Raw genomic sequence first — 67,406 nt, forward strand, 5'->3', positions numbered from 1 at the left:
AGAGGAGAAGAGGGAAATGCAGCATCAGTAGCTTACCTGTTGTCATGCCACCTATCAAGAAACAGCCCACAGGTAGACAGTAATAGCTGGAGTAGGTTGTAACATTGCAGGTGATATCACCTAAAACCCAGCCGTCAGCTAGCAGTGAAACTAGCCCCGGGGTTATGTAGGTCACAGCCAGGATGAGATCACATGAGGCAATGTGCTGCATGAAGACAACTGTTACTTTTTGTAGTTTTATAGCTTTGTATCTGATGGTGGCTAGTAAGATTATGGTGTCTCCCAGAAGAGATGATAAGAGTACTAGTATGGTCCATGTGATCCAGATGTAGCGGACTAACTCGTTCTTTAGACCAAGTGTGGTGTAGTCGGAGTAATTGATAGTTTTGTTCATGTGGCTGACAGTGGGGTAGTTAGAATTTAGAAAAGCAGATGGAAAATGTCTTGTTGGACAATCGATACAAAACGTGTAATCCAGCACTATGTATAGTAATAGCAAATTTATAACCGGAACAATCTGACAATCTAAACCTTTAGTTGCCGGCACGGCACTCATAGAGTTATTAAAGTTGCAATAGAATGGAAATTTAACAGCCTTCATTAGTGGTCCGAGAAGTACATGTGACGAACGAATTTTCACAAAATATAGCTATGCAAGATAATCAACAACCAAGCCAGTAAATCAACGGAATGCCATCCCAGGATATCCTGTATAACAAAGAATAATGTCGATGTCGATTGTACAGACAATACAATTAGTACCAAGGCGTGTATAAAATTGCGGGTAGTTTGAGTGATCCGGCATTCCTTTGTATAAACTTTGAGAAATGTAAAAACAATTTTTTATTAATAAAAAGTCATCAATAATAAATTTACACATAATCAAACTTAAACCCAAATAACACTCTGCTCAAAAGCGGACATATGATCCCGAGGATTGAACTTGTATCCGTACACCTCTCCATCATTTAGGGAATTCATATCATCATCTACAATATCCTGGTACATTCCGTTACACTCGGAGATAGAAAGCCCGAGCTTGTGTACTGTACAAGTTTCCTCGTGGTCCGCTATCAAGGATGAGGAGTGGATAGGAGCTCCCATCTCAGATATCTCCGATAATTGCCGAGCTTGAGGGAAGGGCTGGTTAACAGAGAGTTGGTGAGAGTTAGGGTAGGAAGGAGCTGTGAGTCGTCTTGGTCTGATGTGGGTGTAGGAAGTACGAGGGTAGGCGTCCTGTTCCGAAAATCTCCTGTGTTGGGAGATTCTTCTGTGTCCGCTCTTTCTTACTGGGGTTATTTGGGGTTGGTGAGGACATCTAGTGCTGAAGGAACAGTTGCAGAGGTGAGCCACCATGGCATCCAGGACATCTTTGTGTACCAGGGCGTGTGTGAAACAGCTGGGGTTGTACAGCTGTGGTTGGGTGGGGGTAACATGGTTGTCCCTGGGGTTGTATCGTTCTGTGGGAGTAACATGGTTGTCCCTGGGGTTGTATTGTTCTGTGGGTTCGGTGGGGGTAACATGGTTGTTTCTGTAAAAGGAATGGTGAGGAGAATTAGCTTTTCTAGTATTCTTCTTAAAATACCTTTTCTTGGATAGGTTCTTCTTGGAGGATTGTTTGGAAGAACAGCACTGACCCATTGTTTGTTGGAAGATGTGGTAAAAGTAAAACTGTAGCTGTAAAAGGTAATAAAAGATTGATGATGATATTAATTAGATAATACAGGTATTTATAATGTTCTGTAGCTTTGAGCTTTGTTTGTAACACGTGGAGTTGACACCATGTAACGAGAACTGATATGGACACCGTGTAACGAGAACTGATATGGACACTGTGTAACTGATATGATCCACATTGAACAGGATCGGGGTGCACTCTGTAGCAGTCTGGTTGACACCTCCCAATACCCAACTTGGTGATGTGCTGACACCATTATATTGGGTATGATTTGAGCCATTATTCTCAGCTGAGTACCAGGCATATCCTATTATTCTAGAACTAAAGAAAAACCAAAAGAAAAAAACCAAAGAAAAACCAAAGAAAAACCAAACTCAGACAATATCGCTAATGAGGACTATGCATACTGTAAAAATTAATACAAATATCAATATCTGTATACGAATATGCGAACATATACCCCCGTGTTACGAAGTCCATGACTACAACTACTATATCAGTACTACCTCAAGTCCATGAGATTAGTCTATGATAGAACTACCTTCATCACTATGTTTATATATTGCTTTAACTGATAAACATGGGAAAAGTGTCAATGAATGTTTAACATTCAGAAGTACACACTAAATGACAGAATTAAGCAAACGTTCCCTTAAACACAGCTACTAAATTATTAACTTAAATAAAGGCGTCTTATTAGTTAAAGAGAGAGTCACGAAAGTTTGTATATTATTAATAACTTAGTAGTCAAGGGATCAATAACTTGAATAATTCAGTTCAGATTTACGGTTAAATTCTACCTCTTTGTTTACTCCAATGGGTAGTTGATGAAAATTGTATTATTCAAAAGACATTGCTTTTATCGTTTATTTTCTACCAGTTTTACAGGAAATATTTTAAAACAACGGGTGTCATCATCCTTTATTAACGTCCCTTTTCATTTTCTCTTCTGACACGTTGGAAATTAGCTCCGTAATAAACTCCCTCAAGAATCAGACTTTTTGACTATCTTTTCCGATCTAAACATTACTGAGACCAGTTGGTAAAACAAAACCATCACCTGTTTACTCCATTTTAGGTATCAAAGTAGAAGTCCAATTACGGTCAAACAACGAAACGGAGATCGTAGCGCAGTCAGACAGTGAGCCAGAAAACATGGATCAAGAACAAGCAACTAAGGTGGACAGTAAATCTCCCACTAAAACCAAATCACGGAGTATATCGCCAGTAAAAAAGAGGGATACCAGTGACAAAGTGGAACCAGTTAAAGGTCCCGATACGAGGAGAAAAATCAGTCCTAGAAGGACTAAATCTAGTCCTAGAAGAGGCTTCCGTCAACCAAGAAGAAAATCACAATCTCCTAGGAAACGATCTCGATCACCACGGAAAAAATCACGTTCACCAAGAAAGAGATCGCGATCACCACCGAGAAAACCTCGATCTCCTAGAAGAAGGTCGCGATCACTTACCAAAAAATCTCCCTCTCCACAGAGAAAGTCTCGGTCTCCAAGGCTCAAAAACCCCTCAACAAGATCTCGGTCTCCCAAGAAATCGGTTAACAAAAAAAGTTCTCCAAAAAAGTCTAGATCTGCAAGTCCCAGAGTCCCCCACAAAGGTTCCGAATCTAAGTCCCAAGATCGGGACCATTCTTCTGGTAATCCCGGTGAAAACAGATCCTCTGCAAGTTCCAAGGGTCCCGGCAATCGAGCTATTGCGAAGAAATCCAGGAGTCGATCTCGCAGTGGTAGCAGCTCTTCCAGCTCAGGATCGTCTAGCGATTCTGATTAGCTCGACTTCAGGTAAGTATACACTTTTAATAATCAACCAACCTCAAATTCATGCTGCTAATTATCCATAACCTAAAATTTTATGACAGCCTTTTCAAAAAGGAGGAAAAGTTATTTGACTTCGAACCATAAGACCTGGAGTTTGGAAAGCAGATGATATTTCATTTCACTGCGAATGGTTTGCATCCTTATGACGAAAGTTCACAATTTCATCTGGGTTTGCTATGTATGACAGTATTAGACCTTTCTTCCATATTACGCTTAAGAATCATGAGTTATGAGCAGTATTTATTACTATCGTCAGATTATGCTTTTCGCTATTTTATTCAAATCAAATTTGTTGTGTTGTGAACGTATGAATACTTAACTTTTAGTTTTATTTTCAATAAATTATGTGTTTTATTTTTTTGATGGGCCCTGGTTTTGAATATTGATAACCTCATTAACGAGTGATACTCGTAAAATATTTGCTCTAAATGTCAGACTGTCGACGAGTCCAGAGTCCAACTCGGCGTGATTTCCTAACTGTCACCAAGATGTAATTAGATCGAACGCAGAAATTAGATCGAACCGGTTCGATTTAGGAATTAGATCGAAGGCGCGGCGCGGCTTTCAATGTATTTGTATATTATGTATCTCGCGCCAGCGTTCGATCTAATTTCTGCGTTCGATCTGATTACATCTTGGTGACAGTAACTTTGATTTCCTAAACCTAACCATTATAGGCATAACTTGATACATGTTTCGTATCCCAAATGTCATAGATATTATGCCTTCGGCGGCGCGCGCGAAAAGTGGCAGGCAACGTATGTCCAGCTCATAACCAATAAATGGGACCATTTGGAATTTTAGTGATTCTATGTTCGTCTCTGCATGTATATCAGGAGATCGAAGAACAATAGTGAGCAGCAGCCTTCGTCTTAACGGGTGATACTCTTAAAATATTTGTTCCAAATATTAGGACCGTCGACGAGTCCAACTCGGCGCGCGTCCTGGTAGGTTATTATATAAACCTACAACCTTCGTCGAATTCGTGCGCGGTAGGTCTACTCTATAGACCCATACTATTGTGTCTAATTAGCGGTTAGGTCTCTAAACTCGTAGCAGAATACACGTATTTTTGCCCGTAAGAGCCTCTACTAGTATACTAGTAGAGGCTCTTACGGGCAAAAATACGTGTATTCTGCTACAAGTTTAGAGACCTAACCGCTAATTAGACACAATAGTATGATGTCTAAGGATCGATAATATGCTAAGAAGTATAAATTTGGCTTTATTAGTCACGTGCTATACCAATGCGCGTTTTAAACTTTGACAGTCTATTACTCTAAGGCAAATAGAGGAATCATATTCATATTTTGTCAGCAATGAGATCACATTATTTTCTAGTTGGTGTGAAAATATGAGCTAGAACGGACATAATCTCGCTGAGTTATAGCTGTTTGAAATTTATGATGAACGCGCGGGTGCCAATTGATAACAACTAATTGCTTTTGCGCGTAGTGCGCGTCTAAAATTTGGCAAAAACGCTTGCGGAGTGACAATATTCAAACTTCGATAAAGTATATGAAGTGGGTACTTCTCAGAAAGGAAAATTTAGGCAAACACGATGTGACTATTTTTGGGTTGATTTAATACAACTGCAAAAAATTATTCAAACTTCAAGCAAAAAAGTCAAAATTTTTACCACTTTCTTGGATTTTTACCTGTGCTAAAATAGAGGGATTTGATTTATTTTTATACCATCTTGTGCGGCTGTCTTTTAGCTATCTTTGTGCAAATTTTGCCGACATGCCAACAAAATTAACTTGCTCAAAATATCAAAAAACATGGTTTTTTGGCCTTTTGTTGACCCAAAAATCGGTTTTTTGCGATTTTGACCGCGCTAACTCAGTCCAATCATCTTGAAACTACTTTTAATCGATTCTACAGTCAAAAATACGTCTAGTAAGGTGTATCTGGGGTCCCTAGCGTATCATGCAGACAATGCCCGTAAGAGCCTCTACTATACAACGTGTGTAGGCTATAAACCTATTATATGCTTCTAAAGAAAGCATCACAAATTGTACTATACCGGCTAGGCAGTAGGCTATACTAAAATTAAAATTGCAATGCAACATTAATATCAAATATGAATAATCGAAATTCATATTCATCATGCATACAACCAAATTTTTGTTGAATACTATATAGTTATTTGTCATACGTTGTATGACCCGCCGCGCACGAGTGCGCGGCTCCCCCTGTATCGTAGAAACTCTACAGTGAAACGACGATGGGGGTCACGACGTGGTACAAATAGTTATATATATATATGCCAAAAGCCAGAAAAATTGCAAATTTTGCACAAAAAAAGTGCGCGCGTCGAAACATTTTTAACTGCTGCTTCACTTTTAACTTTAGTACTGTGAACTTGGTGCAATGGTGGATTTGTACATTGTTAATGGACCAAGCCGGCGCGCGCTACTTCGTAGCACTTAATAAGCATCAGGCTAATATTTCGCGCTACTTCAGACTTCGAAAAAATTTCGATCACGAGTATCGTCCGTCAATGGTAAATAACTAAACACTTAAATAAATTTTTACATTTTCAACTTGCTCTAACCAGAGCCCTTTCGCTTGCAGTAGCGCGCGACCGCCGTATATCAGTACAACTACAAGATGAACGATAGGAGTGAAAAATAATTAAAGACGGTTTATATAACAACTTTTTCATATTGCCATATTATTATGACAAAGCAATTCGTGGTGCCTTGGCGACATGGAAAGTTGTTCAGCCTCAAAACATTGTGCCCCAAAGCATTCCCAAACAGGGTTAGGCTTAGGGATGAGATTTGATTATGGGGTAATAAATCCGTGAATTTAGGGATTTCAACTATCGCTTAAGCTCCAGAAATCCCAGAACAGTACGACGTGAACAGCCTTGTATCACTTAACCACCAAGGAAATAAAGGCAACTGTATAATATATTAAGGTCATTATTGTAACGGTATATTACTATTAGAACCAGACAGAAACAAATTGTGAAGGGCCTGAACCCCTCGTTCAGGATATTACAGGCCCAAGTGCGGGTTATACTCCACATTAAAGATTTAAAGGGGTCACCATATCAACAGCTCATACTAAACAACAGCTCATGCTAAACAACAGCTCATACTAAACAAAGGAAATTTCAAGGTTAAAAGTAAGTTGTGGATTTCAGCAAGAGTAACAACTATAACTGTGCACTTCCTGGAACTGGATATAAAACTAAAATCAACATTCCTAACACTGGACAGCTAGGCAGGTTCTAGTTCTACACATATTTTTGCAGCGATCGAATCACCCCTAATTCACCTGCAAAGCTGCAAGTAATCTAATTTCACGGGATCGCCACTCGTTACAGACTCGGAGAGGAACAGTTCCATTATACAAATGACCGTTTAATCTAATATGAATATTCAACCACCCATATCAATAAAATCATGCTCGCGAATATACGTACCAAATACTGCAAATATGATTACAATTCAACAAAATACCAAAAATCCGTTAACCGCGATGTTGGAGGGTATCGTTTACTTTTTACTCAATGATCGGCTAAGTGCGATAATTTCATTTGTCACTGGACTTTATTTTTTATCTGATTTTTAATTGGTTGTTACTGGGCGGCACTCAGCCTGTCATTCCGCCGAATCTTGAATCTTTATGTTTATAATAGCTCCCAGGTTAAACTGGTTGATGACATGATGTCGCAACTCTATTTTACTATCACCCAGTGACTAGACAAGAATAACTCTCAAGATCATAGATTTAATCTAATCTGCTGGGGTAATGAGGTAAAAGGATGGGTAATCGAGTTTCGTATATGTGGTCCGGCCCTAAACCTAGCTAAATGTAGTTCCTGCACTGAATCACTTGCGGAGTCCTTATAACTTACTGAAATTTTAATAAACTCATTTACTTGGTGCAGTGATTAATGTTGACATTGTTATAATTGAACACGAGCTCGAATATATTAGCTGATTACACCGTGTTAGGTTTCTCTTACCCCAGGTTATAATGTTCATAAACATAGATAATCTCTATTCCGCCGAATAGGTTTCTTCACAGTCTAGATAGTCTAGATAGTCTAGATAGTCTAGATAGTCTAGATAGTCAAGATAGTCTAGATATTCTAGATAGTCTAGATAGTCTAGATAGTCTAGATAGTCTAGATAGTCTAGATAGTCTAGATAGTCTAGATAGTCTAGATAGTCTAGATAGTCTAGATAGTCTAGATAGTCTAGATAGTCTAGATAGTCTAGATAGTCTAGATAGTCTAGATAGTCTAGATAGTCTAGATAGTCTAGATAGTCTAGATAGTCTAGATAGTCTAGATAGTCTAGATAGTCTAGATAGTCTAGATAGTCTAGATAGTCTAGATAGTCTAGATAGTCTAGATAGTCTAGATAGTCTAGATAGTCTAGATAGTCTAGATAGTCTAGATAGTCTAGATAGTCTAGATAGTCTAGATAGTCTAGATAGTCTAGGGGAGGGAGGGGAGGGAGGGGAGGGAGGGGAGGGAGGGGAGGGAGGGGAGGGAGGGGAGGGAGGGGAGGGAGGGGAGGGAGGGGAGGGAGGGGAGGGAGGGGAGGGAGGGGAGGGAGGGGAGGGAGGGGAGGGAGGGGAGGGAGGGGAGGGAGGGGAGGGAGGGGAGGGAGGGGAGGGAGGGGAGGGAGGGGAGGGAGGGGAGGGAGGGGAGGGAGGGGAGGGAGGGGAGGGAGGGGAGGGAGGGGAGGGAGGGGAGGGAGGGGAGGGAGGGGAGGGAGGGGAGGGAGGGAGGGGAGGGAGGGGAGGGAGGGGAGGGAGGGGAGGGAGGGGAGGGAGGGGAGGGAGGGGAGGGAGGGGAGGGAGGGGAGGGAGGGGAGGGAGGGGAGGGAGGGGAGGGAGGGGAGGGAGGGGAGGGAGGGAGGGAGGGGAGGGAGGGGAGGGAGGGGAGGGAGGGGAGGGAGGGGAGGGAGGGGAGGGAGGGGAGGGAGGGGAGGGAGGGGAGGGAGGGGAGGGAGGGGAGGGAGGGGAGGGAGGGAGGGGGGACCCATGTGATAATTAAAAATGCTGTATATTTTATAATTTACATAATTTTAATTCATAGTTCGTAAATGATTTCGTTCATAAGCGATAAAATTAAATACATTCTAAAAATACATATTCAGCTACATGATTGTCATATTACGGATTTGTTGAGTTCAACATTCCGTCAATTGTTCGGGATCAACCATATCACCACACGGGACCTCCAATAATGTTGAAGGGGAAATAATAACTGAAGGTCCTGAGAGTGACGTTACAACACGTCTTGTATTGTAAGGTGACAGTGGTACTGTTCGTGAGACGTAACACTCGGCCCTCGATAAGTCATTAGTAGCACCAGTTATCCTGAGATGAGGAGACAATGGAAACCTTGCGGGTCTCAGATCGTACATCAGCTCTGGTCTGATATAAGGGCGCGGGCTTGGGCTGAATCTATTGTTTTCAGCGTTTTCGTGAACTGCTGATAGTTGAGTTAGTCTGTGGACCCACGTTCTGAATCTGTTGATTCGAAAATAATATAAGACTGGGTTCAGAGCTGCATTTAGTCCGGGGAAGATTACTTTGGTGACTGGCCAAATGTACGGTCCAATTATTGCATTTTCGAATACCCCTGAACTGTTCTTTTTGTGTTTCGATTGATAATCGTCATACATCACTATGGACAAAGATAAATTGAAGGGTAGGTTGCAAATTAAAAACAGTGCCGTAGCTAAAGTTACTGTTATCGATGCTCTTAGAATTAATTTATCTGAAGATGTGTCACGTGGGGCATTCTGCATTTTTACAATCGCAACTAAGAAACTGACAAATATTATAATCGAGGGCAAAACAACCTCCATATTATGAGCCCAGTTCTGAAAATCCATAAAGTTGAGCTGATCTTGCGTGAGGGGAAGACTCTTGTTTTGGTTGTACCCCTTAATCGGATACGTATAGTCCTGTCCATAGTAAAATGCCTGTTGGAAGAATATAAGTCCTATAACGATATCGGAAAATAGGATGATGGAGTATGGAATCAATGTAAACAGCACAGCTGCTTCTCGAATAATAGTGAAAGGTAAAACTATAGCTATGGTTCTTGTTACACTGAGCAAAACTATCAGGTATATCGAAACCCGCTGAAGGTACTCAAACAAGACAATCCAAACTCCACAGAAGATCCTTGAGGAGAAAGCAAATGGTTGACGCAGATTCAAGAGAGTTAAAATGACGGGCGTCAGTGCGATACTGGTACATAGATCAACCCCTGAGATCATTTTGTAGAGCTTTTCAGCGAGTGTTTTAGTGTTAGTTTTTGAAAAGTAGGCCAGAGCGAAGGAGTTGAGAATGGTACCACAGAGAAAACAGAGTATCAGGAGGGCTCCACAGAACTTATCCATCAGTAATGGTTTTGAGTAGTCGACTTGTTCGTAGAGTGATTTAAACGCATGGTAAGGCAATTCCGTCTCTGATGAGTTGCTTTCCATGACTGAAAAGGTTAGTTAAATAAGTTGTAATTTTAATCAGTTTGAGTGAAATGCTGCATTTATCACTTATCAGTAATCGGTCCCTATCATTAATTAATTGAATCCACTAATCCATAATTCAGAACTACAAAATGCAACCCGTGAAAGTTTTTAATACTATCAGGAACCCGTATAACCCTCAAAAGTAGTAGACTCAAAAGACTAAAATATTTATTACCTATTTAATTCGCCTTTTTGACACCACTTGGGGGTCCAAATTTTGGGCTCTAAAATTACTATTCCTTGGCCAATTTGTTGTTTTTTCATGCTGATTTGGAGGCCATTAAAGCATTTGACCCAGTCAAAAAAGTTTCAGTTGTATATCGTTTACGGTTTTTGCGGAAAGTCGCTTTAAAGTTGATGCCGTGGTACGGATAAACACATATATATAATATCGTATCGCTTTATAGTATTAGTAAGATTTAACAGAAAATATATTTTATTAAAATTTAAATGCCACGACGAATGTGAAATAAGGATTAAAGAACGATTATATATAAAATATGACTTGTTATACTACAAAATACGCCTCTTAATCTTCATTTAAAAGTTTAAAGCAGAAAATGTACACAAGAATGAGGTTAAAAATAACCAAAGGAAGAAACTAAATATTTAGCTTTAAATCATCTTACTAAAACATAACTATAGCTTATATACATTGAAATAGTCGTGACAAGATGATTTGCAGGGTTTTTTAATATTAAAGCAATAAACTCTAGAGCGTAATGAAACAAAGAAAACACTTGATGATCTACATTATATAATCATATATATATATGAATATAATGTAATACAACGCAAAACTGAAAAGGTTTTGTTTAATTACTCTTAGCTTGAAAAAGACTTATGACGAGTATAGACAAATTAGATACAGATAATAACACCACTAATGTTAGTTCACGCTGCTGTACAATAAAGCACGCAATAAGACTCCGTGCACGAATATTGCAAATAGCACGCTTTATGTTTAAACTATGTCCTCTCAGTCTCAGTATTATCACCATATTACTTTGCAAGCATTATAATGCTATAATGATATTAAAAACGAGATTCGACAAAAACATACGAGCTTATTGTGCAAGTTGTGAACTGTATTAGCTAGTGTGAACTGTGAGTTAAATATAGCTTCTTTTTTTAATCAAGACACTTATTTTACTTCGGTGTATTCCAACAGCCACATTGTTACACAAGTGCAACCAGCCAATTACAGGAATCCGAAGGATTTATTTGGCCAGTGACGGTTAAGGTAGTGTGTACCATACTTTCTTCGCCCGAGACTTCGCTGCAATGTGCAGCTCCTCATTTAACCCTCACACCCGATTTCTCGAGTAATCGGCTGAGTATACCGGGGGGCTGCATAGACCACTCAGGATCCTTAGCTGAACGTCAACGACGCTCACCCCACGACCAGGCAGACAGTGGGATTTAAACCCGCAACCTCACGATTGCACCACCAACTAGTTGACCAGCTACGTACAGTCTCCTGGACAACTGGAACCTTTTGGGCCATGCACAAGCCAATAGCATGTATGGTCCTGCAGTCTCCTTGTCCTTGAATCTGTGTTTTGATCCATCTTTTCTTAAAATTTTCCATTTGTATCACTTAGACTCACCTATTAAATGTTAATCGACACCACTGGTCCTTATAGTTAGATTTAGCCATGGCACGACTACTCAAACGTAACAGTTAAATAGGTGTGACATACTATTATATTCTTATAATTATATCATATGAATTGATTGCACTGCTAATAAATAAAATACTTTGTTTTACTAAAATACTTTGTTTTACTTTTACTGCAAAGCTGGCGTTTTAACCAACTGCGCTACCTGGCCGTAAAATGTTTACTATTTTTCTAAGTTACTGAAAGAAGTTGGGACAAACACTAACGAGGAACTGCGAAGGGATTATATTTATATATGGAGGAATATATTGAGGGGGTTATCTGGCGTGGATCAGACTTAGTTCCGTCTCCGACGTATTACTATTACTATTAGTAGTAGTTAATTTTCTGATCCGCGCCATTATAATTGATGATGGCGTCTGATATCATATTATTTAAATAATCTCCATGTAATATATTCATGCATTTGTAATCCGTGTGTTTATGCAAGCTGACATTGATATATAGGCATAATGCTATCTGAATCTTTGAAGATAAAGTGAATATCCGATACTAAGCTACTAAACTATATTTTAGACTATAATTATATTTTCCATTAAAAATCACTGTTCATACTTCAGTCTTCATAGTGATACAGACAGTAAATAATTAGTAAAAGCGCACAAATCAAAATAACTTTGCAAAGTTAATCAACTAAAAGAGCCACACGAACAATTTTAATACCAATTAAATTCAGACTCACGTTACTGGGCGGGCCGCCGGCCGAGCGACGCTCAGCCTGTCATTCCGCCGAATCTCTATTTTATTATGTTTATAAACATAATAGCCTGGGATCCCCTGTTTATCCTAAATTTGTGTTTTCTAGTTTCGTGGACAGTACAAATTTTTGCACGCATTTAGCGTAAGTTATAAAAAAAGTTAAGTAAAATTTTTTCAAGAGGTCCAGATTGAGATACTGATAAGACTGACGCGTGGCAAGCTTCCAACAAAACAACTTCGGTCGCTATATTCCTTGACTCGTTACTTCTTTAGTCTTTTGTGCCTACGACGACATATGCAGCACAAAAGTCATGGATCGGGGAAATAAAATTAAAATGTAATCCCTGCGATCCTGCTAGCTGTGCGTGCCGGCGTTGTGTGCGTAATTGTAACTGTGGCTTTGAGTAGGTGGTGAGTACTACTAGTTGTCTGTGTGAGACTATAATAACTTAATAAGGAACACACAACAGAGGGATATAATACGGGAACAATGCTGTACACCTGTGTGTGTGCTCTGCTCTACATACACGAGTGGAAAGGATTTCACAATGCCCATGTGCCACTTATCGATAAAGAGAAGGAGCCTAAGTAATGGGCGTATTTCCTGCACTGTTTTTAATACACAGGATGTTCCATGCACTTCCTTCACTGCTACAAGTAAAAACCGTAAACACATGCATCTCCCTAGAGCAATATTTATACTAATTCTAATCTACCAAACGTTAACAACAATAATATGTAATTCGAGCATTTTCCGTCTGCCATTTGATAATTTCTAGCAGAACTACAAAATCAATACACAAATATAGTGTCCGCCCCACAGGGAGACTAAAGTGTAAAGAAATAGACTATAAATTATAATGCTTTTGGACATGTATGGAAACACACAACGTAAACACACAGAGGGCACAGGGAGACTAAAGTGCAAAGAAACTGCTGCTAACTGCTGCTAACTACTGCAAACAGCAGCCAGCAGCAGTTAGCAGCAGTTTCTTTGCACTTCAGTCTCCCTGTGGCCCGTTCGTTATCAAGATTCATGAAGGCTTGGGTTAATTTGTAAATCTGTAAATGATACACTACTGTTCAGGTTGCAAGTATAAAAACACTGATTTGAACTGTAGATCATAAGATCATACACTCTTGTGAAACCAGAGGCAGATATATATAAGTATATACACTCCCAACAAACTGATGACATGAGCCATGAATCCAGAGTTATATCCAGAAATATGGTCTAATGATTCATTAATGATGAAGTGGTTTAGGGTTATATGTTAATATTTGTCGTCAACAGCAGGTTTCACTGTTTGCCGTGAAAGAAACAAAAAGATGCACGTGGATTTATAATTGTTTGAGGAGAAATAAAGCATGAGCCTCCGCTGAACAAATGCGCACATTGCATTTAATTTTATCTTTTAATAATTACGTTATTTACCTGATCTGAGGACCCCAGGCCAGGCTATTAATATTATATAATAATAAGAATTCTGTTGATTTTTGAATACGCTCAAAGGTATTCAAAACCATTAAAAATTCAATAAATTTTCGATTATAAAGATAATTTTTCAATTGAATTTTATTTGTCACACGTTGTAGACCTGCCGCGCACGTGTGCACGGCTGTATCGTGGCTTTCGCCACGATACTATAGTGAAACGACAATGCGGGGGTCACGACGTGATACATTATAAATGTATACAGTAAGCAAAAAAAGTAGTTATTAAATTTAAACAGTCTAAATGTTGATATGATTTAGCCTGTGTATCTGCAACTAAAACGTTTTACTTCTACGTAAATATTTTAAAACACTCAAATCTTCCAAGACACCAATGATGTAAACGAAATATTTGAACATCCGATCGTAAATTTGATCGGAGAACAAAGTAAAGTTCAATTTCGCTGCGTGGCGTAACTGAAACAATGGAAACCACGACTGCGTCAATAATTTGTGTATTAAACAAAGCGACAAAGTATGTTAATATTTCTAAAAATTAATGTGTCCCGCAGTTTATAACTTTGAAACAACAGCAGGCTCATTACATGGAGCAATGTGTGCAATTGCAAACCTTTAGAACCGAAGTTCTTTCGAACGTTATGTTGAAAAATATGAAAGTGTCTAAATTTGGAGTATATAGTTTAAATTACTATGATTGATGATTGTAAATATAAACGTGTCATGGACGGTTAAAATCCACCGTTGAAGAACCCTCTCGCTTGCAGTTGTGCACGTAGACTCATATATCAATATGACTATGTGAACATCCACCTAGGCTGTTGGATTTAACAGCAAGTTTCAATATACAATTTAGGTTGTGTAAAATGAAACACTTTTTCTATAAAACACTTTTCAAACTGGAAAGAATATTCAGTAGAGCTGAACAACAATTACAAGCACCATATCGGACCTTATTGGACCTTATCGGACCTTATTGGACCTTATTGGACCTTATTGGACCTTATCGGACCTTATTGTACCTTATCGGACCTTATTGTACCTTATCGGACCTTATTGGACCTTATCAGACCTTATCGGACCTTATCGGACCGGACATGAAAATGAACGGACACAATTATGAACGGACATTACAACCATCAAAAATTCAAATTTGTTAATCTTTTTTGTGTTACTATGCAGCTGTTCATTGTTGGCGGAACAGATTACGGTAAATTGATTTAACTGGTTAAAATCGATTTCCATACTTTCAATACGTTTTTTGTTTCGATTGTTCTGCTTTGTAGCTTATAAAAAAGCATATAATTATAATGTACCTGGTACAAAATGCATATGGTACATTGTACCATATGCATTTTGTCCAATTTTCAGGATTTCTTGGTCGATACTTCTAGTTATAACGCTAATTGAAATGATATATATATATATTTGTTGTATATCCACTATCCACTATCCATGAATTATTTTACCTGGGACCCCAGGATATTATGTTCATGAACAAAATAGAGATTCGGCGGAATGACAGGCTCAGCGTCGCCCAGTAAGGATTATTACAAATGAGTGTATCTCTTCATTTTACAAAAAGTCTGAAATTGAAAGATTCATAGTCATACACAAAGTCAAAAGATGAAATCAAAACCATAATACTAATAGTAATACGAGCGTGCTAAATCACTCTACAGTCGATCTTCGAGATTGTTCTGAAAGTGCCCCCTACAGTTGAAACCAACTTCAATCGATGCGATGTTTTTTCGGACGCTGATTTCGAATCACCTCCCATGACATAGCCATAGGGTTAAAATGCTCCCCTGACGAGATATTGGCGAAAAACTGTCTCGATCACGTGATATGACCGTATAGGGAAGTTAGTATAATTTCTCGTTAGGGTTAGGGATTCAGCATATGCTTTTGTTACGGATTGGGTGAGGGTTCCGGTTAGGATCAGATTGGTCCATTGGAGGGTTAGGGTTTCGAATAGTCGTTCAGGACCAGCTAGAGAACGAGTTGAAAAAGTCACGTGACAGTCGAGTTTAGAGTGATTAATCATCATCCATACTAATAGGAAGCATGTTTCCTCCGTCCATTTTCCTCCATCCATTTTCCTCCAATATACAATGATATGTATCAAAATTACATAGCCTAAGGCTAAAGGAAATTAAACAGCGCAATGCCGAAGCTTGTCATTTTATTTATATAAATAATATTTGTTTATTTTTTTAATCTATAATATAAATAATATTTTATTTATATAATCCCTTACAGTTATAAGTTATAAGAATTGAAATTAAAAAATACAACGTGACCATGACAAAGATCAACTTTAGAGTCGGATATTGTTTAAAATTCTATGATATCACTGGAGAACAAAAGTTTATCTATGTTGTCGAAGGATGTTATACTATATGTTATAGCTTTGGATCTGATCTAATTGTATTCAGCTTACGGTTGCCATTAGCTACTTGGGGCAATCTTTTGGGTCGAAAATCCGGTTGACGATTAATTAAAGTTTAAAGGTGCTGAAATTCGTCTTATGAAGGCCGGGGGCTGAAATTCGTCTCATGAAATTCGGCTTTTTAAGTTTTTGTCTCCTATAACCCACGACCTCCTGGTCATTCGGAAAATTACCTTCCTCAGAAGCAGCCCCCGTATTGGGTTTAGTTTTGCAGTCTGCTGCTCTCTTTCCGTTCTGTAGTGCAATGACAGCCGTCAATTTAGATCCTCTGACCATCCTATGCATTTTTAGCATTAACGGACTACCCTCCTTCTCCGTTCTGTTTTCTGTAAGTGTTTCTTCAAAGTTTATAACTTTCTGGCAAAGAGCCAATGATGTTAACCACCGTCGTAACCTACTAATGCGGCAGAAGTACAGGACTGGATTGACTGAAGCGTTCAGGGAGACCAACACAACTTTAGAGATAGGCCACATGTGAGCTGCTACAACGGGGAACTTTACTAAAATCTGGTCCCCAGCTTTGGTGTCATCATAGATCAGTATAGAAAGAATTATGAAGAAAGGTAGGTTGAGTGTCAAAAATATTGCCGTTGCTATGGTCATAGTCACGGAAGCCTTGTGTATCTTTATATCGGACGATGTTGCTTTTGGTAAAGTTTGAAGCCGTCCCAATGCAATCAAAAAGCTTATGAAAATGATCAAAGAGGGCACAATCACTTCCAAGTTGTGTTTCCAATTTTGAATTTTCATATATGAATACTGAACGGGTGTCAAATCGTCACCTTTCATGGTATATCCCTTTATTGGGTACCCATAATCAAACACGTAAAAGAACGCCTGATCGAACCGCTTAACTGACATACCAATGATGAGATCAGATAGTAGAAGTAAAGAATAGGGTACCAATGTCATCAAAACAGCTCGTTCGTGGATCACAATAAAAGGTCGCACTATGGCCAGAGTCCTTGTCACACTCAACAGAACAATCAAATAAATCGACATACGCTGCAGGTACTCGAACACGGCGATCCATACTCCGCACAAGATCCTAGAGTTGAAGAGCAATGGTTCTCGCTGTGCCCACAAACTGAGCATTACGGGGCTCTGTGCAATTGTTGTGCAGAGATCTAGTGAGGAGATTATTGTGTAGAACTTCTCACAGAGAGTCTTCTTTTTTATTTTAGAGAAGTAGATGAGGGCGAAGATATTGGCAAGGCTTCCGAAAATTAAACAGAAGCTTAGGATGGATCCACAGATTTTGTCGACTAAGTCCGTATCATCTGGTCCGACGTTATAGTAAAAGTAAACGTGGCTAGGATATTTTGCATCTGTAGAGTTATTCCCCATATCTAAATTATGTGTGTGTTAGAGTATTTTGTAAACACAGCAATAATGATATAATATAAACAATGTTCGGCAATAAATGTACGCAAATGAATTAACATATCATTATGATTATATTATGTTATTATTATATTGTGTAATTATATATATACATATTTATTCATACATCCGTACCATTTTACTGACACTACGGCATCAGTTTTAAGTTTAACACGACTTTCCGCAAAAACCGTAAAAGATATACAACTTAACCTTTTTCGACTGGTTCAAATGCTTTAAAGCTTTAATGCCTAATGGCCTTCAAATCAGCATGAAAAAATAAAAATTGGCCAAGGAATAAAAATTTTAGTGCCCAAAATTTGGACCCCCAAGTGGTGTCAAAAACACGAATTAAATAGGTAACAATCATTGTAGTCTCTTGTGTCTTAACACCACTTTAGGGTTAGACGGGTTCCTGCTAGTCTATGACAAAGGCGTTTTGCCGAAACGTCGCCAACTAATTTGTTTTGAAACACTGAGTGGAGACTCTCACTTGATCGTCACCAACTATCATTAAAATATATGATCGACCCACTCATAAGAGCAAAGAAAGATTACCAACGATAAATGACCAGAAAATACTAAAATACAACTACAGCTGGGTACAGACTTGTGAAACTTCTCGAACTTATTCGGTACAAATACAATATCACTACAGGAATAATGTACTTTAAAGTGTAGACACACCACTTCCCAAACTCACTAATGACTAATCACGCTGCAAATATCAGGTAATGACTAATAATTGTCCTACCTACAAATATTATATAGTTCAACATTAATTCGGTTAGCCTCAGTGCAGTGTCCCAGCTTTAGCTTATTAAATGCACAATTATAGGAGAGAATTATGGCGAGGGATGTAATATACGGAGCTTTATTTGTAATTACTTTGAAGTAACTAGGATACTTTCGGGCTAGCTTGTAATTCATTGTAAATTACATTAATTACTTATTTTTAACGCATTATTCATTGTAAATTACATAAATTACTTATTTTAACCCATTAGGGACGATAGGGTCGTTTACGACCCACCTTTTCTAGAGGCTATAGAGGACAAACCATAATACTAAACGCAACGAATCTTTCGCACATATGCTCAAAATTTATTGGGCTACATTATTGACTTTCCAGTCGAGACCCAATTAATTACTAACAACTAAATAATTAGGCTAATTAGTCGTCATAATTGGAAAATATTTCACTTTACTTCTTGCCTTGATTGGGACATTAAAACTTTATGTAGGCTTATTTTGTTGAGGACAAAATAGTTGCGGGCAACGATTTCCTTGAGACATATGAAAAGCCCGTGATAATCATGTTCACAAACAGAGCTAGACGCTGTTTACTAACTGCGGTCGCATACGACCCACTCGTCCGGGTCGCAAACGACCCATCACGGTTTTTCGGCTTTAACTTCTGAAACAAAGACGTTAGGATAAAATAAAAACTGTAGCATAAGTTAAAAACATATGGTCAATACTGTGTAACTCTAACCTTTTAAAAATAAAGAATTTGGGTCATTAACGACCCACTCGGCTCACTTGCTTATTACTACATATGTCCATGTAACTTCTTGAATTCAGCCTAAAGTATGACATCATAAGTTCAAAATCGCCTCTCAGCAAGTGATAATCATCATAAACTGCGAAAAATCGGTTAAATGGGTCATTAGCGACCCACTAGGACCACAAAATTGATTAATTAAATATAATGTTGTCAAACTTTTACAAATATTAGTATAAAAACATGTTATATCTTGGTCATTACTCCTGTACTTTGATTTAACTTTTAAAATCGATCAACTGGGTCAATAACGACCCACTCGGAAGTTGAACCACCTCATCAATTATTATCAGTATCATGCTGTTCCACCATCAAGAAAGACACTCGTAGGTCTTAATTCCACGCAAACCACGGGTGGCTGACTACTAGCCCTTCTGAGATCCAGCGCCAACTGAAGGGCCGTCATCACTCATCAAAGAGCTGCGAGAATAACACTACTGCATATGCCTGGAGTTGCGTCCTGACTATAATACTATGGTGCGTGGAAATCTGTACCGAAAGGACCGTGGCCGTGCCGCAAAAGAAAAGGAATCGGCCCTCGTTCCTAACTTGCTAGGTAATAGCCATGCTGTTGTTGTTGCTTATTAGATTCTGTTACCTTTTTCGTCAATTTCGAATCTTGGTAAACGACCTGCTACAACCCACCGCTTGAGACCCAGGGTCCCACGGTGATCAGATCATGTCACTCAAGAAAAATCCCCTGAACGAAGTATACGAGATATCATGTAACCTTGGGTAATACTGAAAGACGAGTGGTCAAATTGCATATTCTAATCCAACATGCCAATATGTTTTTTTCATTCCTAGAAAGTACGAGAATAACTAAACAACTGCTGCATTCAGATGGCTACATCTACAGCTCTGTGAAGAAGGACAAGGAAAAAGCCCCCCCCCCCCCCCCCCCCCATTTGGCTGGCGGTGCTGCAACCTGCAATCTCTCAGACAACTACCTCGTTTTGGGTAACAAACCCCGCAACAACGAGGCAGCTTTCAAAACGAAAACAAGTATTACGTAATCGGCCGAGAGGGAGGGGAGTTTCCAAATGATTAAGCTTGTGTAATTTTGACATAATAGCTATGTGGTGGGGGGGGGGGGGGGGGGGGGCGTAAAAATTGTCCAATAAGTGATTACGTAATATATGAACGGCCCCTAAGAAATAAAGAAAGGGAGCTGCGAAGAGAGTAGATGCAGCCATCTGAAATCTGAATCCAGCAGTTGTATAGTTCTTCTTGGACGTTCTAGGAATCGGGAAAAGATAGGCATGTTGTTTGCTGTCTCACGACATTACGGTCGTGTACTAACAGCTGATAAACTCACCTACCTATCAATCCAATTCTGCCCATTATTCGTCAGTCATTGGGTGACGTGATCTGCAGATTACCGTGAGACTCCAGATCTCAGAAGGGCTAGTAGTCAGCCACCCGTGGTTTGCGTGGAATTAAGACCTACGAGTGTCTTTCTTGATGGTAGAACAACATGATACTGATAATTAATGTCGTGGTTCAACTTCCGAGTGGGTCGTTATTGACCCAGTTGATCGATTTTAAAATTTAAATCAACGTACAGGAGTAATGACCAAGATATAACATGTTTTTATACTAATATTTGTAAAAGTTTGACAACATTATATTTAGTTAATCAATTTTGTGGTCTTAGTGGGTCGCTAATGACCCATTTAACCGATTTTTCGCAGTTTATGATGATTATCACTTGCTGAGAGGCGATTTTGAACTTATGATGTCATGCTTTAGGCTGAATTCAAGAAGTTACATGGACATATGTAGTAATAAGCAAGTGAGCCGAGTGGGTCGTTAATGACCCAAATTCTTTATTTTTAAAAAGTTAGAGTCACACAGTATTGACCATATGTTTTTAACTTATGCTTTTTATTTTATTTTATCCTAACGTCTTTGTTTCAGAAGTTAAAGCCGAAAAACCGTGATGGGTCGTTAGCGACCCGGACGAGTGGGTCGTATGCGACCATAGCTGTATCTTTTAAAGTAAACGAGATACAGATTAGCTTTTTTGGATATCTCATTTTTGCTGTAAAGTGATCTAGTGTGTTAAACGGCATCAAAATCGGCAAACTTTAAAACTCGTCGTCCCTAATGGGTTAACTGTTGCAAGTAAAAAGTATCCTATCGAAGATATTTCAAGATTAATTCCATGGTTATTTCCTGATTCCACGAATAAGGCCTAAATACCACAGACCTAGCGCTGGGAAAGAAACCAAGGCCCCATATAATGACATTGATCATGTAAAGAAAGTAGTACTTATATATTATATATTATACTCCGCGACACCCTGCTAATAAAGTATTTTTGTACTTATCTATACGACCATATGATTATAACATACGGCTGTGTCATTAAGTCTTTTAGAAATGCATCATACATCATAGTTCATACATAAAAGATGGTATTTGCGTGCCTAATGTCCGTTTACGGGGTCTGGTATGCTATGACTCTGTAATCTGTACACACAATTAAGACACGCTCTATACTTATATACTCTTTATTTTACCATAACAATAGAGTTACTACTGACTATGTCCCACATCCACAAGGTATTCTTAAATTTGATCCTTCGAACAGCTGTTGAGTAATGAAACGCAAACATAATCTTAGCAAACTGAATATATTTCTTTTATCTTCAGCATTTAATCAGTCACATAATCTCAAATTATTTGTTATATAGTAGTGTTGAAAGTATTAAAACTCCACAAGGTATTGGGTGAAACAGCACAAAGTTTGGTGGTTTCCTAACAAAGCAATCAGAGCAAAGGAAGGTTTACAAAAAATAGTTTTATATCATAATGAAATATTGTCAGATCAGCATTGCTAAAACATTAAAGTCTGAAATCCAAGTATAAAATCCGTTTTTATTAAAGTGTTTAAACCAAAAGAAAATCATGGAGGGAATGTATGTACATACTATGTGATCAATAATATTAACATATAATATAATAAATAATAAGGACTTTTATAAGTTATGAAAAGAAAAAGCTGTTAAGTTGAATGAAATGGTATTCAGATCACCCCAATTACCACGCCAATAAAACCTTATTTGAGCTGCTACTCGGTCATTATCATTAGTTTAAAAAGATATAACATAGATACAAAGAGTATGTTCAAAGCAGTCATTTTAAAAGCTATCGAATAATACCAGACATAAAATTACAACAATGTTCCTTTCAATGAAATAAACGAAAGTATGGAGTTCCGTTTCACTAATAAACTGAACGAATTAGTTAAACAAATTAAGCAATGATAAATCAAGTCCGTGTGTCAATATGGGGGTTACTGCAGCAAAGTGGTATTTAATCATCTTACAATAAAATTACAATGACACATGATCATACTATTTATTAACCTAGCTGTGCCTGATTAACGATTATGCACAGTTATAATCTATAAGAGATAAACAAGATTATGCCAATTATGCCTATTACTTTCAACTTTCGAGATTATGTTTGCAAACCAGTTAATGTTAGTCGACTCGAATCATTTTACGTATGAACGAAACATCACAACATCTTTCGGTGAAAAATCAAAAATGGGAAGCTTAAAAAGTCAAAGCTGAGACAGTAAAAATTATATTGCGATTAAATTCAAACTAAGATTTCAACGCTTGGCTCTTGGAAATACGTAAACAAATGCCTAGCAACAGTTCAACTCGATAAAAATTGCGATAATCAACTACACTGTCGTTTCAAAAGAAAAATAATTAGTTCTTAAGTGACATAGTGACTGACTCGGACTTTCATTTCTAATAAAGAGCAGGCCCTCTAAAGAATAAAATCACAATTGAATTAAAACTAACGCACCAGTTCACAACACACCACTCGGAACTGTCTACTAAACTTAAAGTCTTGTCTTGTGACAAATCATCACCTACAACTTTTCAGACTGACTTTGGTGGAAACTGGCATATTAATGCTTTTCATACAAGTTACCACAAAGTCTTCATGTTATGTAGCCTGGGTTTGGACAGGATATTACCCGCTTAAAATATTTCCATCACGACACATAATACTCAATAAATGCGATAAATTTGTAGTGTTGTAATTAGTTTAAAACTTATAAGTTTGTGAAGATTAAGACATGTTATCAGAGCTGAGTTAACAGAGCTGAGTTAACAGAGCTGAGTTAACAGAGCTGAGTCAACAGAGCTGAGTTAACAGAGCTGAGTTAACAGAGCTGAGTTAACAGAGCTGAGTTAACAGAGCTGAGTTAACAGAGCTGAGTTAACAGAGCTGAGTTAACAGAGCTGAGTTAACAGAGCTGAGTTAACAGAGCTGAGTTAACAGAGCTGAGTTAACAGAGCTGAGTCATCAACACATGTCATCAATTGCACAAAAAAACTGGAACAGGTTTAGCAACTTAGCCATTTGTAATTATTACACTAATTTATAGACAAAGGAACCAGACATGCTTTCTATAATTTTTATATACTGAAGTTTTTGAGCAGACATAAAATTTTAAATGTTTAAAACCATAAAAAGTTTTTGCTTTACTACAGGGAGGGATACAGCTCCAATGCTTTGTTACACTTTTTAAATGGACAGTTTTTCACGTGAATTTTGAAAAACTATCCATGTCAGCTAGATACATTGCAATTTGCTTGCGGTTAAAAATTTAAACCACGATCCTATGCAATTAGTAAAACTTATCATTATCTGAACAATTCGTTTGACACCCTCGTGGTCAAATACGTAGAATAGCTTACATGAAAATAGTGAAATAGTGAAATAGTGAAATACAGCTAAGAAAATGGAACTAAAATGCTCTAGAACAGAATGTTGAAGGAGCCTAATAATTTACAGTGTAGTGGAGGTGGAATGAACTTGAGAAATGAATTATTAATATCTTGCAGGGACAAAAGGAAATCGCGGCGCATGTGCGGGATCGCGATTTTTCCCATTATTTGCGACAAATTTTATATGTCGTCTGTTAATTGGCTTGTCGCGTTTTCGCGATTTTTGGCCAAAATAATCACGATTTTCTTTTGTCCCTGATCTCACGTCTTTTATTCAGTTCTGTTAATTATCAGTTTATGGAGCAACAATCCTTATTTCTAATCCATCCTCCTAGCAGCAAGAATATGTATAATTAATCAATAATCATCATTATGCACTGAATTATAGTTTTATTTAGTATTTAATTTAAGTTAAATAATGATATCTATGTATCTTGTATAGATGTCATAATAAACAGTTTTGTTATGCGTTTATTAAACGTGTGTGTGCTAAAGAAAATATGTACTAAAGAAATGTGCTAAAGAAGTGTGCTAAATAAATGTGTTAAAGAAATGTGCTAAAGAAATGTGCTAAAGAAATGTGCTAAAGAAATGTGCTAAAGAAATGTGCTAAAGAAATGTGCTAAAGAAATGTGCTAAAGAAATGTGCTAAAGAAATGTGCTAAAGAAATGTGCTAAAGAAATGTGCTAAAGAAATGTGCTAAAGAAATGTGCTAAAGAAAGGTGCTAAAGAAATGTTGAGAACGATTCTCCGCACTTAGCTACTTAGCTACAGCCAACAATTGATCCTGGACCAAGCTAATGACTGAAAACATAACTATTCAATATTCATTACAATACACTCAAATACATACTCTGAACTTTATAATTAATACAACAGGTCGGTAATTACGGTAAAAGCCTTAAAGTAATAGGAGGTGCTAGCAATCTTAAGGTAATGAGTGATCTAGTTAATTTGCAGTACTGATATAGCTCCAGGTATTACTGGGCTACTCCAACTCATTGTGTAATGAACTTGATGTACTGATGTGACCACTTGTTTGATTGGGAGATACTCAGCATCTTTCTCATTACTGAAAGAAGAGACTGAAGAACAGAATGCACAAAAATAGTTTAATGAGGTTCGGGCAACATCCAAGCAGCCCGAGAAAATCTCGAAGTGGAATATGGTTATGGTTTGAGAGCCATGGTTAAGCTGTTAGGGCTAGGGTTCACGAGGAATCAAGCTAGTCAAGCTGCTGTTCGTGAAATGGTTACTCAAAAAGTATACAAAGAAGCAATGCCTGAGGAGAGAAATAATTTCTTGGCATTAAGTTTTGCGCTATAACGTATGTGCTAAACTACAATCCAGTAATAATGTGTTCTTTTGTGGGGTCTTTCCCTGTGTCATTCGATAATGACACAGGGGAAGTTAGAGGAAGGTAGAATTAAGAATTAGTTTGGTTTAGTAGCTACGTTTAATTGAAAATCACTGCTTGATTGTTAGGCAATCAAAAGATAATAACGAACAGGTGTGCTGGTAGTCCACAAGTAGCATCAATAAGGGGGATTCTCTTTGTTCACAAAGAAGTTGGAATACCGAGGAGAATACAGTCGTCATTAAGTTTAATTCGATGTTCACATCAGTGTTTAATTTGGTCGTGACTATGATAATGTGTTTTACAAGCTTGTCGATTACAATAGAGCAATAGGAATCATGGAATGAATAATTTAAATTATTCGTCATAAAAGTAAGCAATGTATGATAAAAACTTTGATTTACTTTGATAAACGAAATAAAATGAAAAAGAATTGGACATAAAAATCGTGAACTAGTTTTGTGTTCATTGTTAGGGTCGCTTAGATCTACTGTCATTAATTATAGCAATAGTGTTTTACACATTCAACACAATTAACCAAGGAATGCGATTAGTCGATTCAAATATATTTGTTTAGAAACCGAACAAATCTACTCCGTGAATCTTATCAAGGAGACAAAGCGTTCTTTTATAAAAGAAATTGTCGTTTTGTCATGGTTACGTAAGATTACGGCGAACAATTGAGCTACTTAAAATTATAAATTTACGTAAAGTCCATTGCAACAGACGTGAATACTGGACCTCCGTAATTGCTTGCAAATCTCTTTGTAATCAAAAGTTGCGTCTGTAGGAATAACTATAGAATAAATAAAGAAAGTTTAGAGGAAGGGAGTAAGCATACGTTTACCAAATCACAACATAAAATTGAATATATTATATATAACTTCCGTAACAGAAATATAATTACTAAATTCAGGTATGGAATACTTCAGTTACCGATTTTGGAGATCATGGTCGCTGTCTTTACAATGACGTAGTAGTGATGCAGAATTATGACATCACCATGCAAACTTGCCACAACTAACTGACGAAATAATAAAACATGATTATAATGCAAATTGATGTCGTCGGAAAACTTCAAACTCATCAAACAAAGTCATCTTGTACGGTTATTGCAGCAATATTAGTCGTGCGAGCAAAGAATTGCAGCAAAACAAAATATATCGCCTTATAACCTTATATTTTGATATCTGTTGCCATCAACAGATATTACGACATCAACTTGAACCGTGAGAGATACTTTTGAAATCCTTTTGGCTGGGTCGAATGCTTTAATGGCCTTTTGACCCTTATGAAGAAATATAAAAATTGGACAAGGAATAAATAATGAAGCTCACAAAAAGTTGACCCCCAGGTGATATCAATATCACAAAATAAACAAACATCGTTGTCTTTTGACACCACTTTAGAGTTAGACGGGCTCCTGCTAGTAATTATAATGCAAGGAACAAAGACGCAGGAATAAAATAAGAAGATTCATAACTTTGACGAAGAGATTCTCGCCTTTGTCGCGGTAAATTATAATTATGGAGATATCAAGGAATGTGGTATGTAGATGTTAAACCACAAATTTCATAGCCACCATTATAATATTGGTCAGTATGTTTTATTGAATTATCAAGAGTGAATAAAATATTTTGCAACTACGCATAATATTTAATTTTTAAAGAGACTGCGGAACTATTCAACCGGTTAAAACGTTTTAGTGTTGTTCATCATTACATTGGAAAATATTGCTATCAGTTAATCCATTAAAACTTTTTTTTTTTTTTTTTTTTTTTTTTTTTTTTTTTTTTTTTTTTATAAATATGCAACCTACTAAAACCAATGGGGCCTCCCCGGGGTCATTACTCTCGCATTTGCGGGAGTCGTCCCAAAGGTGTGAAAGTAGGTCAAGATTTGTTCACACCAAGCCCTAGCATCGCTATTTGCTGACAATCTGCCTTCACTGAAGGTATGTTTTTAGAGAGTGGAGGCCGACCGTCAGCTTGGGATGCAGGGCCAAGTGGTCAACAACGTCAAGGCCCCCTTCCACATGGGCCATGTTGGTTTTGGCAGATACTGTGGTAATAAGATATGAAGTGAATGAGTGAAATGAAGTGATTGAAAAGGGTGTAAAAGAGGAAGAGCTTGTAAGGTAGTTTAGGAATGGAAGGAAGCAGGGCATGTACTACAAAAAACAGTTAGTAGTACTGTAAGATAGTAACAATAACCATTGATAATAAAATAACAAAGACAGCAATATAAATGGGGTGGACAAATTGCCCTAATCGGCCAAGATCGACACAATAGAACTTTTGTGGCCTATTTTGTCTCCAGTAAGTGAAAGTTTAAGAAGTTTGATATATCCCTGCCAGATCGGCATGTCCCCTGCCTGAAATCTTTTGCTAATGTACCATTTGGCAACAATATTAAAATAATTTACAATTTGTGAAGTGTGATTACAAACTATAAAATTAATTTTATTGGGGTCTTTGTAATTTCTATCGATTTTTCTTTTTATAAAGTCTTCAAGTATTGTGATGAAGCTATTTGTGTGGATACAATGGAGATAGATATGAGGAATTGTTTCTAAGTATGTGTTACACAGGCTACACATGGGAGTATCTGTAACAATTTTCATCTTATGTCTCATGTATCTACACGTCGTGATCCTCATTAAAAGCTTGTACTGAAATTGAATCAACTTAAAATTTTTAGATACTAAGAAAAATAGGTTGCTAAGAACGACCGCCCAATCTATTGGTTGATTATTTAGGTCAATAACCCATTGACGTAATGGGGACAGCTCGTTTGGGCAGATAGAGTCGTACATTTTATCCCGAATTTTACTTCCCTTCACCTGTCCAGTTACAGAATATAAAAATTTAAGTTTTATATTTGAGTCAACAAACTCAATATTCCTTGAGTTAATAGTGGGGCAGTTATATCTCCGTATCCCCATGATAATGTTACAGTACTCAGTTTTGGAAATAGTATTTGGAGACAACTCCCACTTGTTAATGAACATATCGTAGTTAAGGATTGTACTTTGGTCTATAGAAAGGAAATCTGAGATGTAAAATATTCCCTTATCAATCAGATGATTGTTCCAAAGTTTGGCCCCGATGTCGGTTATTGCTTGATTGTACCACACGCAGTGATCAATAGAACCCAAGGCTGCATTTACCGAACTTATCTTCCACTCAGTGTAACAATTAAGGACGTCTTGAGTAAAATGGCAGTTGGTTTTAGCGAGACCGTTTTCTACGGAGATGGTGATATGGTCAGGAAATTTCAGCTGCATAATCATAATATCTTTCCAAGTGTGGTGAAAGGAATTATTTAGTAGCTTGGATATGAGGCTGGTTTTAAGACCTATAATAAAATCAGATAAATAAAAAAGTCCCAGGCCTCCATGTTCCTTATTTCGGGTAATAATCTCACGTTTTACTTTATCGCGTTTGCAACCCCAAAGAAAATGGAAAATAGCCGTGTCAAAGATTCTGATAAAGGAAGCATCCGGTCGAGGGAGAGGAGAAACAAGATATGTTATTTGGGAAAAGAGAAGGGTTTTAATGACTGTGCATTTACCCATCAGCGTCAAATCCCTCTTGCTCCATCGGTTTATCCAAGACTGAACCTTAATCAATTTATCATTATAATTACTGTTGACAATATCCATCAGTGAGCCATCGTTCATATAAACTATACCCAAAGCGGTGAAGTTATTTGTTATAAAATCATAGCCGTATAAACTTTGAAGGGATTCTAGTAGAGTTGTATTAAGACGAGCTCGACCTAAAGGAATACATCTAGTTTTGTCGATGTTAGCTTTACACCCCGAGCACTGAGCAAAAGTTTTGAGTTCTGTCATAACCGCCTCTACACTTTCAATTGAAGCGTTCAGAAACAGATCAGTGTCGTCTGCAAAGAGACTCTGTAAGATTTCCACACCTGATATGTTAAGACCCCTGATATTAGGATTCATCTGAATTTTATTCGAGAAAGTTTGGGCCACAATCAGAAAGAGAATAGGAGACAGTGGACTACCCTGGTGAAGACCTCTAAGAATATAAATAGGCGAGCTTAAAAACCCATTAATATTGGCGTAGCTAAAGCATGCTTGAAAAGCCACTTTAATCAGTTTAATAATGTATTCGCTGAAACCCAATTTTTCAAGAGTACTGAAGACAAAGTTATGTTCTACCGAATCAAAACACTTTTCAAAATCAATCTGTAAAAGGAGGCCCTCTTGTTCCGTGTCGTTGTTAAATGATTCCAGAACCATTGACATGAGAATAAGATTATCTGCTGTACTCCTGCCCGCTTGAAAGCCTGACTGGGTTTTGCTGATTATGCTAGGAATAGCCTTCATAATCCTATTTTTAGCTATATGTGTGAAGATTTTATAGTCAATGTTTAGCAGAGTAATAGGTCTCCAATTCTTTATGTAATTTAGTTCCACTGGGCTTTTTGGCTTGGGAATAAGAGTAAGAATACCTATTCTCTGCGAGGGCGACAAGCATCCCCTGTTAATAGATTCTAAATAGGAGTTATACATGATCTGCCTGATATCCATCCAAAAAGTTTTGTAAAATTCAGCAGAAAGCCCGTCCCAACCTGGAGATTTATTGTTGGTTAACTTGTTGACAATAGCATCCATTTCGTGTAACGAAATAGGTCCCTCCAGAGTTTCAGTAATTTCCTGTGGGATTTGCTTTAAATCGCTACTGGTTACATAATTATCTATCTCAGTGGGAGATGGGTTAGTTGAGTTATACAGGTTCTGATAAAAGTTAACCACGTGACTAGAGATGTTTTCCTGGTCCGTGAGGTCATTGCCTTCGATGTCTATCAGTTTACTAATACTTTTTTTCTTGCCGTTTGATTTTTCCAGTCCAAAAAAGTATTTAGTCGAGCGCTCCCCCTCCTCTGTCCACTGCACACGTGATCTAGTAATTGCACCTCTCACCTCCTGATCTATAATATGATTTAAATCTAATTCTGCTTCAAATAATTTCTTCTGTAGTATCGTACAGTTTGTTAGGTTCGTATCTTTTTTACAATCTTCAATATCTTTTTTTAACTTTTCTTTTTTTACTGTGATTTCTTTTTTTTTTCTTTTTACCAAAAGTCATTGCGAACTGTTTTATTTTGATTTTTATAACGTCCCAAAGACCCCCGTAAGAATCGAAGCTATCCTCTTTAGTATTGTCAATGATTTTCTTTATTTCGTTAATAAAATTTTGAGCCAGGAGATGAGAGTTGTTAATTTTCCAATATCCTTTTCCGTGTGCAATAGTAGAGCCCTGGAGGGATAGCGAGATGTAGCTGTGATCAGATTTATAGCCATGACTTATTTCTGTATCACATACAGGTAGATTGACTAGGCTATCTTGGATCAAGAAAAAATCTAATCTAGACTGAGTTTTGTACTTTTTGTTAAAATGAGTAAAAACCCGTGCCTCAGCACCTCTGTTAAGACGGAAAATATCACTAAACCCATAGTCGCTAATGCAATCATTAATGAATTTCTGGCAGCGACTATTTGCATGGGTGGCGGACCCCCCCTGCTTATCCAACATGTTGTTCAGAACTGTATTCCAGTCTCCAACAAAAATTATTTGATCATCTCGTGAACGACTGAGAGTTTCTAAAAATATGTTTTCAAGAAATGACACATCGTCATTATTTGGGCAGTATACATTCACCAAACACAATTTGAGAGAGTCGTACTCTATTTCTACAAGGGTCGCGCGACCTTGGCTGATGCTACGATGGTTAATAATAGTGAGATTCGAAGCATCAGGTTTAACAAGTAGGGCGATACCGGTTGAGTTTGAAGTACCATGGTTAAAGATTATCTCTCCGTCCCAAGAATTTTTCCACTCTCTCTCAACTTGAGGAGTTGAGTGTGTTTCTTGAAGACAAATAATTTTCTCAGGTTTATTTTTTAACCAGTTTAAGACAAGATTACGTTTAATCGGGTTTCCCATACCATTGCAGTTGAAAGAACCGATTTTTGGGCATGCCAACCCACTATTGCTGTTATTTTGCGGAGTCATTGTTAATCTGAAAAATGCCCCATCCTTCCTTGGTGTAGTTCTTAACACCCCCTAAATTAAACCCCAGAAATGAAGGTGATGTGAAAACGTGAGAATATACAATGGCAATAACACAAAAAACATGCACACACAACATATAAACACGGAAAACGATCGTAGAGAAATAGACTCTACAGTGATACGGCATGTTTGTACTACAACCTACACTAGCCCCGCCTTTATTATAACAGTTATTATTGGAATAATAGTAATACCAATTATTGAGGTGACGAGGTAGCAAGGTGAAAAACACACTGTACCTAGGAAACATGAGTGAACGCGTCGCAAGGAGAAGTTGTGACAGTGTACCCGAAAATGTAACAGGTAGAAGATCAGAAAATCTAGAACAAAATAAAAATGGCCTCAATATAGTGTGGAGAGGTTAATGCTATACACCGAACAGAATTTTTTTTGTGGTTTTTAGTTGGCATAGCCTGTATATAATTTTTTTAAAACTTTTATTTAATGAATAACTTTACTGTACTAAAAATCAGGACGAGCCAAAAGGACCCTGGTAATAGTACATATAACCATATTTAACAAGGTAAAGGTGGTATAAAGATGTGACTCACGTGGAGAAGGATCTGCAGCAATAAATTAATATTGGATCAGACATCCATACAGTAACCAGAATTTAGAACTGGTTCTCTCGAAGTCGGTAATATACAGGTGTAATAATGAGAGGGGATTAAATTATGAATAAAAAGTTCCCCAAACTGGACAAGCGACTGAATGGAGCAAATATAGCATTATTAATGTCAATGGTATCGAGCTGACGGATACAATAACATAAAGCTGGCGGTCACAATAATATAATTTGAGATACGCACGCTTGATAGCGAATGATAAAGTGATAATAAGCCCTAAATAGCTCCTACACCACGGAACCAATGAACCACCACCTGAAGAATAGGCACACGCTGTACAATTACTAAGCAGTAAAGCAGATGTTCAAAGTTTTAAAAATGAAGGGGTCCCTCGAACTTCGTAAGCTATACTTGATAATTACAGAGAAAACGCCCTATAAATAAAAAATACCAATTTAAACGATTAGTAAATAACTGGATGATATAAGAGTTACAACCGGTTTTAGGAGGTTGTCGGAGAATTACTTGACCTACGTTGGACCCGTTTGATATTTGGGAGGCCATGTCTGGCCCTTAGGGCAAATTTTAACCGGCTAAAATAAACCTTCAAACCGGCTTCGTTTAGATGAAAAGAGTCCGAGTTTCCGACTGAAAATTTCGGTAGCAGCTTGCCGTTGTTGCTTTGGAATGTTTTCATATCTACGTATGATGCATTCGGCAAATTTTGGCACATATCGTTCAAATAAAAGTTATATTTTGTGATTCTGGTGTTGATTGTGGGGGAGGTAGATGGGAGAACCCCGGGACAGAAGACATGACATGAAGGAAGTGCTTTCCTGACTTTCTTTATGTAGGAGAAAGTAGATTTAGCCAAATCTTCCGGGACACAAGAATCTAACTTTAAGTTGTTAGTGCCTACTGATAAAATAAGATCAGATATACCATTATATGTTTCTGGCTCTGGTAAATTCTCGACCGTAGCTACAAAGGTATCAAATCCCGGTAAGGCGGCCCCTAGAGTTCCCTTTCCCTGTCCGAATTTAATTTTCCCCCCCGAATTAGAATCACCAAGTAAGGCAATTTTGGTCTCAGGAGAACCTACTGGCTCCCATCCTGACTCTATGTTTAATGAGTTTGACCCTGAGAGTGTATCTAGTTTCGCCTCAAGCTCAATATTTAGGTTTTCCAAGGAAATGACACGGTCTGATAAATCTGTGAGTTCGAGCTGTTGTGACCCCGCTCTCTCCTCAATACTAGACATTCGGGAATCATACGTATCGAGTTTTGACGAGATAATATCTAATCTAGAATCGAAACTTTCTAATTTAACGGAGATGGCATCAAGTCTGGAAACAGTCGAATTAGAAAAGTTATTAAACAGGGTTTCTATAAGCTTAACTATGGACTGCTCTTCGGTCTTGATAGGAGAGCCTGAGATGTTTAAGTTCGGACGTTTTGGAGCATCCTTGTCAGAGGGCGAACTACTAGCACTTACATCAGATAAAGTCCTTTTATTATCCGATTGCTGTGGCGGAGAACCAGAAAAGTACCCTAAGATACTCGACATAACCGATAAATATGGGCACAGCTAAAGTGTAGCCGGTAAAAACTTATCACGTGGTAAATAAAATGTACGTGTTAAACTATGAATAGCATAGACGTAAGGAAGGTTCTAGAAAAACGGGTAAAAGGTCACAACTTTAACGGATAAAAATTATCTTAGATAAGCATTATAGTACATGATTGAAAAAACCGTTATAAAAGCTTGAAATAAGGGTGTAATCTAAAAAAGATAAGAGAGCTTAAGAAAAGGTGGCGAAATGAAAGTTTAAAATGAGAAGTCCATTAAAACTTAAAAACAAATACACAAAATATTAAATGGAAGCATGGAGCTGGTCTGCATTACTACAGCAATATCTTTAAGTGAAAGCATTATAATTATAATATAGTCATTATATAGATTATATAGTCTTTATATACAGTCCATTATCAGATCGGTCATTAGAATTTTAATAAGATTGTCTGATGAGGGTGTAAGCGTTTAAGCTGATGTGTAGAGAGTAGATTATACACATTCTTTGGAATAAACTCCCTTATGAATTAAGGGAAGTCTTAAATGATGTATTTGTGTAACATTTTGAAAGTTAATTGATAAAAAATACTGAAAGTGTGCTATCTCACCAGACAGACTGTATAAACGACCCTATAATTGACAAAGTGGTTCAATCCGTTTGAAGGAAGAAGATCAGGTTTAATACGTCCTTTTCGGCTATAGCAATATCAGTGTTAATTAATTATAAAGTGATGTCTATGATTGTTTTTTTATTTATTTAAGAGAGGCTGGGCCAAGTTAGCCCACGAGAGGATAGCATTGAGATGCTCTGCCTACCTCTGGGGTGTGGCAACCCTGGGGAAGGTTGCCGGTGAAATCAGAGTGAATGGTGGAGGATGGTGTAAAAAGTGACATGAGTCAAAATGATACGCTTAAGTGCCAGCTGGGTTTGGAAAAGTAAAAAGAGACGAGACAGCATACGAGTTAATACTCTAAGTCACCCCTATGGCTATGATGGATGAAATAAAAACTCCTATGGCCATTCCTATGAAACATATTATGTTGTTACATGACTTTTTTTTTTAAATATTAAAAATCAAAACAAATGTAATGAATCGTAACAAATGTAATCGATGGTATATCATTTTAATAGTTGCACGGAAATTATAAAAATTAAACAAATAATCAAGGAAAGTTTTGTTTACACGTCACACTTATAATGAGTTTATTTACACTTTCAGCTAAGTAGATACGAGGAATACAAAACGAATATAAGCAACCTCAGGTTAGGTCTGAGACTCTCAGAGGAACAAAGATAATTGGTACTGCTATTTTTGTACTGCCCACGTACTTCAAGGTTGCTGGCGAACATCATTAATAAGTTAATAGATTAATGAGTCATTGATAAGTTAACAGATTAATGTGTAGAGGGATGTGACGTTATTACGAGAAATTATACAACAGAAATTCGAGGTAATAGGAAATATGGTCACATCAACTGAACCGATTGTTCATTAATATTCATGCGATTATCGGACTTTACATCACTAGTTGATTATAATGGGGACTGTTATAAGGTTAGTTCATACTGGAACTTCATGAATTAATGTAGAAGAGAGAACATGGTCATGGGTAACACTAAAATATAGTGTGTACAAGTAGAACTATTTGTTTTTACAACACAGGGAGATTGTAACACGTATAATTTAATACAAGTAGAGCCAATAACGCGTGTGTAAGAGTAGAAAGTTAAATACTTTAACTCTTTAAGTCTAAATCTAGAGCAACACGCGCAGTTTTGCTAGTACCGTAGTTAAACTTAAGTTTTTCAAAATTGTCCCACATTCAAACGACGCGATTTGGCGCCCCCCCCACCCCCCCCCCCCCCCCCCCTAAGAGTAAGATGGCGTCCCCCACCCCGCACAGCGGGGTCGGTGGGGCCCTTCGTTACGTCAGTGAGTAGAGTCGATAACGTGTGCAATATAGGGTTGCCATTATCGGTACAACATTTTTTATCGCGATAATCGATAACTTTTTCAAAATTATCGCGATAATATCGGTTATCGGCGATAAATTTGGCAATACAATTGAAGTAATATTTGTATGCATACTTGAATTATGCTCATATGGTATGTTACATCTTGTGCTAATTGCTTTGTCAAAGAATCAATTGCAATATTGCCCTTTTATTTAACAAGCCCATATTTCACAGACAAAATATGTTCTTAAAGACTTATTGCTCCTAGCTTAAAATTTAAAAAAGAAATCAGCACATGCACGACGTATTTCTTTGATAGTGTCAGTTTCCTGCCTGTTAGCTGTGAACAGACCTATCTCCCGAGCAAGGGTATCTGTCCTTGCTACCGTAGTCGAATCGCTGCCATAATGTAGGTCTGATAATTCTTTTGTCAGCGGGGTAGGATTGGAATCTAGCATCTGAAATTGTGGGAGTCGCCTGTGATTCCTAAGGACCAATCGTCGAACGACTTGCAAAGCTCAATCGCTGTCTGTCTCTTTCTGCTTAAACAACCGCTGTTGTTTACGTATCAAGGTTGACTTTGTGATCAATCTGTATTCTTGTACTACATCTTCATCTAGAATACCGGGGTCCGAGTAGAACTTTACCAGCGATACGAAGTGAAGGTCCTTTCTCTTGGCATATCGTGTACGTAGCCTATTGAGAAGGGTTCGAGAAAGTTGCGAGGCTATTTCAGATCTCTTCTAGCTTGCTGTCAATAAACTAAATAATCACTTCTGCTTGAGCGAGCATGTTGTCTCTTTTACACAAAAACTCAGGTACAATCTTTAACGGTGCGACAGTCTTGGTAATGTCTTTAGCTAACTCAGTCTCTTCTACATCCAGTTTTAGATTGCCTAGCTCGGAGCTCTAAGTCATCTAAAATTCCGTGCATTGCATCAGTTATCCGGTCATATCTCTCCAACATACTGTACAGCTCCAACGGGTTTTGTTGTCTCGTTGCAATCCGAGTTCCTTTTCGTGCTTCAACAAACAACAATAACTACGTCTGACCATGCAACCTCCAAGTTACCTACTAGATGCGATAATGCAACATTTCAATTTTCACTGCCACAGATTCATACAAAGTAAACACTACACAGCACGTCAGTAGACCATCATACTGTAAATTATGCTAGCACTGGGTTTTAACTTTACAAACAGAGAAATAGATTCGAAAAATAAGTTAAATGTTGGCCATTTTACCCTAATAAAAATTTGTTGATTATCGCGATAATTCTCGAAATTATCGCGATAATCGATAACGATTTTTGGGAAATTATCGCCGATAATATCGGTTGGCAACCCTAGTGCAATAGTATAACTATAAGTATAAAGTTAAAATACATTGTAGAGAGAGAGAGAGAGAGAGAGAGAGAGAGAGAGAGAGAGAGAGAGAGAGAGAGAGAGAGAGAGAGAGAGAGAGAGAGAGAGAGAGAGAGAGAGAGAGAGAGAGAGAGAGAGAGAGAGAGAGAGAGAGAGAGAGAGAGAGAGAGAGAGAGAGAGAGAGAGAGAGAGAGAGAGAGAGAGAGAGAGAGAGAGAGAGAGAGAGAGAGAGAGAGAGAGAGAGAGAGAGAGAGAGAGAGAGAGAGAGAGAGAGAGAGAGAGAGAGAGAGAGAGAGAGAGAGAGAGAGAGAGAGAGAGAGAGAGAGAGAGAGAGAGAGAGAGAGAGAGAGAGAGAGAGAGAGAGAGAGAGAGAGAGAGAGAGAGAGAGAGAGAGAGAGAGAGAGAGAGAGAGAGAGAGAGAGAGAGAGAGAGAGAGAGAGAGAGAGAGAGAGAGAGAGAGAGAGAGAGAGAGAGAGAGAGAGAGAGAGAGAGAGAGAGAGAGAGAGAGAGAGAGAGAGAGAGAGAGAGAGAGAGAGAGAGAGAGAGAGAGAGAGAGAGAGAGAGAGAGAGAGAGAGAGAGAGAGAGAGAGAGAGAGAGAGAGAGAGAGAGAGAGAGAGAGAGAGAGAGAGAGAGAGAGAGAGAGAGAGAGAGAGAGAGAGAGAGAGAGAGAGAGAGAGAGAGAGAGAGAGAGAGATAACACTTAACAGATATGCATACTCAGAAGTTGTAGGTTTATAACCTACCAATGACCAAGACACGCGCCGAGTTGGATTCGTCGACGGTATTGGAAACAAATATTACGAGTATCACTTGTTAAACTCAGAAGTTCCTCTTCTAGATCAAGTACACACAACTGCAAAATAAAACAGTTCCTTTGTTTACCTCATAAGGATTGTCATTTTGCTGCACGTTTTTATTTTATACTCAGACTCAGAGAGAATGTATACTAGTGACATGGAAATTATAGTTTATACTCACATTCACGCACCGCCAACCTATTGCTTATAGGAAAGTTATAATATATCCGAATGTAGGTTTGAGTTTATCGTTAACGGGTGATACTCGTAAAATATTTGTTCCAACGACGAGTCCAACTCGGCGCGTGTTTTATAGTTATGGTAGGCTATTATAAACATACAACTACAAGTCTATCTGCGAGAAATCACGGGTCATGTCACTGGGAATAGTGAAATTCTTAATGTTAATAAAAACCGGACGTTATTTGACTGGACATTGCGTGAACGGACATAAATTTGAAGGACATTAAAATAAAGGCGGCTAGAGCCGCCAGCGTCCAATTAGTGTCCGTTAATATAAAGTCCGATAAGGTACTCGATTGTAGGGGCAAGCTAGCACGAAAGGATATTAACAACATGACAGAGCGGCGGGGGGAAGGTTCACCCTGATTTTTTGTGAAACTTGGTTTCGAGATAGCAGTTGACCAACAAACTAGGACCGGTGACCAAACTTTTGAGGGGGCCCCAGACCCCAACCGCCAAACGGTGCCCGCGGGGCATCCACGCCCATATTTGGTCCAAATTAGGCCCAATTTAGCCAAATACCCTCAATATGCCCAAAACCCAGATTTTAGGTGCTTTACTTGTAGCTAGTGGTCCCCTGAACTCTTATATGAATTTTCATCAAGATTGGACAAAAAATGACTGAGTTATGAGCCAAAAACCATATGCCCATATTTGGGTATACGCACCAAATTTGGTCGATTTTGGCCCATAAATTGGTCAAATATCAACATTTTTGAATGAAACCAACCTTATATGGAAGGTAAGCCTATAGTACACATTCTCTATGATTATCAGCTCAGTCTCTACCTAACTGTGGATTCTATGTTCAATTAATCGCAAAAAATGAACGAAATCGCCCATTTCTCAGTTCGCGCGTTCGCGATATTTGCGAAACTGATTTCGTTCAAAACAATAGAACTCAATACTTCAATAGGGTTTCAATATTTTTACATGAAATTTTCAGAACCAACGTAGAATCGCATTTCGACCTTAAGTTTTAATATGGAATTTTGAGTTAGGCCTTTAAAAAAATTTGGCGGCCAAATTCTGAAATTTGGCGGGCATTTTTCAGAATTTGGCCGCCAAATTTTTTTAAAGGCCTAACTCAAAATTCCATATTAAAGTAAACTTAAGGTCGAAATGCGATTCTACGTTGATTCTGAAAATTTCATGTAAAAATATTGAAACCCTATTGAGTTCTATTGTTTCGAACGAAATCAGTTTCGCAAATATCGCGAACTGAGATATGGGCGCGATTTTGTTCATTTTTGCGATTAATTGAACACAGAATCCACAGTTAGTTAGATACTGAGCTGATAATCATAGAGAATGTGTAGTATAGGCTTACCTTCCATATAAGGTTGGTTTCATTCAAAAATATTGATATTTGACCAATTTATGGGCCAAAATCGACCAAATTTGGTGCGTATACCCAAATATGGGCATATGATTTTTGGCTCATAACTCAGTCATTTTTTGTCCAATCTTGATGAAAATTCATATACGAGTTCAGGGGACCACTAGCTACAAGTAAAGCCCCTAAAATCTGGGTTTTGGGCATGTTGAGGGTATTTGGCTAAATTGGGCCTAATTTGGACCAAATATGGGCGTGGCTGCCCCGCGGGAACCGTTTGGCGGTTGGGGTCCGGGACCCCCTCAAAAGTTTGGTCACCGGTCTTAGTTTGTTGGTCAACTGCTATCTCGAAACCAAGTTTCACAAAAAATCAGGGTGAACCCCCCCCCCTCCCCCCTTAACCTCATAGCCACCATCAAATGTTTATTGGGCAATATCCTGTGACGTTAAAAAAAAGACGTTAAAAGGAACGAAAAAATTTTACCCTTCGAATATGAATATAAAATGTTTTACGTATTAAATGCTTTTTAAGATGTCCCCTCTAATCCTGCATCGTATTTTCATTCTTATTTCTAGCATGTTTAGTGTTTTAAGGGTCTGAGTGTCGACTGTCGGATAATATAGTTAATATAAATCACCATGACACATGATTACTAATTAGTTTTACACGCCATTAATATTATCATGACCAATTTATTTGATGTGCGGAGAGAAGCTACTTTTTAACTTTAACAAGTTACAGGACAGGCACAGGACAGGCACAGGACAGGCACAGGACAGGCACAGGACAGGCACAGGACAGGCACAGGACAGGCACAGGACAGGCACAGGACAGGCACAGGACAGGCACAGGACAGGCACAGGACAGGCACAGGACAGGCACAGGACAGGCACAGGACAGGCACAGGACAGGCACAGGACAGGCACAGGACAGGCACAGGACGGGCACAGGACAGACACAGGACAGGCACATGACAGGCACAGGACAGGCACAGGACAGGCACAGGACAGGCACAGGACAGGCACAGGACTCGCAAAGGACAGGCACAGGAAAGGCACAGGACAGGCACAGGACAGGCACAGGACAGGCACAGGACAGGCACAGGACAGGCACAGGACAGGCACAGGACAGGCACAGGACAGGCACAGGACAGGCACAGGACAGGCACAGGACAGGCACAGGACAGGCACAGGACAGGCACAGGACAGGCACAGGACAGGCACAGGACATGCACAGGACAGGCACAGGACAGTTATTTCACAAATATTATAAAATATAATACGATTAAACCAGTTATTGCGCCTCGTGAAATAACTGCAGTAATCGAACTCGGCGTCGCCTCGTGCTATTATTGTATCAATTGGCACTCGGATGCGCCTCTTAGAATGGCTTAGAATTAGAAACTTAAAAAGAAAAACTAATCACAGCAGTAACACGACTCCTGTCCGACAGTGACTCCTGTGACTCCTGTCCGACAGTGACTCCTGTCCGACAGCGCGACTCCTGTCCGACAGCGACTCCCGGACTCCTGTCCGGCTCATGTTACCAGAAAAAAACGACATTTTTCCGACGTTGTGATCTGATCTCAATACGACACATTTCCAACTGATTGAAAGCCCCTCGTGAGGGGATTGTCTCTAATGGACTAATAAAAATTTATTAACTACATCATAATCATAATAAAACCCCAGTTAAGTGGGCACTCCTGAAAAAACATACCTACTAGAAAATATATCAAAACTAAATAGAAAGTGAGGTCAAATGAAATAAATCGTAACAAACTGCAATAAATGCGAATACGAAGTCGTTATTTTATTGGCACGCCGCAAATTTATAAAAAATGTAATAAAATAAAATTCAAGCAAAAGTTTTGTTCACAAATCACATTTAAAATGGGTTTTGGTTTCAAATTAATTTCACTGATAGGAATTGAAAAACAAATTAGAAACTCAAATCTGGACGCTGGAATTACCCCCAATTAGCAGCAAAACCAATTACGAATTTTTATTTCTATTGGACCTACGGAGGCCGCTGATTTCGTGGATGAGGAATTTACTCGTGGACCACTCATTTACATTATCAACCCCCTTCTGCAGCTTCAGTACTGTTCTCTTGCATTGTGATTTGAAAGCCTTCAGCGATTGGCATGACACTGAATTGAAAGCTTCGTCTATCGATGCGTCTACAAATAGGAGTGGGCCGTTGAAGAATATTGAATTTCTATGTGTGGCAGTAACTAGAGGTGCAGATCTAATTTGTAATTTCAGTCGCATTTAAATTTCACAAACTTACAGGTAATCATGTGACGTTGCTCCCACTGGGCGGTATTATAGGGGGAGGTGCCAGCAGTCGGGATTGTGGACAGTGAAGAGCTGGTGGAAGAGATTAGGTACAGATTTGAAGGTATAACCGTTGATTACCCAATATGTTCACCCAATATGTTGATTACCCAACAAACATATGATTTAATGGCTGATTATCTAATTATTTTGATCAAACTGGGTTCCAGTCTACTGGAACCTTCTATGATCCTTGTTACAACCGAACATGTACTAGTGTATTAAAATCAGCACAATAACTGACTTCGAGAAAATATAGATTATCCAGAACTCTAATATGAACAGTTATTTGAGATATCTTGCATAGATGCGGTTATTTGCGGCATGCGCATTCACAATACAAAAAAGCCACAGTGGATGATGGAAGGTATTTACACTTCCTATACCCCCTATAATTAATATCGGGCCTCTTATGCGAGAGTGACAAAAAGTGCACAGTTAAAAGAAACCCCTGTGAGAAATCGCATTTCTTACCCAACTGGGTCTAATTATTATAGAGGCAAAGAAGAGGTCCGGTACATTCAGATACCCGGTATAGATTGGCAAGATTGACGGTACAGAGAGGTTTTGATCATTGAAATCAATAAAACGATAGTTAAACTACAGCAGGTAAAATCGGTTCGATCTTAAATAGTCCTTTTGTGCTGTTTCTTTATATGGAATTTGATAAAGCTGCATTGTAATCAGTTATGAAACTCTGATATTGTGTGGTTAACCTTTTTCAGGTTCAGCCCTTTCCGCTAAGCTATTCCTAATTACTAAAATATGCCAAGATTTACTGAACTCCAACTTCAAATATTGATGATTTTAGTATTCCCCAATCTAAAGTTTTTCTGCGAAGCATTTTTATCCACGTTTCATGCAAATGCAATTCGATCACTTTTGGCGGAAAAAATATTTTCAAATTTTCGAAATTCAAATTCTCGAAAAAAATTGTAAGTGAAAAATTTTTGAAGTTTTTCTAAAAACTACATTTCACCGTGTTTCAAACGATTTCTATCATTTTGAGCCAATAAAAATGTTTCCCTTTTTTTATAATTAAGTAATTGGTAATTATCCAATTAGTTGATTGTCCAATGTAACAATTTTTCGTACAAAAGTTTTACTCCTTGATAAGATTAACATTATAGGTTAATTTGCAGCCTTCTACGATGTTCACAACTAAAGATATTTGGCAAACCAGAAAAGTGGTTCAAAGGTGGTAAAAAGTGGTAAAAGTGGTGTTTCTGTTGAGATTCAAAATTGATAACAAGTCTAATTATGTTCGTAGGTGTCCTAACTACCATATTCCGTTGAGAAATCCTTGTGAACATTCAAATCCAACGGAACCCTTAAATCGACCACTTTTCCCCTTACTAATTCAAATTGTATTAAAATCAGCACAATAACTGATCCTTCGAGAAAATATAGATTATCCAGAATTCTAATATGAACACTACAGATGTAAAGTAAACAAATGATTAATTTTGAAAGATAAGCGGAAACTGATAAATATAAATGTGATGGTTAAGAAATAAAGATAAAGGCGGGGACTGCTCGTACGTGATTTACTGGTTTGACCAATACGAGGTCGCGTCTTCAGTCACGTGGTCTCTCTCCACCAATAGGGAGCTCTATGTGGTGTGATTGGTCAATCCGCTGGCGAGTAAACTCTCCGGACAGAGTGTTTCCTGATATTATGGTCCGTGTGCTCAGTTCTTTTTTATCAGTTGACCGTTACTACATTACAGTAATGATTTCATCATTTTGTCGGAGAGCTTACACTTACGGTTATAATTATTATCTCATATTTTCTGATTTTGCTGCTAAATTTTAGGTTTCTAAATCGAACGAATTCACAATTTGCAGCAAATTCACGAAGTGTTTATCGTAGATCGTCGTGTAGAATTAATATTTAATTCTGTTTTTTTACTTTACATTTATCAAATTAATTTGGCAGTTGCGTCTCGTCATTCGTCATATTCTTTATTAGTCATTCATATGTAAAGGTAAGATTTTTTGTTTTCCGACTAGGTTGTTTAGACCTCAACCTAGACATTATGCTAAATCTGGTCAACCCTAAATTATACGAAACATTATGATTTAAAACACTTTTATTTCACTGAAAGACAGATAAAATGAATAATAACACATTCCATATAGTTGATAGTAATTTCATAGTAATTAGCATTATAGTAATAACTACAATAACGAATAAGTTTGGTTAGTGGGTGAAATTATTTGCAAAATAACGCTCAATTGCTAGCTTAATATGTTTGTATTGTTATCAGCACAGTGGCGCAATCGGTTAAGCATAAGCCTTATCTGTCTGTCTAGCCCGGACGTAGCGAGATCGAGTCCCGGCTTGGTCAAATTCTCAATGTTTTCAAAAATCGATAGTTAGTTCGTAAAAGTTCACTTATGATTGAGGCTTGTGTATACATGTTTCATAACAATAGAACTAGTCACCCACTAACGTTATTACACAGTAACATCATATCTAATATCGTATAATGCGAGCGAAGTTACTCAGTTTATCTAACAAATGTAACATGTAAGGTTTATCGTCTAATGTACTACCCTCCCATGGGTATATAACAACAGAGCAGTGTACACGTGCTCTTGATAACATTAAGTAAAGGTTAGCCAGGTCACCCTCCTCTCTACTATCCCACACATTACACAGTACTATTACAGCAGGCCACTCACTAGAGGCACAATACACACTGTGACACACTGCAATCTTACTAGCAGTGTTCTTACATCTCATATTAACACTGTCCTCAACTAGTGGTACTACACCCCTATTAGTGTAATCATTATATACTATACCTATATCAGAATAATTTAATTCATGTGTAGCACACAATCTATCTAAATCAATATTAATAACACTTAAAATACTATCAACATTACGATTATTAAAAACATGTATAACAGGTAATGTACCGTGTATAAAGTGTCCTGGTGATTGTGAAGGTAAAATAATATCTAAAATATCTGATTTAAGAGAACATAATTTAACGAATTGATCTCTGATTACAGATAAAATATTCGATAAATCAAACGTATTTCTCAAGTTACTAGATAAAGTAGTACTCTGATGAGGTGCTAATATATCAGTAAGTAGATTAGCTACGATTGAAACATTATCTCTTAATACCGCCCAACCCTGGACAATATCACATGCTATCCACACAATCTTATCTGCTGATAAGTTTTTTAACGTGTTAATCAATAAAGCCCACTCTTCAGCTGTGGTATTATATCTAATTACTGTCTGTATATCATCAACAAACAAATTATAACCACTTAGTACACTAAGTCTAACTGTTAAATATGTGGTATCTGCATAACCTGGTATCTCCACAATAATAACATTACACAAACACTCTGTTATAAGATTAGTTAGTTGTTCGGGAGTGTGATCATATAATTCATCTGTGTGTATCAGTTTGTAATTTATACTAGCGTTATCTAACGCACTTTGATAATGCTGTGAATTGTTCCCTTCTCCAGTAAACTTAAATACCACAACTTTGTTGTTCATATCAGACTCTAACAGTTGCAGTATTTTACCACACAATATGACAGTTTTGCCCGCCCCTGCGGGTCCGTTAATCAACAACAAATTCTCTTTTGACTCAAAAGCATTGTGTTGTTCTACTGTTAGGTTTTCCACATTAGAATTGTTTTTGATAACATCGGGAGCTTTGACAACTGCGGGATTTTGATAACGTTTTTTACCTTTTTTAGGCTCAAAAGTAATGCGACCTTCCTTAAGTTGTTTGTTGACATCCATAATACAACGTCCTAAACTGCACTTGGATTGATCACATTTGTTATTGTCTGTGGCCCATATGGCTAGTAAAATGTTTCTTGCTTTCTCATGAGAATTCTGATTGTATCCAGATATTGGTATTTCTGTATTTGATACTGTTTCTTCAGAAACTATTCTTATAGATGATATGGCCTGAGTTACATTTTCTGCCCACCAAGCATCAAAATTAGACACGTCCTCATCTGTTTTAACTAATTCCCTGTTTGATTGATTATTGTCTGAGTCAGATAGTACTTCTTCTTCACTGCTCGTGTCATCTGTGTCAGTGGTTTTATTGCAGCAGCGAGAAAAGCAGCTTACTATACGAGAAAAATAACTTGTCGCCGAGTTTATCGAGGATTTCTTTGAAAAATCTAATTTGTTGCGACAAAGGTCCTCTTCAAATATAATAGTCGACAGTTCATTATCACTTAACCGGAATTCTGTCAACTCACTAAATTGAAACTGTTCTTTAAACTGTTTACTAAAATTAGGGTACGCTGTAAACTGAAGAATAGTTGCGTCCTTGTCAATACACTTGATCAGTTCCACTATCTTGCTTCTTTGCTCAGCTGACTTCCTGTACGTACCAATCAATGCCTCCAATTTTCTAGTTGTGCACTCAGGTTGCCGGTCCTCGCCAATAGAACACAAGTGGAAGTCTGGTTCACATTCCATCATCTCTCTATCAACATGCTCCATGTTCTTCACCTCGATAACAATGAAACTGTCCGGACAAATGATGATAAAATCGCACTCGCCTTCCTTGCTAAACAGATTCTTGCACTTGTTACACGTTTTTCTGTTCCTAACATGGCTTTTACCTGCACACAGGCAATACTGATCGTGTGTGTAAATAAAACTGTGAAGAACAATAAAGTTTTTATCTAACCCTAATTCTGAAGCCCTATACATTTTAACCTCGGTCTCATAGTCTGACTGATGTCGTCTGTCATCTGTAAAGCTTGGACCAGCTGGTTGATCTTCTTCTGGATATCTGTCTATGTAGGTCTGCTCTGGAGCTCTTGGAAGCATTGTAGGCTGGTTTTTAGCTGTTAAGCAGTATTATTTGAAAATTTGTTCTCCATTCTTCAAATATTCGGCTTCCATCGTAGATCAGTTATTATAATATCTGAAATGAAATCAGCTGTAAGAGGGATTGATGCGGTTACTAAGATTCATATAGGTTCTTATACTATCACACAGCTCTCTTGGCACAAACTTAATTTTATCTAATTTCTGTTAACCTTCTCAATAACTTGCCAATTATTTTAAATGGTTGTTTAGTGCATAGCTTAAAAATTGTGGGTTCGAGATTTGTTTCAGTGGAAGATTTCCTTGTAATTCGATAAAACAGTAGTTGAGTCGCGTAAAAAGCCAGGTGTGCTCGAATAATAGAAGCAATATATACAGGGTTTAAATCGTTGATTTTATTTACATATCACTTTCTTTGTTTTTTCAAAACATTCCAGCACATTGTGCAGAAAGTTGGAGATTAAAAATTTTGACAATTGTGATAAATTAAGCAGCACTACCCAGAGGCAGTACTCGGAAATAAAGATTCGATAAAACTCAGCTAATTGAACTCTAACTAGTTATTAACGTCTAATTTATCCCAAAGTACTAGGTATTGGCTTGAAAGTAACCCTAGGCCTAAGGGGTTTCTAGAGAGTGTAATAAACCTAAACCTAAAGTTGAATCGATTTAAATTCGTAAGCCGTGAATAAATGGGAAAAGCGAGCGACCGATTTCATTCTCGGTATTATTTTGCATTTGAGAACGGTTATTCCAATTGATATCATTTCTTTTTGTTAAGGAAAGGGGGACACTGCAACGGTCCACTCTACCCAAATATAGGTTTTGGTAAAATTATGCAATATTAATTCTGAATGTGAAAGACATTTCATTAAGCTTCCAAAATGACGTACCAATTATTCTAAGTAGCTGTTTAGTCCATAATTTATATAGAATTATAGTGGGTTCAAGGTTTCTTTGTGCCATATGTACACTTACGATCAGTGTTCAAATGAAAACAACCGCCAACAGTTTCATTAATTCGTTTACTAAACACGTGTATAAGCAGAGTATAGTTATTTTTTCCTTTTCACCCTTTTGAAAAAAGGCAATAGTGAAAGGTTACGAATGGAGGTTTTGGCAGAAAAACGTGGATTTTGGAGATCGCGTTAGGCGGGTCTGAATATGGTGTCGTTCCGTATGTTACCAAGCAACGAAAAAGTCGCGCGCGCGCGAGGATTGCTTGCGGAGATGTGATGTATAGATAGCCTGTGATCTATGAATGCGCGGCGCGACTGTGTTTTAATGTATATGATGCATGTAATGTATAATATTACTATTAGGTAATACGCCCAATTTGCACGTGGCACGCGTAGTGTATTGATGTGTACACGAGTATAGTTTACCGTTGCTGATAATTTCTTGAATTACAGATACAAGTTAAGTTCTATACGGCAATTGAACTGAATTTCAAGTGTTTCCCGTATTTGATGCATAATTTATCAATATTATTATCATGAAGATTGAAGTGAGCTGATTGGAGCTTATACTTAAATGTATAGTAAATGTGAAATGGAAATCGAGCGTCCGCCAAAACAAAACAACGGGCGCAATTCTTGTTTCTATTAAACATTTTGTTTCCAAAAAATTTGATGAAAATATATGATGTGATAATTTCTGACCTATAACATTAATTATACTCGTGCGATTAAAAAATTTAAAACCTTAAATAATTGAAGATCGTGGCACTTCCATTTATACCACATACATTAACACATTACCACATTGACATAATATATCCACATTAACACAATACCACAATACCACATTACCACATTGCCACATTACCACATTACCACATTACCACATTACCACATTACCACATTGCCACATTGCCACATTACCACTAATTAGTGACTTGTTGGTGTTTTTGTAATTGACAGTACAGTTTTAAGAAAAGTGCCTGATCTTTACCGCGCATTAATTGATGATTATAATGGACAATAAGAAAATACCATTTTTTGGTAATTTTCCGTAATGCTCTCAAATGTCTTCGATCAAGAGTTTTTCATTATTTCCTGGTCTCGTTTCCAATTTGAAATTTTCAATCCTGGATTGCATTTGTGTTCATACCAAATTATTGTAATTGTATTTAGCATCGCCTTAAGGATGTTCAATGTTCATTGTTGCACCTGAACCATAATTAAAATTGCACAAAAAAGTATTGTATCACAACGCTGGCAAGCATAACCGTTACTGTTTAGTACCTGATATTGAGAAACTGTTAAGATTCAATCTGGCAGGTTTGATCGTATTCTTCTGTTTACTGTAACAGCTGAAATACTCCTCGTTACTTTCTTATAGCTTTATATTCATGGCCGTTGTGGTTTACAATAACACAAGATTAGCTAAATAAATCACTATAAGTTATTTAGAATAAAATATATAATAGTAAATTGATAATGATTGGTGGAATGACGATTTAATTGTCTGGATGCTGCAAAATATTCACGTACTTGAAAATGCAGGGTAGGATATAGTCTTCACAAAATAAATAACAGTTAGGAATTAAGAGGTACGTAGTCTTTTTCACAGAATTGTCTCTTAAACTTTTGAGTTAATCTGCAGTCACTGAAAACGTTTGCAATCGATAACCAAATGTACTCAAAGATTAAAATAGATATTATTTCAAAGTATGATGGCCTTCCTTAGGTTTATTGTTATGATTTAGGTGTAGCTCAAAATCTGCATTGGTATTAATTATTGGTCATGTCCACAAGTCCATGTACACTAATTATAAGCGCATTCTCCTTACTGCACATTAATTGAGTATGATCGACGATAAGATGATATCATTTTTGGTAGTATTCCGTAATGGTTGTTAATTGATTTCTGATTAAAAGTTAAATATTATTGCCTGGTTGTTTTTTCGATTTAAAAATTTTCAATTCTGGAATACATTTGTGTTCATACCAAATTAAATTAATTTTATTTAGCATCACCTAAAAGATACTGATAGTTGAATAATATCGGGTTGAAAGATGTTCAATGTTCATTGTCGCACCTGAACCATAATTTAAATTGCACAAAAAAGCATTGTATTTTATTACCTGATATTGAGAAACTGTTAAGATTGAATCTGGCAGGTTAGATCGTCTCCTTCTGTGTACTGTAACAGCTGAAATACTCCTCGTTACTTTCTTATAGCTTTATATTCATGGCCGTTGTGGTTTACAATAATACAAGATTGTGGTTTACAATAATACAAGATTAGCTAAATAAATCACTATTAGTTATTTAGAATAAAATATATAATAGTAAATTACTAATGTTCGGTAGAATGACGATTTAATTGTATGGATGCTGCAAAATATTCACGTACTTGAAAATGCAGGGTAGGATATAATCGTCACAAGATAAATAACAGTTAGGAATTAAGAGATAGTCTTTTTCACAGAATTGTCTCTTAAACTTTGGAGTTAATCTGCAGTCACTGAAACGTTTGCAATCGATAAACAAATGTACTCAAAGATTAAAATAGGAATTATTTCAAAGTATAATGGCCTTCCTTAGGTTTATTGTTATGATTTAGGTGTAGCTCAAAATCTGCATCGGTATTAATTATTGGTCATGTCCACAAGTCCATGTACACTAATTATAAGCGCATTCTCCTTACCAGTGGCGTAACGTTGCCTGTTGGCGCCCCCCTGCCGAAAAAAGCGCCCCCCTGTTGGCGCCCCCTCCCCTTTTGGTGCCCCTCCCTAAAATTGAACAAATTAGGTGATTTTAAAGAATACGCCGGTAAAATCTCTAAAAAAGTGTGTATCTAGAGCAAAACGCGCAGTTTTGCTAGTACTTTAGTTAAGTTTTCGAAATTGTCCCACATTCAAACGACGACTTGGCGCCCCCCTAAGACGGCGCCCCCCTGCACAGCGGGGTCAGCAGGGCCTTTCGTTACGCCACTGCTCCTTACTGCACATTAATTGAGTATAATAGACGATAAGATAATATCATTTTTTGTAATATTCCGTAATGGTTGTTAAGTGATTCCGATTAAAAGTTAAATATTATTGCCTGGTTGTGTTTTCGATTTAAAAATTTTCAATTCTGGATTACATTTGCGTTCATACAAAATTAAATTAATATTATTTAGCATCATCTAAAAGATACTGATAGTTGAATAATATCCGGTTGAAAGATGTTCAATGTTCATTGTCGCACCTGAACCATAATTAAAATTGCACAAAAAAGCATTGTATTTTAGTACCTGATATTGAGAAACTGTTGAGATTGAATCTGGCAGGTTTGATCGTCTCCTTCTGTGTACTGTAACAGCTGAAATACTCCACGTTACTTTCTTATAGCTTTATATTCATGGCCGTTGTGGTTTACAATAATACAAGATTAGCTAAATAAATCACTATTAGTTATTTAGAATAAAATATATAGTAGTAAATTACTAATGATTGGTGGAATGACAATTTAATTGTCTGGATGCTGCAAAATATTCACGTACTTGAAAATGCAGGGTAGGATATAATCGTCACAAGATAAATAACAGTTAGGAATTAAGAGGTAGTCTTTTTCACAGAATTGTCTCTTAACCTTTGGAGTTAATCTGCAGTCACTGAAAAAGTTTGGAATCATTAACCAAATGTACTCAAAGATTAAAATAGGTATTATTTCAAAGTATAATGGCCTTGCTTAGGTTTATTGGTATGATTTAGGTACAGCTCAAAATCTGCTTTGGTATTAATGATTGGTCATGTCCACAAGTCCATGTACACTAATTATAAACGCATTCTCCTTACTGCACATTAATTGATTATAATAGACGATAAGAAAATACTATTTTTGTAATATTCCGTAATGGTTGTTAAATGTTAAGTGATTCCGATTAAAAGTTTAAATAATATTGCCTGGTTGTGTTTTCGATTTAAAAATTTTCGATTCTGGATTACATTTGTGTTCAAACCAAATTAAATTATTTTTATTTAGCATCATCTAAAAGATACTGATAGTTGAATAATATCCGGTTGAAAGATGTTCAATGTTCATTGTCGCACCTGAACCATAATTTAAATTGCACAAAAAAGCATCGTATTTTAGTACCTGATATTGAGAAACTGTTAAAATTGAATCTGGCAGGTTTGATCGTCTCCTTCTGTGTACTGTAACAGCTGAAATACTCCTCGTTACTTTCATATAGCTTTCTACTAAACCATATTACTGGTAATGTGGTAATGTGATAATGTGGTGATGTAGTAATATGATAATGTGATAATGTGGTTTAGTAATAATGTGGTAATGAAGTATTATGATAATGTGATAATGTGATAATGTGGTGATGTAGTAATATGATAATGTGATAATGTGGTTTAGTAATAATGTAATAATGTGGTAATGTGATAATGTGGTAATGTGGTAATATGGTAATGTGGTTATGTGGTAATGTGGTAATGTGGTAATGTGGTAATGTGGTAATGTGGTAATGTGGTAATGTGGTAATGTGATAATGTGGTAATGTAATAATGTGGTAATGTGGTAATGTGGTAATGTGGTAATGTGGTAATGTGGTAATGTGGTAGTGTGGTAATGTGGTAATGTGGTAATGTAACTTTTGATTTGTTTGGAGAGGCGAATCATACACAGTTTAGGCTCTTGAAATCTTCGAATTAAAAATCATCTTGAGAGAACCTCCTGAATAGAAATAAGTTAGGCTCATATTTAGGTAGAAACAAAACAGACTTAAAAACAAGAATCCCAAAAAATTCGTATGTATGGAAAAAAATTCTTTTATTTTAATTTAAATAAAATTTAACGGGACACCAATCATAATAAAACATAAATACTGACAAAAATTACGGAAGGCAAATAAATTACACAACAAAAATAACTAAACTTATCATCTTATAACTTTTATTCTATTAATCCCCAAAATATTAGTTCTGAATATAGAAATTAATCGATGCTCTTCTCTATCAAGTTCTATTGCTGGACATTTCTTGACAAATGCAACTTTAAAATTAATAAGACTCATGGATTCCGGGTGTTCATTAAAGCAATGCTGCGATAAAGCTGATTTAGTATAGGACTTATCAGCATCTAATTTAAATTTACTCCTGTGCCCATTAAAACGTTGTCTCACTTCAGTGGTTGTCTGACCAAAATAGGTGCTCTCTCCTAAATTACTACCTGTACAAATACTACACTGGGCAACATATATTACATTTTTGTCTCTACAGCTCAAACTCATGTCCAGGATAACTTCTTTTCCATTGACCATTACTTTCTTTCCACTCTCAAATAATAGGGGACAAGTTCCACATTTCTTACCACCACATGATTGGGAGGATGCTGTACGAAATTGGTGTTGGGCAACCCCTCGGCTAAGAGATCTATTCTTTATGACATAGTCATTAATTGCCTCGTGTTTCTTCAGGGCAAAGATAATTCGTACATCACCTATCAATCTCTCTATATCCTCTTTCATGTCATGTACTACGGATTTAAGACTTTTCACCTCTTTGAAGTACTTTGTCGTGAACACCAAGGAACTTGTACTCTTTTCCTTCTTAGGGGCTATTCTGTGTGCTGCACTAGCATTTCTCAAGGCTCTTTCCACTGCTAAAGGCTCCAATTCGTCCAATTTGTCTGCGTTGTGCCCACATCTAGAAAGGTCGGTCTTCAGATCTTCCAAGTCTTTGAGGCTGGTGTGTTCCTGAGAGTTCCTTTTGATGACTCTAAGCAGTTGGCTGAATGCCACCGAATCAAATACTTGGGGAGGGTGGAAGCTAGTAGTGTTCAAATACTGTCTAGCGTCAGTCTTCTTCCTATAGAGTGAGTACTGGATCTGGCCTTCTTCATCTAGGTACAGTTGGACATCAAGATAGTTCACAGTTGTATCAATCTGGGCGTCAGCAAACTGTATTCCGAAAGGTGCAGCTAGTCTGTTCAGCTCCTTGACGAAGTTGTTAAACTGCCGTTCTGTACCTCTCCATCTGCCAAGGATATCATCAATAAACCGTTTCCATAATCTAACCAGACCCCATATACTCCATTCCCTTAACTTAAGTTTCTTGAACAATAACCAATGCATCGATATGTCTGCAATCTGTCTCGATATACAGTTACCTGTTGGTATCCCTTGTTTACCAATGTAGGCCTCTTCCTCAAAGATGAAAAATGACTGATTCAAAATAAAATCACTGAACTTTGACACTACATTCTTTGTTTCAATGCTATGAATTGTGTCTTCCCTGAAAGCGTCATCCATGGCTTCCAGTGCCATTTCCACTGATATACTTGGGTAAAGGGCCACTACATCCAAAGTGAATAACAATGATTTGTCTCCTCTAGGCCACGACTTGTTGAGGTCCTCTACATAATCCAGTAAATTTGGTGTGTCCAAAAGAAATTCTGTCTTACAGTAATCTCGGCTGATATCAGTCAGGTATGGACTACACCACTTTTCTAATCTATAGAGTGGTCCTTGTCTAGTCGAGTGTACTAATCTCAAAGGAGGGGTTGTTTTGTTGACCATCTGTTCTTCCGTGCATTTATGCACTTTGAACAAAGGATAAGGGTATGGGACAACTGTTTTGAACACAGGAGATTGTTTTCTTCCACCGTTTTCTGTGACACCAATGTGGTAATGTGGTAATGTGATAATGTGGTAATGTGGTAATATGGTGATGTGGTAATGTAATGATGTGGTAATGTGGTGATTTGGTTATATGGTAATGTGGTTATATGGTAAGGTGGTAATGTGGTAATGTGGTAATATTGTTATGTGGTAATGTGGTAATGTGGTAATGTGGTAATGTGGTAATGTGGTAATGTGTTAATGTGGTAATGTGGTCATGTGGTAATTTAATAATGTGGTAATGTGGTAATGTGGTAATGTGGTGATGTGGTGATGTGGTAATGTGATAATGTGGTAATGTGGTAATGTGGTAATGTGGTAATATGGTAATGTGGTAAAGTGATAATATGGTGATGTGGTAATGTAATGATGTGGTGATGTGGTTATGTGGTTATATGGTAATGTGGTAATGTGGTTATGTGGTAATGTGGTAATGTGATAATGTGTTAATGTGGTTATGTGGTCATGTGGTAATTTAATAATGTGGTAATGTGGTAATGTGGTAATGTGGGAATGTGATAATATGGTAATGTGGTAATGTGGTAATGTGGTTATGCGGTTATATAGTTATGTGGTAATGTGGTAATGTGGTAATGTGTTAATGTGGTTATGCGGTTATATAGTTATGTGGTATGTGGTAAATGTGGTTAATGTGGTAATGTGGTATGTGGTAATGTGGTAATGTGGTATGTGGTAATGTGGGAATGTGATAATATGGTAATGTGGTAATGTGGTAATGTGGTTATGCGGTTATATAGTTATGAGGTAATGTGGTAATGTGGTATCATGTGGTAATGTGGGTATGTGGTAATGTGGTAATGTGGTAATGTAATAATGTGGGTGATGTGGTGATGTGGTTATGTGGGAATGTGATAATATGGTAATGTGGTAAGAGGACTGTGGTTAATGTGGTAATGTGGTAATGTGGTAATGTGATAATATGTTAATGTGGTAATGTGATAATGTAATAATGTGGTGATGTGGTGATGTGGGAAAGTGTTAATGTGGTAATGTGGTGATGTGGTAATTTAATAATGTGGTTATGTGGTAATATGGTGATGTGGTAATGTGGTAATGTGGTAATGTCGTGATTTAATAATGTGGTAATGTGGTAATGTGGTAATGTGGTAATTTGGTAATGTGGTTATATGGTAATTAAATAATGTGGAAAAGTGGTAATGTGGTAATTTGGCAATGTGGTAATGTGGTGATGTTGTGATATGGTATTGTGGTAATGTGGTAATGTGGTAATGTGGTAATGTGGTTATGCGGTTATATAGTTATGTGGTAATGTGGTAATGTGGTAATGTGGTAATGTGGTATGTGGTAATGTGGTAATGTGGTAATGTAATAATGTGGTGATGTGGTGATGTGGTTATGTGGGAATGTGATAATGTGGTAATGTGGTAATGTGGTAATGTGGTAATGTGGTAATGTGGTAATGTGATAATGTGTTAATGTGGTAATGTGATAATGTAATAATGTGGTGATGTGGTGATGTGGGAATGTGATAATGTGGTAATGTGGTAATGTGGTTATGTAATAATGTGGTGATGTGGTAATGTGGTAATGTGATAATGTGTTAATGTGGTAATGTGGTGATGTGGTAATTTAATAATGTGGTAATGTGGTTATGGGGTAATGTGGTTAAATTTGGTCATGTGGTTATATGGTAATGTAATTATGTGGAAAAGTGGTAATGTGGTAAATTTGGCAATGTGGTTATGTGGTATGTTGTGATATGGTATTGTGGTTAATGTGGTAATGTGGTAATGTGGTATATGTGGCTTATGCGGTTATATATGTTATGTTGGTAATGTGGTAATGTGTGATTGTAATGTGGTTGGTGATGTGGTAATTGTGTAATTTTTTATATGGTAATGTGGTATGTGGTAATGTGGTAATTTAATAATGTGGTAATGTGGTAATGTGGTAATGTGGTTATGTGAAAATATAGTTAAGTGGTAATGTGGTAATATGGTAATGTGATAATGTGGTAATGTGGTTATGTGATAATGTGGTAATATGGTTATATCGTTATGTGGTAATGTGGTAATGTGGTAATGTGGTAATGTGGTAATGTGGTTATGTGATAATGTGGTAATGTGGTAATGTGAAAATATAGTTAAGTGGTAATGTGGTAATATGGTAATATCCTTATGTGGTAATGTGGTCATGTGGTTATGTGGTTATATGGTAATGTGGTAATGTGGTAATGTGGTGATATGTTAACGTGGTGATGTGGTGATGTGGTAATTTAATAATGTGGTAATGTGGTTATGTGATAATGTGGTAATGTGGTTATGTGAAAATATAGTTAAGTGGTAATGTGGTAATATGGTATATCCTTATGTGGTAATGTGGTCATGTGGTTATGTGGTTATATGGTAATGTGGTAATGTGGTAATGTGGTAACGTGGTGATGTGGTAATGTGGTAATTTAATAATGTGGTAATGTGGTTATGTGATAATGTGGTAATGTGGTTATGTGAAAATATAGTTAAGTGGTAATGTGGTAATATGGTAATATCCTTATGTGGTAATGTGGTCATGTGGTTATGTGGTTATATGGTAATGTGGTAATGTGGTAATATGGTAACGTGGTGATGTGGTGATGTGGTAATTTAATAATGTGGTAATGTGGTTATGTGATAATGTGGTAATGTGGTTATGTGAAAATATAGTTAAGTGGTAATGTGGTAATATGGTAATGTGGTAATGTGATAATGTGGTAATGTGGTAATGTGGTAATGTGGTAATGTGATAATGTGGTAATATGGTTATATCGTTATGTGGTAATGTGGTAATGTGGTAATGTGGTAATGTGGTAATGTGGTTATGTGATAATGTGGTAATGTGGTAATGTGAAAATATAGTTAAGTGGTAATGTGGTAATGTGGTAATGTGGTAATGTGGTAATGTGGTGATGTGGTGATATGGTATTGTGGTAATGTGGTTATGTGGTATGTGGTAATGTGGTAATGTGGTAATGTGGTAATGTAATAATGTGGTGATGTGGTTATTAGGAATGTGGTAATGTGGTAATGTGGTAATGTGGTAATGTGGTCATGTGGTTATGTGGTTATATGGTAATGTGGTAATGTGGTAATATGGTAACGTGGTGATGTGGTGATGTGGTAATTTAATAATGTGGTAATATGGTAATGTGGTAATGTGGTAATGTGGTGATGTGGTAATTTAATAATGTGGTAATGTGGTAATATGGTAATATGGTGATGTGGTAATGTAATAATGTGGTAATGTGGTGATGTGGTGATGTGGTGATATGGTATTGTGGTAATGTGGTTATGTGGTATGTGGTAATGTGGTAATGTGGTAATGTAATAATGTGGTGATGTGGTGATGTGGTTAAGTGGGAATGTGGTAATGTGGTAATGTTGTAATGTGGTAATTTATTAATGTGGTAATGTGGTGATGTGGTAATTTGGTAATGTGGTTATATGGTAATTTAATAATGTGGTAATGTGATAATGTGTTAATGTGGTAATGTGGTAATGTGGTAATGTGGTAATGTGGTTATGTGGTTATATGGTAATGTGGTAATGTGGTAATATGGTAATGTGGTGATGTGGTAATTTAATAATGACCCCTATGGTAATGTGGGGTAATATGGTAATGTGGTAATGTGGTAATGTGGTGTTGTGGTGGTAATTTAATAATGTGGTAATGTGGTAATATGGTGATGTGGCTAATTTAATAAATGTGGTAATGCTAACAGGTAATGTGGTAATATGGTGATGTGGTAAATGTAATATGTGTTAATGTGGTAATGTGGTTATGTGCGTATGTGGTTATTGTTTACCTATTAACATATTACATATTACCATATTACCATATTTACCATATCCAACAAACAAACAAACAACACCCCAACCAACCAAAAACAACCCCCCCCCCCCCCCCACCCATTATCCCCCCCCCACCACCCACTCCCCCCCCCACCACACCCCCCCCCCCCCCCCCCCCTCCCCCACACCCCCCACCCCTATGGTAATGTAATCATGTGGTGATGGGGAGGAATGTACGGAATGTGGTAATGTGGTTAATGTGGTATTGTGGTAATGTGCGTTATGTGGTTATATGGTAATGTGGTATGTGGCTAATGTGGTAATATGGCTATACGTCCGGTCGATGTGGTGATGTGGTAATTAATAATTTGTTTATAATGGTAATGTGGTAATGTGGTTAGGTGGTATTGTGGTATTGTTGGGTAATTTAATAATGTGTGGTAATGTGGTTATGTGATAATGTGGTAATGTGGTTATGTGAAAAATTTAGTTATGTGGTTAATGTTGAGTTTAATATGGTAATATCCTTATGTGGGTAATGTGGTCATGGCGGTATTGGGGTAATGTGATAATGTGGTTGGTAATGTGGTAATGTGGTGCGTAAGGTGGTAATGTGATAATGTCGGTATTGGTTTTACTCGTTATGTGCGTAAGGTGGTAATGTGGTAATTGTGGTAATGTGGTTTATGTGGTTATGTGTTAATGTGGTATACTAAGTGGTTAATTGTGAGAAGTTAGTGAGCCTGCGCTAATGTGGTATTGTCGGTTAGGTGGGTGATATGTTAAAGTGGTGATGTCGGGTGATTGGTATAATTTATTAATGTGCGTTATGTGGTTTTGTGAAAATGAATATATAGTTATGTGGTATTGTGGTTATGTGGGTAATATCGCGTAATGTGGTAACTTGGTAATGAAGTTATGTGAAAAATGATGTAAATTTTAGTTTATGTGGTATGTGGTTATGTAGGGTATATGGTAATGTTCCACCCCCTCCCCTCCCCCCCCCCCCCCCCCCCCCCTATGTAATAGGGATTATATATTTATTTGGTAATAGGGTAATGTCGGTAATGTATCGGTTAAATGTCAGGTAATGGGGTAATGGTAATGTGGGTAATGTCGCGTGATGTGGTAAGGTAGTTATTTTATGGTTTTATGGTAATGTGGTAATGGTGATAATGTGGGGTAATATGGTTAATTTTTGTTTGTCGGGTTATTTGCCCGGTATTGGGAAATGTGGTTATTGTGTAAATGTAAATATTCGTTATGTCGGTTTGGTGGTTTGGGACCCCCCCCGGTAATATGGTAATGTGGTAATATGGTAATAATTATGTGGTAGTATGGTAATGTGGTAATGTGGTAATGTGGTAATGTTGTAATGTGTAAAAGTGGTCCTGTGGTTATGTGGTAATGTAGTTATGATGGTAATATGGTAATGTGTAATATGGTAATGTAGTTATGTGGTAATATGGTAATGTGTAATGTGGTAATGTTGTAATATGGTAATATATTATGTGGTACTATGTAATGTGGTAATATGGTACTGTGGTAATGTGGTAATGTGGTAACTATGTTAATATATTTATGTGGTAATATTGGTAATGTGATATGTGGTTATGTGACACTGACAATCTCGTTATGATGGTAATGTGTGGTAATGTGGTAATATGGTACTGTGGTAATTGTTAATATATTTATGTGGTAATATGGTACTGTGGTAATGTGGTAATGTGGTAATGTTGTAATGTGGTAATGTGGTAATGTGGTTATGTGGTAATGTAGTTTATGTGGTAATATGGTAATGTGGTAATATGGTAATGTAGTTATGTGGTAATATGGTAATGTGGTACAGTTGGTAATGTGGTAATGTTGTAATGTGGTAATGTGGTAATGTGGTTATGTGTATGTAGTTATGTGGTAATATGGTAATGTGGTAATATGGTAATGTAGTTATGTGGTAATATGGTATGTGGTAATGTGGTAATGTGGTAATGTGGTAATGTGGTAATGTGGTAATGTGGTAATATGGTAATGTGGTAATGTGGTAATGTGGTAATGTGGTAATGAAGTTATGTGAAAATGAAAATATAGTTATGTGGTAATGTAGTTATGTGGTAATATGGTAATGTGGTAATATGGTAATGTAGTTATGTGGTAATATGGTAATGTGGTAATGTGGTAATGTGGTAATGTTGTAATGTGGTAATGTGGTAATGTGGTTATGTGGTAATGTAGTTATGTGGTAATATGGTAATGTGGTAATATGGTAATGTAGTTATGTGGTAATATGGTAATGTGGTAATGTGGTAATGTGGTAATGTGGTAATGTGGTAATGTGGTAATGTGGTAATATGGTAATGTGGTTATGTGGTTTGTGGTAATGTGGTAATGAAGTTATGTGAAAATGAAAATATAGTTATGTGGTAATGTAGTTATGTGGTAATATGGTAATGTGGTAATATGGTAATGTAGTTATGTGGTAATATGGTAATATGGTAATGTGGTAATGTAGTTATGTGGTAATGTGGTTATGTGGTGATGTGGTTATGTGGGAATGTGGTAATGTGGTAATATCGTTATGTAATAATGTGGTAATGCGGTTATGTGGTAATGTGGTTATGTGGTAATGTGGTAATGTGGTAATATGGTAATGAAGTTATGTGAAAATGAAAATATAGTTATGTGGTAATGTAGTTATGTGGTAATATGGTAATGTGGTAATATGGTAATGTAGTTATGTGGTAATATGGTAATGTGGTAATGTGGTAATGTGGTAATGTTGTAATGTGGTAATGTGGTAATGTAGTTATGTGGTAATGTGGTTATGTGGTGATGTGGTTATGTGGGAATGTGGTAATGTGGTAATATCGTTATGTAATAATGTGGTAATGCGGTTATGTGGTAATGTGGTTATGTGGTAATGTAGTTATGTGGTAATGTGGTTATGTGGTGATGTGGTTATGTGGGAATGTGGTAATGTGGTAATATCGTTATGTAATAATGTGGTAATGCGGTTATGTGGTAATGTGGTTATGTGGTAATGTGGTAATGTGGTAATATGGTAATGAAGTTATGTGAAAATGAAAATATAGTTATGTGGTAATGTAGTTATGTGGTAATATGGTAATGTGGTAATATGGTAATGTAGTTATGTGGTAATATGGTAATGTGGTAATGTGGTAATGTGGTAATGTTGTAATGTGGTAATGTGGTAATGTGGTTATGTGGTAATGTAGTTATGTGGTAATATGGTAATGTGGTAATATGGTAATGTGGTAATGTGGTAATGTGGTTATGTGGTAATATGGTAATGTGGTAATGTGGTAATGTGGTAATGTTGTAATGTGGTAATGTGGTAATGTGGTTATGTGGTAATGTAGTTATGTGGTAATATGGTAATGTGGTAATATGGTAATGTAGTTATGTGGTAATATGGTAATGAAGTTATGTGAAAATGAAAATATAGTTATGTGGTAATGTGGTAATGTTGTAATGTGGTAATATGGTAATGTGGTAATATGGTAATGTAGTTATGTGGTAATATGGTAATATGGTAATGAAGTTATGTGAAAATGAAAATATAGTTATGTGGTAATGTAGTTATGTGGTAATATGGTAATGTGGTAATATGGTAATGTAGTTATGTGGTAATATGGTAATGTGGTAATGTGGTAATGTGGTAATGTTGTAATGTGGTAATGTGGTTAATGTGGTTATGTGGTAATGTAGTTATGTGGTAATATGGTAATGTGGTAATATGGTAATGTAGTTATGTGGTAATATGGTAATGTGGTAATGTGGTAATGTGGTAATGTGGTAATGTGGTAATGTGGTAATGTGGTAATATGGTAATGTGGTAATGTGGTAATGTGGTAATGTGGTAATATGGTAATATGGTAATGAAGTTATGTGAAAATGAAAATATAGTTATGTGGTAATGTAGTTATGTGGTAATATGGTAATGTGGTAATGTGGTAATGTGGTAATGTTGTAATGTGGTAATGTGGTAATGTGGTTATGTGGTAATGTAGTTATGTGGTAATATGGTAATGTGGTAATATGGTAATATATTTATTTGGTAATATGGTAATGTGGTAATGTGGTAATGTGGTAATGTTGTAATGTGGTAATATGGTAATGTGGTAATGTAGTTATGTGGTAATATGGTAATGTGGTAATATGGTAATGTAGTTATGTGGTAATATGGTAATGTGGTAATGTAGTTATGTGGTAATGTGGTAATATGGTAATATGGTAATGTGGTTATGTGAAAATGAAAATATAGTTATGTGGTAATGTGGTTATGTGGTAATATGGTAATGTGGTAATATGGTAATATATTTATGTGGTAATATGGTAATGTGGTAATGTGGTAATGTGGTAATGTGGTAATGTTGTAATGTGGTAATGTGGTAATGTGGTAATGTGGTAATGTGGTAACATGGTAATATATTTATGTGGTAATATGGTAATGTGGTAATGTGGTAATGTGGTAATGTTGTAATGTGGTAATGTGGTAATGTGGTTATGTGGTAATGTAGTTATGTGGTAATATGGTAATATATTTATGTGGTAATATGGTAATGTGGTAATGTGGTAATGTGGTAATGTGGTAATGTTGTAATGTGGTAATGTGGTTATGTGAAAATGAAAATATAGTTATGTGGTAATGTGGTTATGTGGTAATATGGTAATGTGGTAATATGGTAATATATTTATGTGGTAATATGGTAATGTGGTAATGTGGTAATGTGGTAATGTGGTAATGTTGTAATGTGGTAATGTGGTAATGTGGTAATGTGGTAATGTGGTAACATGGTAATATATTTATGTGGTAATATGGTAATGTGGTAATGTGGTAATGTGGTAATGTGGTAATGTGGTAATGTGGTAATGTGGTAATATGGTAATGTTGTAATTTGGTAATGTGGTAATATAGTTATGTGTCAATATGGTAATGTGGTAATGTGAAAATGAAAATATAGTTATGTGGTAATGTGGTAATGTTGTAATATGGTAATATATTTATGGGGTAATATGGTAATGTGGTAATGTGGTAATGTGGTAATGTGGTAATGTGGTAATGTGGTAATGTGGTAATATGGTAATGTGGTAATGTGGTAATGTGGTAATATGGTAATATATTTATGGGGTAATATGGTAATGTGGTAATATGGTAATATATTTATGGGGTAATATGGTAATGTGGTAATGTGGTAATATATTTATGGGGTAATATGGTAATGTGGTAATGTGGTAATGTGGTAATGTGGTAATGTGGTAATATGGTAATATATTTATGGGGTAATATGGTAATGTGGTAATGTGGTAATGTGGTAATGTGGTAATGTGGTAATGTGGTAATGTGGTAATTTGGTAATGTGGTAATTTGGTAATGTGGTAATGTGGTAATGTGGTAATGTGGTAATGTGGTAATATGGTAATGTGGTAATGTGGTAATGTGGTAATGTGGTAATGTGGTAATGTGGTAATGTGGTAATTTGGTAATGTGGTAATTTGGTAATGTGGTAATGTGGTAATGTGGTAATGTGGTAATGTGGTAATATGGTAATGTGGTAATGTGGTAATGTGGTAATGTGGTAATGTGGTAATGTGGTAATTTGGTAATGTGGTAATTTGGTAATGTGGTAATGTGGTAATGTGGTAATGTGGTAATGTGGTAATATGGTAATGTGGTAATGTGGTAATGTGGTAATGTGGTAATGTGGTAATGTGGTAATGTGGTAATTTGGTAATGTGGTAATTTGGTAATGTGGTAATGTGGTAATGTGGTAATGTAGTAATGTGGTTAATGGTAATGTGGTAATGTGGTAATGTGGTAATGTGGTAATGTGGTAATGTGAAAATATTGTTAAGTGGTAATGTGGTAATGTGACAAAACGTTAAAATTATGAATGTTCTCGTACCTGTTTAAACCAGTGTAAGAAGTTGGGTGTTTTGCCAACAAAATATATGTTAATAAAAACAAGTCAGGCTGAGTAAAGTGTAACCTTTCAAAGTTGCTAAAATAAAAACTGAATCACAAGGAGCTCACAAAGCGACAGGTACGATGGAGGAACGTGATTTAATGAGCCACGTGCACTTCACGTGACATGTACAAGAGTGTTGTAGATATTGAGTTACATGAGAACAGGTAAGATAACGTGATATTTCATTAGATCACTGTGGTTTTATCTTTCTATATTACTGAACAGTTCCCTCTTTTCAATGGTGTCAGAGCCTGAAGGAATTTATCATACCCTCGTGGGTAGGGGACTGCAGTACTCAACTCACAATTTGCTTTATCGCACCCTTCCTGCAGTACTCAACTCACAATTTGCTTTATCGCATGCCCCTACAGCAGTTTTAAGTTACAATTCACGGGTGAGAAGAGCATCTGCAGCTGTTCCTCTTCGCCCTGTAAATACACCACTCTGCCCTGTAAATACACCACTCTGCCCTGTAAATACACCACTCTGCCCTGTAAATACACCACTCTGCCCTGTAAATACACCACTCTGCCCTGTAAATACACCACTCTGCCCTGTAAATACACCACTCTGCCCTGTAAATACACCACTCTGCCCTGTAAATACACCACTCTGCCCTGTAAATACACCACTCTGCCCTGTAAATACACCACTCTGCCCTGTAAATACACCACTCTGCCCTGTAAATACACCACTCTGCCCTGTAAATACACCACTCTGCCCTGTAAATACACCACTCTGCCCTGTAAATACACCACTCTGCCCTGTAAATACACCACTCTGCCCTGTAAATACACCACTCTGCCCTGTAAATACACCACTCTGCCCTGTAAATACACCACTCTGCCCTGTAAATACACCACTCTGCCCTGTAAATACACCACTCTGCCCTGTAAATACACCACTCTGCCCTGTAAATACACCACTCTGCCCTGAAGTAGCATATTGAAAGTAGCTGTTCCTCTTCGCCCTGTAAATACACCACTCTGCCCTGAAGTAGCATATTGAAAGGTTTAAGTAGTCCTGAATAACATTTATTGTGGGTTGTTTCTCTTCGCCCTGTAAATACACCACTCTGCCCTGAAGTAGCATATTGAAAGATTTAAGTAGTCCTGAATAACATTTATTGTGGGTTGTTAGCAGATATAAACAAACGTGTAAATTACGCCGCAAAGGACTCAACAGATGTTGCAACATGCAGTTTATGAAATATGAAATATTTATTATACTCCTAAATCTCTAAAATATGCTTCTCAACCTCGGCCTTTACCAGGAACATAGCTAAAGTAAAGCCTGTTGCGCGGTCGAGGAAGATTCTACATACTATCTTGAACGAGGTGAGATATAGTGTAATTCTTTGAGATTCCTATACCAAATTGTTGTTTGTATTTCCAAATTAGGGCATTTGCCAATCTCACTCTTATAATATCTCAGGATTTAATAACAATATAAGATTTGAACCATCGCTAACTATCATCAAACATCTTCTGTAATTGTTTAAGTGGCATGGAAACGATCATGTCTTCAAAGGTTTTCCAGTGTTCTTGTATAATTTATACCTTATCGGACTTTAATTGAACGGACATTAAAATGGACGCTGGAGGCCCGAGCGGGCACTAAAGTTCTTATTCCTTGGCCAATTTTTATTTTTTCATGCTGATTTAAAGGCCATTAAAGCATTTGACCCAGTCAAAAAAATTTCAGTTTTATATCTTTTACGGTTTTTTGCAGAAAGTCGTGTTAAAGTTGATGCCGTGGTGTCCGTAAAATGGTACGGATATATATAATATATATTTATTATATGCATTATACCTATATAATCAACTTAATAACACCAGAATGTGTGTGTGTCTGTGTGTGTGTCTGTGTGTGTGTCTGTGTGTGTGTCTGTGTGTAATTTCCAAACAGTTATACAAAAAAAACGGTAATAGGTACGGGACTGGTTTTTTCGGTATAGTGCCGACAAAACTCTGATGAAGCCCATAGGAAATTTTTTTAAAAATCGGCCGGTGTTAAGTGGTTTAATTGATGTTTTTGTACCACAAATGTTACATAAAATTGCTTGAGCAGAACGGCAAGAGTTACGGGGCTTGCTCTCTCTCTCTCTCATTACTGTGTAATATGTTATAGCTGCATTTAAGTAGCGTCATAATTGGATCAGCCCGGAAGATTCGCTGTAATGTTATACCTTAAGCTTATTAGGGGAGGGGGGACTGTTAGTGTTTGGGGTCTGTTTGGACTGCAGAGAGAGAGAGAGAGAGAGAAAGAGTTCATACGACAATGTTATGCGTGTTTTCAAATATAATATGCGGGTGTGGTGCGGAGTTAACAAGGGTTAATTTCTATAACGATTTAAATAAAAATAGAAAGCGCGGTTCAAGACGGAAGTGATGAGGTGTAATAAGGCCCCTTCCAGCCATTGCCACCTGCCACCTAATTTGGCAGGTTTTACATTAAGACTGATAATCAATTTGAAGTCTTAAAATGATTCCTGCAAAATTAACCGAAAACCTGCCTATTTATCGTATTCGTGCAGAGATTTATCTCACGTAATTATTTAATCGAGTTGTTGATTTATAGAAAAGCCTGCAAAATTAACACAAAACCTGCCTCACCTTTCACCTACTCTCGGCAGGTTTGCTCTATTTTGGCAGGTTTTCCGTTAAATATAAAGTCGAATGCTGCAGATTTAACCCATTAGGGACGATAGGGTCGTTTTTATAACCCACCTTTTCTAGACGAAAAACCAAATTACTAAACGCTATAACGAATCTATAGCATATATGCTCAAAATTTATTGGGCTACATATAATGAAGCCCAATAAATTTTGAGTATATATGCTATAGATTCGTTATAGCGTTTAGTAATTTGGTTTTTCGTCTAGAAAAGGTGGGTCATAAAAACGACCCTATCGTCCCTAATGGGTTAACGCAAATCCTGCGTAAGTTGAGATAATTTGAATCAACTTGTGGCGTGATTAAACCTATATTGGCAGGGGTTTTGGATAATTTGAGTGTACAATGTGGAATACTGTAATGATCGTATAACCTTATTACTAGGTAGGGTGTAGGACTGAGACTTGGTTTGTGCAAAGCTACAGAAGTACAGAATGCTACATGCCTACATGGCTCTATAGTTTATACTTTTATACATGCAGTCACTAGTCAGTGGCGAAACGACCGCCCGACACTCCGGCAACCCCTGCTATGCGGAAGGGGATGGGGGGGGGGGGGGGTGCAGCTGCGGCCTCTTAGGTACGTTTCGCCACTGCATATTATCCACTGTTACCAACACGGGGTCTATGATAAGTTTGAGTATAAAAGTACAGGGTGGGCCAAAAGTCAGTGTGCAAACGTCGGCCTTAATAGCTCAGTCACTGAGTGCCCAATTGAAATACTTCCTTCTGGTATGACTTAGTACCACCACTGGTTCGAGGAATTTGTCAACTCGAAAAATATTCGCGTTCATTTTTTTCAAATGGAGGTTCATTT

General features: G+C 37.1%; 2 protein-coding genes across 2 annotated transcripts; one reads left to right on the plus strand and one right to left on the minus strand.

Annotated features, from left to right (window-relative positions):
• Positions 1-28,014: 28,014 nt before the first annotated feature.
• Positions 28,015-48,904, minus strand: LOC134824508 (uncharacterized). The gene is made up of 5 exons (XM_063836415.1): positions 48,741-48,904; positions 45,126-46,591; positions 29,114-29,281; positions 28,331-28,621; positions 28,015-28,046 (listed from the first exon to the last, which is right to left on the minus strand). The coding sequence occupies exons 2-5, from the start codon at positions 46,492-46,494 to the stop codon at positions 28,015-28,017; spliced, it is 1,860 nt and encodes a 619-aa protein (XP_063692485.1). The 5' UTR covers positions 46,495-46,591; positions 48,741-48,904.
• A 15,133-nt stretch (positions 48,905-64,037) lies between these two features.
• On the plus strand, positions 64,038-64,850 carry LOC134824510 (uncharacterized). The gene is made up of 2 exons (XM_063836416.1): positions 64,038-64,078; positions 64,247-64,850. The coding sequence occupies exons 1-2, from the start codon at positions 64,038-64,040 to the stop codon at positions 64,848-64,850; spliced, it is 645 nt and encodes a 214-aa protein (XP_063692486.1).
• Positions 64,851-67,406: the final 2,556 nt, after the last annotated feature.

Source organism: Bolinopsis microptera, chromosome 12 (assembly GCF_026151205.1).
Source record: "Bolinopsis microptera isolate Bmic1 chromosome 12, MBARI_Bmic_1.0, whole genome shotgun sequence".
In the NCBI taxonomy this organism is placed as follows: domain Eukaryota; kingdom Metazoa; phylum Ctenophora; class Tentaculata; order Lobata; family Bolinopsidae; genus Bolinopsis; species Bolinopsis microptera.

Excerpts from the sequence above, each read along its gene's own strand:
- LOC134824508 (XM_063836415.1), bottom strand. The coding sequence starts at position 46,494 with ATGCTTCCAAGAGCTCCAGAGCAGACCTACATAGACAGATATCCAGAA. Across the intron at positions 29,282-45,125 it reads CAATTCACAGCATTATCAAA|ACGACACTGATCTGTTTCTG; the intron begins GTGCGTTAGATA and ends GTCTCTTTGCAG. Across the intron at positions 28,622-29,113 it reads TCTACTAGAATCCCTTCAAA|AAAACGGTCTCGCTAAAACC; the intron begins GTTTATACGGCT and ends CCATCTCCGTAG.
- LOC134824510 (XM_063836416.1), top strand. The coding sequence starts at position 64,038 with ATGTACAAGAGTGTTGTAGATATTGAGTTACATGAGAACAG. Across the intron at positions 64,079-64,246 it reads ATTGAGTTACATGAGAACAG|TACTCAACTCACAATTTGCT; the intron begins GTAAGATAACGT and ends CCCTTCCTGCAG.